General features: G+C 38.9%; 6 protein-coding genes across 12 annotated transcripts; 3 read left to right on the top strand and 3 right to left on the bottom strand.

Annotated features, from left to right (window-relative positions):
* Positions 1–8684: 8684 nt before the first annotated feature.
* LOC121992881 (F-box protein PP2-A13-like) lies at positions 8685–11210 on the bottom strand. Its single transcript, XM_042547495.1, has 3 exons — positions 10684–11210; positions 10443–10561; positions 8685–9379 (listed from the first exon to the last, which is right to left on the bottom strand). The coding sequence occupies exons 1-3, from the start codon at positions 10999–11001 to the stop codon at positions 8956–8958; spliced, it is 861 nt and encodes a 286-aa protein (XP_042403429.1). The 5' UTR covers positions 11002–11210; the 3' UTR covers positions 8685–8955.
* A 3019-nt stretch (positions 11211–14229) lies between these two features.
* On the bottom strand, positions 14230–16965 carry LOC121992882 (ORM1-like protein 2). Its single transcript, XM_042547496.1, has 3 exons — positions 16600–16965; positions 15153–15301; positions 14230–14663 (listed from the first exon to the last, which is right to left on the bottom strand). The coding sequence occupies exons 1-3, from the start codon at positions 16786–16788 to the stop codon at positions 14525–14527; spliced, it is 477 nt and encodes a 158-aa protein (XP_042403430.1). The 5' UTR covers positions 16789–16965; the 3' UTR covers positions 14230–14524.
* Positions 16966–20741: 3776 nt separating this feature from the next.
* On the top strand, positions 20742–26499 carry LOC121992883 (transcription factor bHLH157-like). Of its 6 annotated transcripts, XM_042547502.1 has the most exons (10): positions 20742–20973; positions 22119–22208; positions 23452–24040; positions 24123–24206; positions 24305–24948; positions 25030–25251; positions 25337–25438; positions 25540–25692; positions 25771–25896; positions 25999–26499. In XM_042547502.1, exons 3-10 carry the CDS (start codon positions 23509–23511, stop codon positions 26158–26160), a joined length of 2025 nt encoding a protein of 674 aa, XP_042403436.1. In that variant the 5' UTR covers positions 20742–20973; positions 22119–22208; positions 23452–23508; the 3' UTR covers positions 26161–26499. The 6 variants fall into 6 exon arrangements, with proteins under 6 accessions (XP_042403436.1, XP_042403431.1, XP_042403432.1 ...); XM_042547497.1 differs by having other exon boundaries at positions 24305–25251; XM_042547498.1 differs by having other exon boundaries at positions 23489–24040; positions 24305–25251.
* Positions 26500–28602: 2103 nt separating this feature from the next.
* Positions 28603–33252, top strand: LOC121992885 (zinc finger HIT domain-containing protein 2-like). Of its 2 annotated transcripts, none has more exons than XM_042547503.1 (5): positions 28603–28994; positions 29346–29418; positions 29738–29894; positions 31319–31360; positions 32126–33252. In XM_042547503.1, exons 1-5 carry the CDS (start codon positions 28924–28926, stop codon positions 32974–32976), a joined length of 1194 nt encoding a protein of 397 aa, XP_042403437.1. In that variant the 5' UTR covers positions 28603–28923; the 3' UTR covers positions 32977–33252. The 2 variants fall into 2 exon arrangements, with proteins under 2 accessions (XP_042403437.1, XP_042403438.1); XM_042547504.1 differs by having other exon boundaries at positions 29738–29888.
* An 823-nt stretch (positions 33253–34075) lies between these two features.
* LOC121992886 (probable serine/threonine-protein kinase WNK4) lies at positions 34076–37717 on the top strand. The gene is made up of 7 exons (XM_042547505.1): positions 34076–34683; positions 34939–34976; positions 35126–35353; positions 35436–35656; positions 35953–36110; positions 36210–36606; positions 36676–37717. Exons 1-7 carry the CDS (start codon positions 34582–34584, stop codon positions 37488–37490), a joined length of 1959 nt encoding a protein of 652 aa, XP_042403439.1. The 5' UTR covers positions 34076–34581; the 3' UTR covers positions 37491–37717.
* Positions 37718–52157: 14440 nt separating this feature from the next.
* On the bottom strand, positions 52158–52715 carry LOC121990357 (calcium-binding protein KIC-like). The gene has a single exon (XM_042544499.1). It carries the CDS (start codon positions 52689–52691, stop codon positions 52290–52292), a length of 402 nt encoding a protein of 133 aa, XP_042400433.1. The 5' UTR covers positions 52692–52715; the 3' UTR covers positions 52158–52289.
* Between the last annotated feature and the right edge of the window lie 18433 nt (positions 52716–71148).

Genomic DNA, 71148 nt, shown 5'->3' on the forward strand with positions numbered 1-71148 from the left:
TGCTCCACCACGAGGAGTTGTTGGGCCTTTTCCAGATCGGCCTGCAGCTAAGCAACTGATGGCCCCTGGGAGAAAGAGGCACCACCAGAAATCTAGAGCTTCTTCAACTCTTCCTTCACAAGGGCGAGCCGCTGGCACATGATCACGCTCTCCACCCAATACTGTAAAGGAGCCAAAAAAATATTAACACCGATCGGAGGAAAAGCATGAAATGATGAAATACTTACTCCTGTGGCCATATGAAGATGGCTGTTCCCGAGCGCTCCTGGCGATATTGTTGCCGGTCAGGCTCGTGCTTCCTCCCAAATACCGGCAAGTGGCCTGTGAATTATGATCATGTGTTCGGGGACGGTCGGACGAGCACACTGCTCGAGATAGTCCTCCGACGGGAGGTTGATGGTCACCATCACAGATCTTCGGTCGCTCGGGTCTGACGAGGAGGAGACCACCGGACCGGAGTGAGCATCAGTTGGCGCAGGGATGATCCTGGACACCCAAGGCCTCCGTAGGGTTCCGGACGGGGCTAGAGACGCGATCGGTTGCGCAGGAATAGGCTCCACCGGTAGATCGGCCAGAGATGGGGTCCGATCGGACGAAGTGGCTTTGACCATTGGGGCAACCACAGGAGAAGAAGTGTCCTCAGTGGCATCCACGACCGAGGTGGCAGATCGGGAGATGTTTTCCGTACGGCGCCTCTTGCGCTTGATGAGTGGCAATCCCTCATCAGAAGACTTGATGCCCCTCGGTCTGAATGGCGAGCTGTGCTTCAAGAGTTGGAGGCGGCGCAACAACTTCTTCAACGTTGGCCATCTGAATGGCGATAGGGGTCTCCCCATTCTCGGCTTGCGTGCCCTCATGGGAGTCGACCGGCGCTAGGCCGAGGCTCGCCATTTCCTTGGCAGCCGCCACTTCAATCTCGGCATCCCTCAGCTTCATCAGGCCAGCCACGCGTGCTCGCATCATGGATTTGGCTGCAAGAGAGAGAAAACAAATCAATTAGACTCAAAGGACGAATGCCAAGAAATCTCGTACCTAAGCCGTTCGGGAGCCTCATGCGAATCAGACTTAGCCCGAAGATATACATGACGCCCTCGTGCAGCAGCATGTGTATATCATATTTCTGACCGGCTAGCATGTTCGCGGCATGAAGGTAATCCGGCCGGCTCTTATACTTCTTCAGGTCCGGTTGAGGTGGTAGTCTGACCTACCATTGGGTCCGGAAGCTGGGATGCTCGGGGAGTCTCAAGAAGAAGAAGTACTCCTTCCAGTGTTTATTTGAAGTGGGCATCTTATCAAAAAATACTAGACCGATCCGAGACTGAAAGAGATAAGTCCCCAGCTCGGACTGCTTGGGGTAGTACAAGTAATGAAAGACTTGTGGGGTCAAAGGGATGTCGTGCAGCCGGAACAGCACGACAACACTGTATAGAAGGCGAAAGGAGTTAGGGATGAGCTGTGAAAGAGGGACGCGGAAGTAATTACAAACTTCAATAATAAAGGGGTGAATGGGAAACTGCAGGTCGGCCACAAATTGGTCTCGAAACAAGCAGAAGGTGTCGATCGGCGGATAATTTAGCCGATCGGCAGAAGAAGCCAAAATAATCTCATGATCGTAGGGGATTTCAAGGGTGTTCCTAAGGGTTTCAGCGTTACACTCATCGAACCTGGTCTCCATGGTGGAGTACCAGAGCCCAAGTGAGGGGTCCGACGACTGTGAAGAACTGGCCATTGCCGGAAAGCCGGAAAACAGATTCGACGAAAAAGGTGGGCACACAAAATGGACACGGGGGAAACCGTTGGGCAGCGAGAAGAAGTACAAAAGGATCGAGGGACAAGAAGGAAGAGCTTACAAGAGTAGAAAGATCACCGCCGAGAAGAACAGGGTCGTTGGAGCACTTGTTGCACTAGAAACCGCCAACAACTATCGGGGAAGAAGACGCTAAGTGAAGATAGAGGCAGCGTCACGACTTTATAAAGATCGGCTCGGCCGATCGGAGCCGTCGGATCTAGGTCACAGGAACCGAAGCACAAATCCAGCCGTCGAATTCAAATCGTCAAATGTCACATCAGTAACTGTCACCTCGGACGTGCGACGATTGCGGCTGTGACACGTGGCATACTCCTACATGACCACTTAATGGGCGCCATTATTAGGCGTGGGTGCGTGCTTAGCCTTAATGGAGGGGATTTGTACGGATTTCGAGGATATTCGGGCGACGTCAGCATTTGACCGTGTGGTCCGTGCCCATCCAAAGACGCAGAAGGAGAAACCTCCCAAGTGCAAACCATTGGATTGCCGAGCGGCCTAGAAGATCAGTCCTGCACGGACCGGTCGGGGTCCAACTAGCATCATGGTCGATTGACCAACCGATCTCCAGACTACTTGTCCAGTCAGTCGGACTAGCAGCCTCCTTCAACTAAACTTGAGGGGGAGGCACGTGATCCGGTGATAAGGTAGGGCCCCACCCAGCAGGAGGTCAGCGCCACATGGAAGGTCAAAGTTAAGGTGGTCAACGCCCTCAGGCTAGCATCCGACCGAGCGACCCCATAAGCCGATCGGACTAAGGAATGGTCGGTCCAACGTCATCACAGCTCGGTCTCGCACCGAGCTTCAGACACTCAAAGACCTAGTACCACCAAAGCAGGTGCCGACCGAAAGGTATGTGCTAGGCAGACATCCGGATTAGCCAAAGATCATATCACAGCTAGCGAAGCGAAAACACGACCCAACAAGCCTAGACAGTGGAAGTAGCCGAGCGGCCACCCCGCTCGGCCCAGACAACGGAAGTAGCCGAGCGATCATCCGCTCGGTCCACTAGCAGACAAAAGCATGATCGACTGATATCCTCCTTGAGACCCATGCTGCCGACAGACAGCATGATCGACGACATGATTAGGCAGAGATCAGGCAGAGAATCGTACGACGGAAGCTTCCACTGTCTTGTCAGGATATGCGTGGGCCATTGAGGTATGACGTCAGAGGTACTTTTTCTGGCATGTCCTTTCAGGGAAGGTTTTGAGAAGTGTGCACGCATCGAGAAGCGTGCGCGCGCACTCCCGAGGTCCTATATAAGGAGCCATAAGCTTCGTCGGAGGGATGCATAATCTCTACTGTAGCTACAGTTACTATACGCTGCCATTTTGCTTCCCCGTTTCTTCTATATCACCGGTGTCTGACTTGAGCGTCGGAGGGTCATCGCCAGGGAACCCCTCCCTGGCCCGACACTGATGCTTTGTGGTTGCAGGTCCCGCCAACCAAGAGTTCATCAGTAGTCAACAAGAGTGCCACGTCCCCAACTGTCATCACCTCGACTCTCGGACAGTACCATGTACTTTTCGAATCAATAGTTTGAACTATCCTTACTTTTACTTTTGCCATTTATTGCAGTAATTTTGAGCTATAATAATTATATAATTATAATAATTACGATTTTATAACCGTTATAATTGTACACTTATAATTGCTATGAGATCATAGCTACCCTAATATTAATTGGTATTGATTAAAAATAAAATATTATTTATAATTACTATAATATAATATTAATCAATGTTAAATTAATTAGTATTGATTAATGTTAACTAGATATAAAATGTTCAAATTGTGATAGTTATATAATTACTTATTGGCTACTAAAATATAATCAAAGATAAAATTGAATTCTTCCTATTGTAACTGTTATGCATTATAATTATTAAAATATTGATCAGAATTAAAATGTGTATATTGTATTAGTTATAAAATCATAATTGTTATAATTATATAACAATTAAGAATTTATAGTTGTTACAATTAAACATATAGATAATTTTTGAAAATTAAGGAATCTTCATTTGATGATAAATAAACGAGAGGACGATTCAAATTTTTTTTTTAAAAAAAACGAGTGTCTTTTTTATTTTATTTTTTATTTTTTTATATCAGGCTTGTCACAACCCATTTATGTGGATGCGAGTCAAATCGAGCACGACGCAAATGTCTCGGCCAGCTTAACCACAGATCATCGTGCCCAAGTAATTACACCTGTATTTGGACTATAACAAAATTAGCGTTCAAGACTTCAATTTTTGCACGCGATGTTTTTGATGAGTGGAGCATTGCACAAGTCGTGGTCGTTCGCTTTTGTTTTCATAGGAACGTAATATAATATAATATTCCTATCTCCTCCATTCAATTACGAAGTGGGAATCAGTAGAGGACTGACATGAACCTGTGACGACGTAAAAACCACAAGGATTTTGTCCACCAGCCCCAAAGTCTGAATTTAATTGAGTGCGTGAATACATTATTGATGAAAGATGCATCCATATCATCACCCCGACAAATCCACAACCCCATGCTGACAGCCACCGCTCAATGAATCTTAATTTATTTATGTATATATATTTTTAATTCGATAAATCTATATAGTTAGAATAGGGCTAACAGAATTGAATTGTAATACATATAATTAATATATAAAGGAGATATTATTAAAATATTTTTAATAATAATGTACAAAGTATATTTTTACTGATCAGATTTTGATCATTTAACATTGTCTTTTTTAATTTATACATTAAAAAAAATATGGACACAAACTTAAAATTACTATCATCATCTTACGGTTACAAATTCAAATCACATAAACATTATATTGGATGAAATACACTATAATTTACCTCTTTTCTAGAACACATGAGGTAGTCTGAAGGGAGTCTCGGGTGAGGGTTATCACTTTTTACTTTAATATAATGTAAATTTGAGGTTCTCATGGGTTGACACAGTTGATACTTATATGTGATGTTACTGAATAGATCATGAGATTCATTTCCAACGTGTGTTAAATGCATAGCGGGTCACTTGACCCCATGCAAGGGTCATTGTGCTAGATGAAAATTTTTGAGTTTTCGTGATTTATCTCCCTTCCAGATCGCATGAGATAGTCCTCGAAGGCCCCCTGAGGTGAGGGTTATCACCATTTGTTGTAATATAAAGTAAATTTAAGCCCTCGGGGCAATGGTGTAGCGGTAAGATGCCTTCTCAATTTTTCAAACATATAAGGATCAAGTTCCAACAACGAATTAACAAATGAATTTTTCTTAATAAATAATTAACTTAAAAATGTTGGGCTCATGGATCGCCCACTGCGAGTGCTTCTTGATTTTGTTGGAGCAATCCCAATGGTCCATGCGACTATGTGTTTTGGTGTTTGGGCAAAGGGTTTAAGTTAGATTCACCCTTGTATTTGATATGTGTACTTGAGTTGTGTAGGACTGCAGGATACACATGTGACTTAGGTTGATGGCTTCGAGTCCAGTGAAGGATGGAGCATCCGAGGGACCGTGGACAAGGCAGCGAGGAAAAAGGGTTTACTGTAGCAGTCGACTGGTGCAGTTGACTGGTACAGTCGACTGGGAGCGAACAGAGGGCTAATATCGAGCCGTTGGGCTGTAACGGTCGAATTTCCACAAAGGGCAGTAGACTGATGGTTTTGACAATCGACTGGTAGGCGGGATTTTCCAACCCGTGACCTATATAACCAAGACTTGGGAGCTTGGTTGAGGTTGACGAAATAGAGGTGATTAACCCCTATTAGTAGTCTACCTGTGCCCTAGCGTCTTAAGTGTTCTTGTGAGAGTTGTGGTGAGGTTTCTCCACCCACAAGGAGCTACGTGAGCTAGCCGAAATTTATCGGGGAGTCATCCACCGACGGATCAGGATCATCCACCTTACATACAGTCGTGGAGTAGGAGCCCTAATCTCTGAACCGCGTTAAATGATAATGTAGCTTGGTTTGCATTTCTTGTCTTGTATTTAGATTAGCTTTCTACTTGTTTGTTTGTATTTTCGCTACGTAACTAACAAGTGTAGGAAAAAACGATCGATTTGGGTGAGACGCTATTCACCCCTCCTCTAGCGGACATCAAGGTCCCAACATCTCCATCCTTCACGCCTTACCTTCAAGAGCTTCCATCGGCCTTATCCTTATTGTTGGGTCTTCCCATGACCTTGCCTTCTAGCCTCTTCTATTAGCCTTACATCTCTAAGATGCTTCCCTATTCTTCACACCTTGCCTTCAAGATCTTCCTTCAGCCTCGGTCTTTATCCTTGCCAAGTTATACTTAGACTTACACCGCCAAGACTCAAGCTTGAACTTACATCACCAAGACTTCACTTGGACTTTGCCTTTGCTAAGATAACACTTGGACTTTTCTTATTGTACCTGCATCCTGCATACTCACAATGTATATCAAATACAACAATAAACCTAAGTTAAACCTTTTTCCAAATATCAAACCTAGGGTCATATAGATTTCTCCAACAAAGTCCTGATCAGGGGCTCCTCCCTAAGAGAGATAGTCAATCTGATCTATCCGATTGGCTGCACTTCATTGCTAGTGAATCCAAACAAGGGATTCATCATGGGTTGGAGTTCACTCCTCTTGATCTATAGTTGTTTGAGTGTCTTCTTAAAGATGATATTAACAGAACTTCTTGTATCAACAAATGTCCGATATATATTATAATTGGCTATTATACCTTTGATGATCAAGGCAATATCATGGGGTACTTCCACCCCCTTCAAATCCTTGGGGCCAAAACCTATCTCTGACCCTTGTGCTTGTTCTTAGATATAGTCGAGGGCATGAATCTCCAATCGACATGCGTGTGACTTTCTGGCTCAGTTCTAATCTCCATCAGTCAAGACGCTTGCTATCATGCCTATGTCTCACCAAGCTGCATTGATATAGTTTTCTTCTTGCAGGGGATGCTTAGGCTAGATTTGTGTGGGGGCCAAGGCCCAGTTGTCTTGCTATTGGGGCCTCTAAGGCCGATCAACATTCACGCGACCTCTAATAGTGAAGCATGCTTGTGCCTGTAGACTGAAACTCCTTATATAGTGTTATTTTCTCTTTTACACGAATATCGATGCATTACTAAAATAGAACCGACCATTCTGATACTTCACGGTCTTTCCTAAATTGGATCCACCATCTCTGTGTTTGTAGGGTGGAAGCTTCCACTATACGAACCACATAGGGAGTATTTCCTTGATTTTCTAACAACGGTTATGCAAAGCTCTAAAAAGGAATATCGGGTTGTTGGGCCAAGAAGCTACTAATTGTAATACTATGACGCTAGGCTGGCTGAGTCCTATCTATTGTTCGATCGGGCATCGCTCCTAAACGGGTTTGATCGGTTGCCGAAGGTTAGGTACTTTGAGGGCTCGACATTCGGTCGGGCTGTATGTATAGAATATCCGATCAGACTAGATGAATTCAGGCTCCAATCTAGCCGGGAGAACTAGGAGACCGATCGGACAAAAGGTTTGCTCAAACCAAGAGGACTCAAGTTTCAATCGAGCCAAGAGGACTTGGGATCCGATCGGATAAGAGGTTTGGTCAGACCAAGAGGACTCGGATTCTGATCTAGCTGAAGTGTTTGGTCAAGCTTTACAGTTGTTCTAACTCGGGTGGCCGACCCCTCCTTGACTTTGATCACCACATTGACTAACCTTCTTGACTTCGCCCTAACCTCGGGGGCCCTACTTTATTCGTCATGTCATATACCATTACACTTAACCCTTTTAATGATTAATAAAGATATAGTAATTTACATAACTATATGAGCAAGTTGCAAAACTATAAAGGGTGACAGATTTATTATAATGAAATAAGAGATTAATTTTCGATGGGTGCATACCCTCAGGGAAAAATCCCCTCCAACCCCCTAACCAACTTGGTGATCGGCTATAAATTGACCTTGTAATTTATCTCCCTTTACATAACTTGAGGACGGATTGTGAGGAGCATATAAGGTGAACATAATCATATTTTGCTATAACTATTATCCAGTTCATAACTCCAGTATGATTTGATGGTAAGAGATAGGATGTTTCTCCCCAGCAATTAGGTTAGAAACTCACGTAGCAAATACATGCGGCGTTCGAACAATTAGTGATATTGGATTCCACATCAAGAGCAACTTCACTTTCTGAATTTACTTAATGTGTGAAATATGGGACCAGATTGTACATCCCAAAATTAATTGACTTATAAAATCTCCAGTATAAAAAAACTATTATCTATTTCACGAATCCAAGTTTTAAAATAACCAAAATCACTTAGTATATTCTTAAAAAAAATTTATTAGTCCATCAATCAATTTCGTCCTAAATTACTGACTTAAAAAAACTTCAATTCACTCCAACTCAAAAATAATGTACTCATGAAGTTTTCCATAATGCATTTATGCCCTTAAATCTAAATTAGATAGCATAAATTGATAGCGGCGAATTTGTAGTCGTAAAAGCTCAATAAAATTATAGCAAACTCATTATTTGGCTTAAAACACTAATACTCCATAAGCAACAGATTCATCAAATTTGTAGGGCTCTTCTCATTTGAAAAATATTAAAATTTTAAATTTTCACGACATTTTATCAAGATGCGTCGCTGACTCGCCGTTAATGTCCTGATTTTTTGTATCCTTAATTCCTACGTTTTTTTGGGGGAGTGCTTTTTGTTCATTTTGATTTGCAAGTTTATATATCAGCAAGTTTATAATTTATAATACCACACCGATATTACAAAAAAAAAAATCAAACAAAAAAGATGAGATGATAATTTTTTTTTTAAAAAAAATTGACACTTTTTTAACTATTCTAATAAAAATGAATTGACAAATGGCACACATTATCTCGTAAATTTAGTAAGCTTGAAACAGAATTTTCAGAACTGGATTACAGTAAAAAAATTGCACTTCCTGTTCTGTTGTCACTGAGCTGAACCTTCCCATTGTTCTCCCTAATGATCTAAGTTAATAACAATCCTTTTAACTTCATCAAAACCTCACAACTCTGTCTTGTGATTCAAAATGATACAGATCCCATATCTACATTGCTCGCGGCCTAGGGGGAAGGGTGCTAGTTTCCTGTCGTTCACTGTGTGTATTGCAATGACTCCATGCTGTCATGAGTTAAAGATCTTACCCTGCACAAAACCTTTGGGATAGATCAAGACAGAATCGACACAGATTCCGCCTTTTGTGTGCGTGCAATCTATTTGTGTCATTGAAAATTTGAGCTTGGTTGCTACGTTGGAGTTTTCAGTAACAAAATCTCCTGCATGGCACAGAATCCATCTCCCGGGTTCGTCTAAATAACAATGAGAAGTAGCATTCTGACCATCAGAAGTCGACAGCTGAAACTGCACCGGTTTTATGTCCCATCCGTGAACATGCTCGAAGCTGCAGATTCGGCAGCCAAATCTCCTAGCAGGTCGGCCAAGATGGAGCCTGAAATATAGGCTGTAACTGCCCGCAGGGAAGTGGAAATCAACTTCACCGTCAACCTCAAACCACCAAGTTTGTTGAAGATAAGCTACTTCATGGAATCTGCAAGGTAAACATCCAGATGAGTTTTGTCTTTTCCATGAAGAGCGACTCTTTCAAGTTTCAAGAACACTTCATAATCAATTTTATTTATCTATCAATAATATTTCATGCAGATTAGTCCATGCTTGTATAAGAAAAAAAAAAATTATGTACACAAAAAGATCGTTTCACTTCAGTCTACTTAACTGGTATAGGTTAACTTACCTGTTATAGAAATAATTGAGAAAACTACTTTAAATCCACATGCCATCGAGAGTATCTCTCAGATCTACTGTAAAGAAGGATAGACTTTGAAAAAGTAAAAGGAACTGAAGAGAAAAAACTTCAGTTAATTAAATGAATTGCTTCCACAAGCTGCTGTAGTTTGCTATAATACAACATTTCATCTCAAATTAATGTCGACGGAATTGTGTTCAATTCTCCACTTAATCCAGAGGGATCTTGCATTATTGCATATGAGGGGGAAAAGTTTACAATGCTAATAAATAAAGAGTTGTCCTATTAACTTCTTTCTTTTCCCTCTTTCTTTACTTTTAAAATTGTTTTTATTAAATACTAATCAAAAGATAGAAGCATATGGCTTACTATGCATAAACCAGATAGATTGAAACACAGAAGATTAAGATAGGTTCAGAAAGCTGTTAGTAACTTAATTTTCATCAAGTATTTGTTCACAGATTGTGTTAATAAAGAAATTTTCAGAGATATTTGAAGAGAACATGGCACTTCACCATTTTCCTAGTTGCCTTTTTAGTTTCTGTTTCATTTTGTTCGTCTTAGGTAAAATCAATCCCTTAAATAAAAGCAGTGTTTGATCTATGTTTCTGAAACTTGTGATCACAGAATAATAGCAATCCCTTGTTAGTGTTTGATCTATGTTTGATCCTTATTTTAGGATGAAGATTGACTACAAAAAATCATGTGGCAGATAAATTGCATCCTAAGCAAGAAGAGAAACAGAAAACTAAATTACCATATACATAGAGAATGAGTATATATGTGATGTATAAATTTAAAGATGACAGATAAACCACTCTGTTTTACTATTGTTCAGATGAGATACCTGGACTCATTAGTGGGGACGTAATTCCAGTACCTCCGATCATCAATCCCTGTAATCAGTAGCCCTTTTGACGAAATCGACATGCAAATCCCACCCTGGTTCTTCTCCAGCCAGAATATCTAAATTTCATAAAAAGGAAATAATCTCACTATATTACTAATTTCCATAATTTTACCAATTAAACCAAAAAAAAAGCGTTCATTTTGACTCAAAACACAAACCTACTAGTGGGAAATCTCACCTTGTTGCCCCCGTCAATGGGATTCGGCCGGCACAGCCGAGAATACACCTCCTTCAAGCAAAGGCGATCCTTTTTGCAGCTGGAATTATCACCGCGAGCCATCTCCAAAAGATACGCATAGTTCTCCGGGAGCTTCGCTTCCCACACAAAGTCCGCCGACGCGGCGGCTCGGAACGTCCGGCTCAGCCGCGCAGCGCCGCAGATCTCCGGCGGGTGGAGGTGGAGCAGCACCGCCGCCACGCAGCTCTCCGGGAGGTCCCCCAGGCCTGTCTCGAGCTCCCCCTCCGGATTCATAACGACGGATGCACCCGCGCCCATAGGCGGCACTAAAATCCCTAAACCCCAGTCTTAATCCCACCCAATCCGACGTCCCAGAACCAGGGAAGAAGACCCAAATCTCAAAAAAGGAAACCCCGTAGAGGTAGCGATGAAGCAAACAGTTGGAGCAGCGCTCAGCGCTCCCGATCGATCGAGGTCGTACCGGAGGCAAACGGAGAAGGTGGGTGTCAGGACTCAGGATAAAGAGGGCGGTGAGCGAGAGGGTGGTGGTAATTTGGTAATATAAAAAATAACTGAAATGACGAAAGCACCCCTGCGATGTTGGTTATTAAACTTCGAACTTGTAATCAAAGGACTATTTTGCCCATGTTTGGCTCAAACCGAAGGAACAATCACGGCATTGAAACATATAAAAAATATTAGTGTTCGATAGAAAGATAAAACTCAATTTGTATTTGATAAAATTAGTCATAAAGAAAATTAAATAAGGTAATTAAACTTCCGAGAGTAGATATTAATTATCATACTACTGTAAATGCTGTCAACAACTAGCCCTAGAAAATTAACGAGGTGATGCACCTTTTGACAAAAGCATTGAAGAACAACACCAATCGTGTAGACAACTTTGCACTAAAAAGTAGCGACCACCCTTTTATTGTCACCGACTTTTTACCTTGCCTTGCCTTTGGCGTGGGATAAAGAGTTTGGACAATATTAAATAATCAAAATTTGGTTAGTCAAAATGAAATTTTTTATATTTTTTTTTTTGACTGATATATATTAATTAAGATTGTATGAAATAATAAAATACATTATATTCTGGTTGATGACCATTAAGATTTATCAGTTATAAATTTTGCTATTACTCATTTAACATTTACTAAATGTTTATCAAAAAATTTAAGGGTAAAAGTAAAATAGCACTCCGTTTTTTTAAATAATTAGAAGAGCATCCATTTTATTTTATTTTTAATTAAAAGATATTTTACCATACCAATAGCTCAGGTACAATTATTCAACTATCATTTAATATATTATTTATACTAGTGATCTTGCACACGCATCGCGTGTGTAATATAATACATTGAAATTAAAATACTAAAATAGAATCATTAGGGTAAAGTACTTGACTTTTGAAAATCTAAATTATTTGGGTCTTTGAAAATTCGAATTGTTTGGATTTTCGTTTAACTTTTCAAGTGTCCTTACGGCTTCCTTATGAAAAAAAAAATTTTAATTTAATATTATACTTATCTTAGTAAAGTATAATTTTTAATATTATCAGTCTAAAATATTGTCAATTCTAAGAGGTGAGACTAAAGAGAACTATATTTTTTATATAAAACAATTAGAAAAATTAATGATGAAAAAAATTCATAATAATATGTCACAGCTGAGTTTCGAACTCTAGATCACTGATTGTTTCGCTTGTGGAATTACTAATAAACCTTGAAATTATTTTTAGTGTGAATAGAAAAAAAGATATTAACGTAAATTTATTTTAGGCTTCACCAAAATTAGATAATAAAGGGGGGAGATTTTTAATAAAATAGTAAGATATTTATCTACCGTCTAAATTTTAAATCGATAGGAGACGTTGTAGCATATATAAAACTGTAACTACTCACAATGCATATTTAACATGTTCAAAAATAGTCACGTTGTAACATCTATCATTTTATAATTACTATATTATGTATTTAACTTATTTACTTAATATTTATATTATAGTAGTTATAAAATTATAATGACTATAACATGTGTAGTAATTATGATTCGTAGCTTTTACAATACGTCTTTCTCTCTCTCTCTATATATATATATAAAAGAACGGTGTAATAGAGATAGTTGAGTTGAGTAATTGTACATAAATTACTGATAAAGTGAAGAGTTTTTTTTTATTAAAATAAAATAAATTTTCTAACTTTCAGGAATAATTTAAGAAATTTTCCAACCAACAAACATGAAAATAATGATAAGAGGAGCTGCCCTCAGGGCTACAGTACGACAGTAAGTTATTTCAATGATTAATCAGACATTTAAAGTTTAATTTCAACTACAACACATTCCAATAGTGATTTTTCTCTGGTGGAATGACATATCTAAGGACACTGGCTGTTGGATACAAGATGACGAACACTGATTTATCTTAGTAGCAATGAAACAAATTCCGTGTGATTGAATACGTCAGAATTTTAGATATCTGTATTATAAAGTGCGTATGTTTTTTTGCCCGGAATTGAATTATTGTGGAATGTAGATCTCTTGCAACAATGCGACAGAACCGTCCTTTGCGTGGAGGCCATCCAAATTCAAAATGCAGCCTTCAGCCGTCCAATGACAGCACTACAAAAAGTCTATGTAAATCGACTAAATGAGCAAAAGGACACGAAGGACTACGAAACATGACACACATTATAGCTTTACAGGTAAGAGGGACTCCAGATTTGATATGATGCTGATGTTGAAACTTCAATGGCGATGGTGTCTGCTCTGAAACAAGTGGAAGCGGAGACAAATGTTACACATATTAGAGCATCTGCGGTGCTGTGTTAATGTTTGTTTTTTATTTTTTATTTTTTGCCATTTACAGCATTAACACGTTCATAGGTTTCAACGTGTTAATGCTACAGTATTTAAAGAAGACGACGTGTCGGCGTTAATGTCTCTACAGTATTAAAAAAAAGTCGTAGTTAATGTCTCTACAGTATTAAAAAAAAGTCGTAGTTAATGTCTCTACAGTATTAAAAAAAAGACACCACGCTGACGTTAATGCCTCAGGCATTAACGTTGTTACAGATGCTATTACTGAAAACGGAATCCAATCGAGCCTCTTTCCTTACATTTAGACAAGCCGAAAGAGAGGTGAGTTCACCTTCACACATGCTGCACATATCCAACGTAATGCCGGTTGATTTCTAACTGCTGGTCTCGAGTCGTGACTATGTCCATCCTTTGTCAGATACTTACCTGATAGCCATCTCACTTACCAATCTTCCGGGAGAAGCCAACCAACAACCTATCAAACTAGCACCGAAAACAAAGAATATGCAAGTAAGAGTTGGCTCGCTAGCTCTATAAGATGGGAGCAGACTATTGAGCAATGGTGCATCAGCACAGAGAGGGAGACCAACCTCCCATGGCAAAGCCTCTTGCTCAAGTGAGTATTCCACTCTCCGCTTGGTTGCTGTGGAGATGAAATACTCACCTGGACAAGATGCATCGCATGGGAGGAATCGAGGGACATGTAAATGATCCATAGCAGCAGGAGCCAAGGTTTGTTTTCTCATTAACGCAGGTACAATATTAAGTTTTTGGATTTTAATCTACATCTGCTTACACTAAGAGTCTCTTGAATGTGACAACACCATCTACTGTTTAATTTCTTTCCGCTTCTCTTCTTTACAGGCCCTCACTCGTGTATCAGAAACATCATATCAGCATACCATTTGTTTCTATATATTCTGTACATGGATTTCTTTCTAACATAGACTGCGACTGGGCCGCAATACGAATGACTTACTAAATATATCACACCACCATTCTCACAAAGAACTGCTTCTCAGCGGCCGGCATTGATCCCAAAGATACGAACTTTGTGCATGTTAGGCAATTTGGCAATGACTAGTACAATCACTGCAACCGTGTTGAGGAAAAGCATCGGATGCCGATAATCAGTTGTGTGGGAAGCTATTAAGTACCTGAAGAATTGCCAAACCACTAGAGAAATTAACTAGCAAGCAGATAAAGATGCATGAGGCATTGTCTAACCGAAAAGAGTTAGCCCACATGATGCAAAAAATTGGAAATTTTAGTTGCTGAACCAATCAAAACTAATGTCTTTTTTATGAAGCTTATGTTTCAACATGGCACCGAACAATTGTTAAGAAACCTGTTATTTCAAGAATTTTTATATGACTGGTTTTGTTTGTAACGGGAATTAACAGTCAAGTGGCAAAGTTCATTTTCATTTGCATTTATCACTTGGAATTTGATGAGACAAGGATGTGGTTTATATTAGCAAGATATGAATGCATTCTTTTGCAAACACTGAGGATGAGATACCTATGAATTTGGAAATTGTGAATCAGAATTAATGACTGTCTAACATCATTCACCACTACAGCACCTTTGTGATTCATTCATTATAGAAACTCATTCCTGAAAGCAATATTGATAGAGACACTTACAGAACCACAGGAACGACAGCCAAGAACTTTCTATTACGTGTAAGCTGTTTTCCATTATCCATTTGTTCCCACCAAGTCAAACTGTTGTATATGCCCTGGTCCTCTGAAAAGGGTGTTCCTTTCTTCCAGTGGAAAAAGTGATAAGTTATCTGGACAAAGAAACAAGGGAAACAAAAACACAGAGTAAATAAATAAATAAAGATGGATCGAGAAGGAAATGGCCGACCAGATAGTCAATTGAAACAGAAGAAAAAATTGCAACAGAAACTAATATTCTGATGGTGAATTGAAACAGAAGACCAAGGAAATTGCAAATAGAAAGTAGTACTATTCTGTTCCTGAATTGGAGAGAATCAAAGTGAACCCAAGAGAGAGTGTAATAATATCCCACTTCTATATATCTTTAACTTATGGAGTGCTAATCCGTGTAAACATTTATCTAAAGCTTTTGGAGTGCAGATACATGTAAACAGCTTATCTAAATCCTGGTCAGTAATCCCTTGAACAAAGATGAAATAGTAAAATTTCATATGATATTTAACTAAATAAAGTTCATCAACTACTCAAAGCTCATTCTTAACTTCATAAATTAGTAATCAGTCAAACAAAGATGAATATCTCATATGAGGACCTAGATATGCCCAAGCACCATACAATAAACTTATTAAATTGAATTCAAAGCCAAAGTCGAAATTATAACAAATACTCAAAAACAATAATGTATATACAGTGTTGGAAATGATAATTAGTGTTGGAACCCAAGCTATCACCTTTAGTGCTCAAGCCAGTGACCTGCTGAAGAGAATAAGTACTTGGGGAAGATGAAATGGTGTTCAGACATATTGTTCATTGCCTTACTGTTGCCTCACTTCCCTCTTTTATCCCTTGGGCAAGTAGTTTCCCCCTCTTGCTGTAAGTAATGGCCAAGCCATTGTACAAATCAGCATGTCTTGGTTGTTCATGCATGAAGGTAGTTGTATCAGAAAAAAGTCTCGTCAGACCTATGCTAACTTGGGTTGACACGTCCGTCTGCCAAAGACCTCTACGATGTGTTTAGACATGTTGGCAGCTGTGTGCCAATCGGACTGTGATCATAATCAAATGTCTCTTTGTGGTAGTCATGTAATCAAATAACACAATCACTTTAAACGCACACAAGGAAACTAATGGAAGCTTGACCACTGTTCAAAAAAAATTATGATTTGCAGATCGCATGGAAAAGCAATCAGAAAGTTTACAGCTAGAGCAAAATAGCCACGAAATATCCCATGGCTTCCCCTAATGGTAAGGCTCCAAATATTCCCCGTCAAGATTCAAAACCAAAATCATCACACATCACTAAAAAAAAATTACCAATAAGACGGCCTCAAAGACAATCAATTGTTAATTCTACCCGAACCTTGATAGAAATCGAAATAATCATGAGAGAAAGAGAGAGAGAGTATACAGCAAAGTGGGCGAGATTGACAAACGTCCAGGCCGTTCCAGGGGCGCAGCTGAAGAGGGAGAGTACGAGAAGCCAGGAGAAGAAAAGAATGAGGATGTAGGTCGTCCAGACACCAGGGTACATAAACCACTCCGTGTTCTTGTTCAGATCCGCCGGCGGAACCGCCTCCACATAGAGCTTCGGCATCATGCGCGACGCCGCCTCTTCTCCGATCTCCAGGCGCAGGAACTGGATAGATTATGGCTAACCAAAGAAAGAGATTTCGGAATCCTGACGACGGAAGCGATTGGAAACCACCGGAGCGACAGAAGGGTTCGAAGAATAGGACGCCAGCGCCAGAAGAGGAAAAGAAGGAGGGGAGACGGAACGGACCTGCGTTAAATTTAGGCTACTGTTGATAGCGACAAACAGTTCATTGTTTCTTCTTCTAAATTATTATTATTATTATTTTTCATCTAAATATTTAATTTCTCAAACCAATTAATTAATTTTGATTACGACCCCTCCGATTCGATTCTACCGAAATTTCCCATCAACCAGCGTAAGTTGCGTAACCAACACTCAAAATAGTTTGAGAAATTCGATTTTTTAAAATGAATACTTTTAAATTTTTTTTATCTTAATAAATGTAAATACTCGAGATAGCTTGATATTAGCTTGTAGAATTATGATACCAAGAATGTATTTATCTCGATTATATCAAAATTCGAATTCTAGATTTTAAGAGATAACTTGTATAGAATCATAATTTTGTATAGAATGGATTTGATGCGGTAGAGATTAGATAATCTTACAATCTTATTAAAAATAGTTTAAAAAAATAAAAAAATATATCTAAAAAGATTATTTAATCAAATTAATAATTTTGTATAATAATACCTAATATTATTTATATTGTTATATTATAAAACTTGAAGAGCATACAACTTATATTAACACAATAATAATAATCATATTAAACATCAATATTATTCTCTTGATTTATAAGATGGCTTAATTTAAATGCTAACAACGTCAAAAATAATCTTCTAATAATTTATTAATTTCATAGAATATCGGATAATAAATATAAAAAAAGTTATCATTTTAGAAAAAAATGATAAAATATTATTAATAAAAAATTAACTTAAAAATAACTAAATAATATTTAAATAATCTCAAAATTCTATTCTTGGACGAAAATAATTAAAATTATAAAATAGTCCAAAGATAATTAAAATAAAGACTAAAAACTTTTTGGACCTTTGAAGATATTTTAAATGATATTTTTTTATTTGAAATTAAATGATTCTAAATTTTATCCAATAATCAGCTACAGATTTTAAAATAAACTTTAATTTAATATATTATAGATCTCATATTTGAATCAGAATATTATAGTCTATCAAAACTTTTACGTATCTTACTCTGATCTCCCATCTTTTCTATTGTGATTAGGGGTGTAATCAAGTCGAGTCGAATCGAACTCTTGAATATTTGAGCTTGACTCGTTTATAATAGAACCGAGCTCGAGTTTTATTTAACGAATATATTCATGGCTCACGAGCTTATTCGAGCTTTTATCGAGTCTAAACAAACTTAATAAATATAAATCATAAATTTAAATATTCATTAAAAATTAAATTATATATTTAGAGAAAATTATAATAATATTATTAAAATTTATAATTTTATTCTAATAAATAAATTTAATATATTTATCTATATTTTTCATAAATAGAGTGTAAAATCTGTAAATTCAATATCAAAACTATTATTATTTTTATTTAAAAGTTACTTAATGAGCTTAACGAACGTGTTCACGAGCCAACGAGCCGAATACTGCGAAGCTTGAGCTTGATTTATTTATTTTAACGAGCCTCATTAAACGAGCTCAAATGAACTTTTATTGAATCGAGTTTTGAATATCTCGCGAGCGGCTTAATTTATTTACACCCCTAACTGTGATTCCGCTGTAAAAATGATTTTACATTATTCAAAATCGATTTGGTGTCCAAAATCCAAATCGTCCGATCCTATGATCGGATTGTGCAAACACGGCCATTTATGGCTTGGCCCAGTAAACTCGGCGCCGAAGGCTGAGCCGAAGCTGGTCACCAGTGAAATCCGGGCCTTCTGCAGCCCAACTAATCTTTAGATACGTAGAGAACAAATAAAAAATAATAAAATATTGCGTTACAAAAATATCCCTCGACCTTGTTTCAAATTTTTTATTCGGTTAGATTTTGAATTGATTGGTGAGTACTAATTACATTATTATTTTTTTTTTTCCAATTTTTGTTTGTTTTTTGTTTTACTGATATTTTATTTGACTCCGGAGTGAGATGCCCTTCCAAACACGTAACAGCTTCAGGATGGTCCCGAATCACTCCATCCGCAGAGGAATGTGCGTAGACGCACAACTGCACGAGCAGCGGCATGCATGCGCAGCTTAATTAATCATTCAAGTAAAAAAAAAACAACAACAACAACAAATTACTGAGGTAAAAAGAGGAGGATTATATATGTTAGATCAAATGTTGAAGGAAGGAATCCAAACAAATTACTGAGGCAGAGTGGATTCTGTAGCACTGGAACAGTCGAATATAATTAATGAACTGAATCCGATCCAACATTTAGCAGAAGGCAAGTGAAGTGCAAAGGCGAGCAAGGGGCAGTGAAAGTCACATGGCTCATCTCTGCTTTTCGTGGCCATGGTGTCATGCACAGGCACCAGTAACGCCCTGCCCCCTCTTTTCACCGCCCACGTCTCTTTCTTCAAAAGAAAAGAAGAAGAGGAGCTAGCACTTTCCTAGGCCATTGACCTCGCAGTGGACGGCCATGATTAAGGAGGGGGACACTTTCTGAAGCTCGGGCAGACAGAATTATAGGGCTCGATGCCAAGAATAATGGGAACAACTTTGTGCTTGCAGCGGCTTGCTGCACTGGTCCATCACCACCGATTGGGGTTACTTATGGCTAGGGTTACGACTAGGGTTTAAGGTGGAAGAGGGAGGGAGGGAGGCCACCATATGCGTCCATTAAATTGTCCATTAATGAACCCTAGAAATATTCCTTTTGGCAGGTCCTCAATCATTGTGAAGGAAGATGATTGGACTATTAACAACCAAACAATCGAGCACACTGGTCCTTGCCCCGAGAATAATTTTAAATAAAACTTCATTAACATTGCTAATAATGACAATTTAGAGTTAGGAGTGCTGTTCTACGATCTTTAGTCAAGATTCCAACACGCATATCCTGTGGGGCTTATCATTTTAAAGACAGAGAAATTAAAGGGGACGACACGTCTCTTGGCATCTGAGAAAAACTAAGTGAAATGGCATTCTCACATGATGGATGATCCCCATACTTTCTCACTGTGCACCTCGGATGCCATGCCCATTGTGGCTCCGAGAGTGACAGATGTTCTTTAAAGCTTCAAAACAGGACAGGGGCCTTCAGCCATGCCTTCGTTCATGGACACATGCACAGTACTTAACAAACGAGTAGACTTCACTGATAATTCACAGCAACCAAAAGTATCAGAGTAGCGGCATTATGCTTCTTCTTCTTCTTTCTTCTTTCTTCTCAAAAGTATCAGAGTTTGATAGGGAGGACTTTCAGATTTCTTTTCCAGTGAAAGAACCTGTCTCCAGATGATGCACAGCCCCTAAAAACATTCCTTTTTCTTCATGGTTTAAGTCTGATAAGAGCTTAGAATTCAGATTTAAGGTTTTGTATAAGGAATACTGACTGCTATTGCTCAGTGACTTGTGTGGTCAAAGGAAAGAACTGGACATTGCCAATCTCACGCCTATCTCTGTGTTGGAGTAAAGAGGAGCACATAGTGCACAAAGGCTTAATCATTGTGTTCACAGACGAAGGCTAATTTATTATTGTTATTTAAAAAAAATATTAGGAGATGCTTATGAGTTTTAATAATCAATGAAGATAAGATATGCACAATAAATGGGACTTAATACAAAATCTTAGAATTAATTATTAAGGATTGATTATGAAAAGCATATTACAAAATTTGTTGAATATAATTTTATGTGAAACAAGAACTTATCGTCCAATGTAACGCTTCCATCCGCCCGTTTTTTCCGCAACCGAAAAACCGGGTTTTTTTTGTCTGTATCGGGTTCGGCCCAATATCTACTTGAACCGCTCCGCTCTCTCACTGCGAGGCCACAGCCAACAAAGGGAGAGCGAGACAGCGAGTCTGAGCATGAGCACGCAGGAGAGGCCGAGGCCAGTGCTTGAATAAGGCGACGACATTTTAGGGTTATTTTTCTTCTAGACTTCCGCGTATACTTCTCTGCTTTCGCTCCTCTTCTGATCTCGGTGCGAGGAGGCGATCTCCCTGACGGCGGCGGAGCCGGTTGTGAGGTAGGTGCCGTGGCGGTGTGTCCTGGCCTGGTGCCATGGTTGAGGATGGTGGAGACCCGCTGTATCTCTAGTTTGTTCGTATCTGATTCTTAGATTTATCGAATCTTTGGGGCTTGTTTTTATGTCTTAGAGAATCTTTTTGTTTCTTGCGTTAGGAACTGATGTGAGAGTCCATGGATTTGTTCTTTTTCCGGAGGGAGGTTAATTTTGGCTTGCTTCTACCCTATCTTGTCTATCCGAAATCCCCGAGTTGTGGGAAAATGACATGAATGGGAAAGCGATCTCCAGTGAAAAAAAAACTACCTATTTTTTTGGTGTGTGCGTGTTTTGAACATTCTTCAACAATGGTCCTCATCGACATTTTCTTTTGTCGAAACATATGTTTTGGTTCGGAACTATAGTGCTTATGGTTGATAGCGAATATTCCTTAGTGGATGACTCGCTTGATGGTGTTGGCTTTGGCTTACTTTTGCCAGATGACTTTCCTCTTCACACTACGGTAGGGAAAAAAAAAAAAAAGCTTTGCTCTTTCTTTCCCCTTCCTGGTAAAAGTTCCTCCTTTTTAGCCAAAGCAATACGGATGACCATTTTTTTCTGGTTATCCCTAGGTCCTTAGGTTCTTGTCCTGCTAGAAATAAACTCCTTGAAATTGAATTACAATCACTCATGCTCAAAATATTTCAGATCTAGAAGAGACTGTGAGTGTGCATATTTCTTTATCATTTTGTTGTTGTTGTTGTTGTTGTTGAGTTTATCATGTTTATTTTTCTCTGCTGTTTTCATTGATTTTATGTAAGAATAATACATTTTGTTCCATATCTACTGATCCCATGTAATCTCAAGTGCTTAGTCGTACTTCTTCATCGTTATTAGTCATTTTTGCATAATGCAGCCAAATTCCTGTTCTGACAAATGTTTAACTTCCTGGCATTCTTTGTATATTCTCCAATCAATGTATATACTCTTTTCTTCGCCACTGTTCTGAACAATTGCATATTGTTAAGGTATATTTCTGTTGTTTATGGACTCTGGTCATTTACCACTTCGAATATCCAAATGAACATACGATCTCTAAGTACCATGTTGAATAGTTGTAAAACAGTTAAATCATTGACGGCCATCCTTTCCTGTTTATTTTCATGTAGATGTTGATGGAGAGTTTATGGATGAAATTCTAAATTTGTTAATTCGGATCTCACTCAATTATCTCCTCTGAGCAACTCAAGTTATCTAAGGTAATACGGGCTATTTACATATACAAATGATTTCCTATACCTTGTTAATCATGGAAGTATGATGCCTTTTTCTTGTTTCTGAAGGAAAAAAATTTCTCCATTACATCATAACAGATTGAGTCAAGTTTGTAGGTTTATTAAGAATATCCAATTAGAACCTTAAGAAATTGTTTAGAAGCACAAATAATTGTAAGCCAAATGGATATTTGACATAAACTTCAAATTCTTATTTTCTTTAGATTTATGTATATTTCCATGATATTTCATACTAGGAAAAACTAAAAAAATCATTTATTGTTGTTCAACGTTCATTAATACTACTGCATGTGTTTGTTTGTTCCAAAGCTGATAACCTTTGAAATTTGCCTACACTCTGTGAGTCCTCATCACTACAATTAGCTTAGGATTCCCTTTGTTGTATAATATTCACTGCTGTGCAAGTTAAAAATTTCTCTTAGTGTAATTTAAACTGGTGATTTCTGTCATGCGCACTTATTTGCAATTAACAATGGAAATTGTACTTTATAGTAACTCATTTACATCCCCAAAGCTTTATTTTGGGTACTAGATAGATGTGCTTTTGAGTTTCGATGAAGATGTATCCATAAACAAAGCTTTTTCTATATGCATATTATAGAATCATAGAGAATATAGAAGATAGAGAATGATTTCTAACTGAGAAAAGGTGAAATTTATCAATGAAATAAGTGTTGATTTGAGTATAAGAATATAAATATTATATCATGACACAATTTTTTATTAAGGTGGACGGTTTCACAAGGATACTTGTTTAAGGTCATTAAGTCAATTTCAAATTTTCAGAATTATGCAGAATACGAAATTATCTATCTTTCAATATCTTGAATTGCTAGCTAGATATGCGGGCTTTCCCTTTGCATACTGTAGTACACGTGATGTTTTTTTAAGTACAAGGAGAATATTCAGTTTGTTTATGTAAGATTATGAGTAATAGTTTGAAAAACGGGATTTGTAAGTCATTGTTTATTTTCTATTTTGAGTGTCTATCCAACATTTATGAGCAACATACTCTGTTCATAACAATTTAACTATCTTGTGCACATTAATACAACCTGTGAGTTGAAGCTTTAGCTTTTGAATTACTTAGCTCCCTTTTTTTCAAACGTGAATGCATTTCTCAAGCCGACTCCACCTAGTGGGATAAAGTTTGGTTGTTGTTGTTGAATGCATTTCTCAAGAACTTGATTAATTTAATGATGCACAGGCATAATATGTTCCTGATATTTGAAATTTTGATCTAGCAAAGAGTTCATTTCTGCTTATGGAGAATTTGTCTGGGCATTTCCAATATGTAGATACTCATGAAGCAATGGAGTTTCGTGATCAGCATGAAATATTCAATTTTGCAAGTTCCTCTGCAGATCCTTATTCTTGCTATCAGAATGCTAGTACCTTCCATGAAGCTTTTGGAGAGCAGTTGAATAACACTGATTCTTTAGGCCCTATCTCTTCTCCCAACATCTATCCTCTAGGATCTTATTATAGTTCCAGTACTCGTAATGCCATGAGCCCTCATTTACTAGAATCCCTACTAGCTCAATCTACTGATGATTCGAGAGACTACTACAATTCATTCCAGAAGACATCCTTTATGGTTGCAAACTCCTCAGTTCACTTCACAGAACTCCAGGATTCAACCATCGTGAAAAATCCAGTACAAGTGCCGCCTAACACCAAATTACAGTCTATCTCTGACTGCCCTGAAATTTCAGGCATGATGTTCTTTAAGACAGACAATTACTTGAACAATTTCACAAATCCCCACCTGATGATAGGGCCAGGGCTGTCATCTGGTATTATGAATTACTTGTTTCATAATTTTGGTTTCTAATATTCATTTTCATTGTATTAACAAATTGTGTGAATCTTTTGCAGGTTCTGCTTCCTTTAATAGATTTGCGCCACAGGATTCAATGCCTAAAGCAAACCTTTCTGAGATTGCAAAAGCATGCATATATGGTAAATCGTTCATTTAGTTGATATATATGGCTCAAAACTTTCCTTTTTCTCTTTTGCATCATGAAATATAAAATGATATTGTAAATCACTCTCTCCAGATTCCAGATCTGAAAGTTCTTTATTATATCATCATAAAGATCTTCCTGTGACTGATGTTTGTGATCAACATTCTGAGCATATAATTGATGAGGCAAGTGTGCAAAAGAATGAGAGTATTGGAGGTGTCCACTCTGTATCATCTAGTCTTGCCGAGAGTGACAACAGTGGTTGCAACATGATTACCAGGTCATCGCAAAAGCAAGTTGAGAATTCCATTTCAGCTGCAGTTAATTCACTGGTTTTAGAGAGTGATAAAAAAGGGAACTCTTCCATAGCACCTATTCAACTACTTTATGATAATGGCCAGTTTGATAGTGTGGGACTAGACATGGGTCAAAACAATTTTGCACCTGAACTGTGGGATAATATTACAATGCCAGTTCACAATAACACTTCAAGTAGAAGCTCCGGCACTTCAGGTTGTCTCTCAGCAATGGAAATGAGCTCAGCTTCTGATAAGGGAATGTTCTCGGACTCTGGTCTTCAGTTATTGATGGATGCTATAGCTGGTGATCATGCCAATAAAGGTTCTGCTCACCGCCCTAGTGCCAAATATGGTAATTCTATTTCTCGACTTAATTTGGGGAGTCAATTTCCTAGTGGATTGGGTGATCCTTCAGTGTACAGAAATCAGGCTCCTTCAGTAGGTCTTCCTTCTGTAAATGTTGCATCAAATCTGTTCTTGCCATTCTCTAACTCTGAGATTGTTCATGAATCTCCAAAGGAAGCACTATCAAATTCCAATTTCTGTTCATGGATTGATGATAGTTCCAGTATCAATACTGAGAATTCTGTTCTAAATCAGTCCAAGAAACCTGAAGAATCTACAAAGGCTGTAAAGAAAAGGGCAAGACCTGGTGAGAGTACACGTCCAAGGCCAAAAGATCGTCAACAAATTCAAGATCGTCTGAAGGAGCTGAGGGAAATTGTGCCAAATGGTGCAAAGGTACATTACAACTTGGCAGTTGGTATTGGTTGCCAATTTACTCCTTTTATTTATTCCATTGTATTTTCCTTCGCTAATGTAACAGTGTAGCATTGATGCTTTATTGGACAAAACAATCAAGCATATGCTCTTTCTGCAAAGTGTGACAAAGTACGCCAACAAACTCAAACAAGCCGATGAACCCAAGGTACATATTTGTGACTATATTGTGATTTAGATATTTCCTTAAAAAGCAATATTAAAAATAAATTTGTTTTACTTGCTACTGATCATTGTTTGAGTTTTAAGATTATTGGTGAGGAGAGTGGTGTGGTTCTAAAAGACAACTCTGGTGGTGTTATTGGTGCTGGGGCAACTTGGGCATACGAAGTCGCAGGGCAAACCATGGTCTGTCCAATTATAGTCGAGGATCTGACTCCCCCGGGTCAGATGCTCGTTGAGGTAAAACAATGTAACACCTTTTTTTTTTTTCATTTTCTATTTCCAATTATCTGTGAGCTGGACATTTTTGTGCTGCAGATGCTGTGTGAAGACCGAGGTCTCTTTCTTGAGATAGCAGATATCATACGTGGGTTTGGGCTGATAATCTTGAAAGGAGTAATGGAAACTCGCGAGTGCAAAATTTGGGCTAGGTTTTTGGTTGAGGTAGGTTTGAATCTAAGGAAAGACTAAAATATTTTGCCTCCAGATCTCAATGATCGATATTTTGTGCTCAGAACTCAATGCTTCATTTTCCTTCTATTGTAGGCAAACAGAGAAGTCACCAGGATGGATATATTTTTATCACTCATACAACTTTTACAACAAAATAGCTGCTTGAGATCCAGTGATCTGGCCACTAAGCTCATGGACAAAGGAGCTTCTTCATTCCCTGGTTACCATCAATCTCCCATAGTGAGTTCCAGTTAATCTTAACCAATTGCGATTACCTATGCTCGATGCCAGGCATGTCTCATATAATGTGTCCTGAAATCTGAAGATGGAAGGCTCTGCCATGAAAAAACAGATTGTGTTTAGTAAACGAAAATATTGTCGTAAGCCTTCAATCCTGAAGCAGGTTGATAGGTCTTGTAGTGGTGCCTGTGTAAGCTCAAAGAGAAGCTTGAATCATTGTTCTAGCATGAGATGATGTGTGCATAATATCATGCCTTGGGTGTTAAGAATTAGAGAATTTATTGTTCTTGATCATGTAAAGTTGTAGTAAATCTGACCTTTTAGTTATCAATCTAACCTGTTTGAATGATAAAATCTGTTGTCGACCAAACTCCGTTTTATTATGTCGTAAGTTTGATCTAATGCCATGTGTTCGACTTTGAGATGCATTATTTTGATTGTAGTTTGAGCTTGTCATGCCCATCAAGTGACTCTAACTCATGTTGTTTAAGCGTAGCATCTCTTGGGTATTATATGTATAGGGTTTTAATAACTTGCGCGACAATCACGTGTGTGACTGACCGTGATGTCAGTAGATTCAATCCAGACACCCATAAAAATATATATAATTTTTTTTATTTTTTATTTTTTTTTAACTTAAACATTACAACTCAATTGGAAAGTTTAAATTTTAGAGATAAAATCTTATATTATATGATGGGGGGGTTAGAATTAATTTCTATTTATTTACTTTTATCCATATGGAGAAGAAAGAACAGTCCGAAGATAAAATTTATTTTGTACATGCGAGGGTTTCACTTTTTCTTTTAATAGCGGTTTTGGGTAAGAGTTTAGATGGTTCTAATGAACTTACATTACATTAGATTTTGAAAAATTAACTAATTAATTATATCCCATGACATTGGAAATAATATTAACTATGTCAACTTTCTTGGAGCAATCTAGTGACCTTAGGTTTTGATGTTTGGGCAAAAGTTTAAGTTAGGTTTATTGTTGTATTTGATATATATTGCGAGTGTGCAGGATACATGTACAATAAAGAAAGTCCAAGTGTGATCTTGGCAAAGGATGAAAGTCTAAAGATGAGTCTTGGCAATGTAAGTCCAAGCATGTAGTCTTGGCAACGTAAGTCCAAGTGTGACTTGGCAATGGATGAAGTCCCGGAGGTGCGACCTCTTGGCAAAGGAAGACCCGACAACAATGACAAGGCCGATGGAAGCTCCAGAAGGCAAGACGTGAAGGATGGGAAGACATCCGAGGAACGCAAGGCTGATGGAGGAGATTAAAAGGCTAGGTCCAGGTTAGTCGGGCGAGGACGAGTACTGAGTGAATGTACTCGGGGGTTAAATCATAAGCTTAGGGTTACTGTAGCAGCACTGTAGCGTTAATTTAGTAGTACTGCAAACGTTACTGTATTAGTAATGTAGCGTTACTATAGTAGTAATGTAGCGGACAAGGAGGTAACTAGAATTTTAATTAATTTATTATCTCCTAATGCGATATTGAATGTATATGAATACGAGAACGCAAGTGACCTTTGGAAAAAGGTAATTGCACTTCATGAGAGTCCTACACAAATCCAAGAAGAGGAGAAACTCAAGGAGAAGGACTCATTGGTCCAAGAAGAGATTGCAACTCAATTGAACACTGTCTGCGATGTCAGTAGATTCAATCCAGACATCCATAAAAATATATATAATTTTTTTATTTTTTATTTTTCTTTTAACTTGAACACTAAACTCAATTGGAAAGTTTAAATTTTAGAGGTAAAATCTTGTATGATGTGGGAGTTAGAATTAATTCCTATTTATTTACTTTTATCCAAGTGGAGAGGAAAGAATCGTCTCTCCTTAGCGATAACATTTATTTTGTACACGCGGGGGCTTCATTTTTCTTTTAACAGGGGTTTTGGGTAAGAGTTTAGATGGTTCTAATGAACCTACATTACATTAAATTTTGAAAAATTAGCTAATCAATTATATCCTATGGTATTGGAAATAATATTAACTATGTCAAGGCAAGCGCCATAGTCACACACTAAACAAGCCGCAAGATATCAAAAAATATATATATCTATTAGTATCCACATCCATAGTGTAATGCAAGGTCTATGCAGTAATGCAATGCAAAGGCGACGTTCGAGAATCTCATCACGAAGCTACTATAATGAACTCTCTCTCATTAAAAAAAATTAATTTAATTTTTTTATATTAAATATTAAATTAATAAAAATATATTTATATAATTTTCTTCGTAGAGTTGTCCATTAAAAAGAGTTATGAAAATATTTATATAAAAAATATTAATATAATTTTATTTTAACTTCATCAAAATTAATTAATCCATCGTCCTAAATTTTAATAAAATATTAAGATAGTAACGTAATATTAAAAAATGTCTCTGTAAATATTATTCTTTAAAATTTTATTTATTGGAAAATAAAGTATAAAAGATTTATCGAAAGATAGACTTCGCTCCTATTGCCCCCCTCTCGATCTCTCTCTCACTGCGTTGGTTCTTCCCGCCGGCCACCGCTGCTACTCACCGTTCTCTCCGCTATCCACTGCTTCTTCCACCGCACAAATCCTGCATGCCGGACGTTCTCCAGACGCCGCGGTTTCCTCGCTCTCCAACAAGGGGGGCAGTCTCTTGCGGTCCTTCCCTGTTTTAAGCAGTTGCCGGAGGCTAAAGCGTGGATCCTAGAAGTGACAGATTGTAAAGCCTCTCCTCATCGTATCAGTGTCATCGATTTATCGGGAATTATTTGGTTGGTCCAAAATGGAGAAGGTGATTGTCGCCGAAGCCAATACTTCTCCCTCTAGCTCCGAACCCAGGATTATTTGCCGAGTGTGAGTTCCAGGTTCCTTTTTTTTTTTTTTTCCTGATCCTCCGTCTTGCAAGATCTAGACTTGTTGGGTACTGGAAAGTTAGGGTTCTGGAAAATTTTCCCTTCTTCAGTTTTGTTATTTATTTATTTATTTATTTATTTTTGATGTGGTAGGGAAGCTTAGGAAGAGTAGGACAACTTTTGTAAGAATAGGATTGATTTTTAGGGGTTTTTTAGGTGTTCATTTTTTCTCTTACACGTTTGGCATATGGAAACTTAATTATTGTGCTTTTACGCTCTGCTCATTGAGGTTCTATGTGATATTGCTTAACTGTTCGATTTTAATTGTGATGCCTTTCCTTATTCTTTTTAGATGCCAGAAGCAATTTTCTCAATATACCTGTCCCCGGTGCAATTCTCGCTACTGCTCACTTCAATGTTACAAGGTGATGTAACGTTCATCCTTTATCATAACTTTCTCTTTGTTTGCAACTTTTCATTATATTAAAATGATACAAAGTGTGCAATTTATATTCCATATGCTCAAGATGTTCATTCGGGATTTTTTAAAGGATTTTCATTTGAGTGGTTGCGGCTGCAGCATTAATTTGAAGGCTTATACTTGATTGTCATGCATCTGCATATTCAATTTTCAGTTGTTTACCAAGAATAATATTACTGGTGCATTCCATCTTGATTTTTGTAGTTGTTCTTAAATTGTGACCTTTTGCTTTGTGTATGTAATTCTATTGGATGCTTGTGCAGAGGCACAGCCTTCGCTGCACAGAATCTTTCATGCGCGAGAATGTGATGGAGGAGCTGAAACAGGTGCAACCAGATGATGAAACAAAGAGGAAAATGGTTGATATACTGAAAAGGTTCCATTCTGAAGAAGAGATGAACTCTGAAGATGATGGTGGTGGTTTGTAGTAGAATGTTCTCCATTTTATTTTCTGGGTCTCAAGAATTTTTATGTTTTTTTTTGGAATGCTTTGATTCAACCTTAGAGCTATTTTATATTGTTGATTATATTATTTATGTTTGAGAAAATTCCATTCAACCTTAGGGCACAATGGTTTATGACTAGGTCACGTAACAATGAGGTTATGATGGCAACAAACTGTAAGCTGCTTACCTTGTCTTGAACTGATAACATAATTGCTTTGACAAAATGGATGAAAGATGGATAACTCTTCGCTAAGGCATTGAAGTGTCTAAAATAGCAAAATGAGTAGGATTCAAATATCCAGGACAAGGAGGAAGAGAGAGAACAAAGGGTAGGAGGGAAAACACTAAAATAATGAAGATGACAGAGAAATGTGTTTTAAACAGAGAAGATTAAAAGAGGAGCTGAGAAGAGAGATCCAGCTAATCAAATTCCTAATTTTCATGAGTTAAGACACCCATCTACTCCATTAACTCTTACAATGACCTATACAAGCCAACGAACATGCTTCTCAACCTACAACTTCAACAAACTGGTTCTAAGAAAATTAACTCAGCAAGATGTTAAAGGCTTATTTCCTCAGAGAGAAGGAAACTAGGAAGGAAATCAAGTGACCGGAAAATTTTTCCCAGCAGCACTTTCCTTCCATTTTGTGGTGAAAATTATGGAGTGAAGGAAAAGACAAAGGAAACCTTTCTTCAGTTTTTGTCTATATTGTTTCTATCTTATTTGAACGGAAAGATTACTTTTGTGCCCAATGGAACTCATTTTCCTCTATATTGTTTCTATCCAATTTGGACAGAAAGATTACTTTGCATCCAATGGAACTCATTTCCTAACTTAAAACAATTCTTTAAAAACCTTTCTTCAGTTTTTGTCTATATTGTTTCTATCTTATTTGAACGGAAAGATTACTTTTGTGCCCAATGGAACTCATTTTCCTCTATATTGTTTCTATCCAATTTGGACAGAAAGATTACTTTGCATCCAATGGAACTCATTTCCTAACTTAAAACAATTCTTTAAATCTATTTTGATTAATATTTTTTTAAATAATGTTTTAAAATTTAAAGTTTTTCTCTCTCTTTCCCTCTCTCTAAGGAAACAATCGTCTGAAAAATATTTCATAATTTCTTATGAATATTTTCTTTTCTTTCCCTAACAAGTTCATCCTTTGTAGGAAATGAGGCCTTAATGCATCACATATTCTCTTAAAGATATTCTTTTCGAAGATCTATTGCTTGGTCTTCGTTATATATCATCTTTGTGACACCATAAGTCATGCTTTTACTAAACTGATGCTTGTTAGTTGTTGTCGCATGATGATTGTAAAGAAAAATCAACAAGGTGAGTTTAGGTAACTACAAACCACGTGCTAACCTTTTTTACTTTTTTGACAGAGACTATGCTATCAGAGGAGATCATTCATAAGGTTTTGTCAGGTATGCCATTATCCTTCCTCTCATATTTATTTGTAATGCAAATCCTTGTGCAACAAACTCATTGAATAACAAATGGCACCTTTGAATGATAAATAGCTTTCTAAATCTATGAAGTATAAAGTAATAAAAAAAAATATATTTTTTCTTCATCTACTGCATATTCCAGCAATTTTTATTTCTACTGGACCTCTTGGCCCTCTTCAGAGGCTGAGATATCTTAAATCAGAGTCTCCTTTACATTTTGCTAGATCAGAAATTTGCATTCCCTTGTAGGTTTCTTAAACTACACTTATGCCATGTTTGCACAGATGGTAGGAAATCAATTCCATGGATTGATATGGTTTCCAAGCACCCTGCGAAATCAACTCCATAGAATAGTGTGGCTCCCAAGCACAATTTATACTTCTTCCCTTATTTACCTAAGCTGAATGTGAGACCTCGGAAGTGGAAATGGAAACCAAGGATTCAATTTTGATTCAAACTGTGCTTGGGAAGGAGTATGGACTCTGCTCAGTAATTCCACTAATCCATGGATTTGATATCCTTCTGATAGTGTAAACACGACACATTACCAATACATTTAGATCGTTTCTGTGTCGTTTGGCATCATATCTCAGCCTTCATGTTGGTTGAGTGACATTGACAACCAGTGTGAATCTGGGGATTCTTGTTTGGGTTTTCCCTTTTGCACACAATATCTGTGTTCAGGACATTGCTGCTTTGTTTGATGTTCTTACAGGATCGTTCTTATTTTAAATTTCCTAGGTGAAGAAATCAAACTTGAAGATTTATCTCCAGAGGAAATCAAACACTTTAGGAGAACAATCGCATCCGGAGAACTTAGCAAACTTATAGAGCCATGGACTCCTTGGTGGAGGAAACCTTCTGCAAGATCTATTTCTCTAAGCCCTGAAGGTTGCCAGCTTGTTAAGCCACTTGATGTTCAATCAAGTACAGTTACTATTAGTGAGATTCCAGTTGGACCAGAAAGTCCACTTCAACCACTCAAGCAGTTGATGCACGGGGAGCCTTCCCCTCTTCTTGCAGTTCATGTGATCGATGTAGTGTACAGTTACTGTTTCACACTTCGCCTTTACAATGGGGATTGGCATTCTGACCCTCTGAGTGCTTCCACTATGGCCTTCAGCATGTCAAAAGTACTAGGCGATGTTGGCCGGCCTGAAACTGTAACAGAGGCACTCGCAGCTTGCATCGAGGAAACATGCTCACCCATCTACAAACAAGCTGGAGGTTTTAGTTTCGCAATTGGGCTTATCGACGATGTCATATGCCTTCTTTCATTGGGAACTCACGCTCTCATCTGCTGCTTGTGTGATTTTCAAAGACTCTTTCAAGCTGGTGAAAGAATGCTCAAGTCCGAGAATATCAATAAGACGGAAAGAAACAAAACCACTCAGAAACTAAGATCCGCAGAAAGGAAGGTGTATTTCTTGATGTGCTGGGTTCATGAGCAGCCAGCAGAGACCTGGTCGACTTTAGCAGATTTTGTGACAGTAGAGAAAGCATCTCTCTCACAATTGGAACTTGGCGGTGAAAGTTTGAAAGCTGAAAGGAAAAGAATGTCAAAGCCAAATGCTCTCATTCAGGAGGTCTAAAGCATTCATGGCTTTGTAGCACATGAGGAAATCCAAGTCAGGGCTTCCATTTTCTGGCCTGTGTTTCTTTGCATCGATATCGATTTTCCTTGCAAAGTTTTTTCACCTGAAACAAATTAAGGCCTTTGGATTACCGCACTCTTCAGTTTTTATTCAGTAGAGGAAGCACTGAATCCACCTAAGCATATATTTTACTAAATTTGATTGTCCTAAGTGAATCCTTAACTTGTGTAAATTAGTTGATCAGAATTATCCTTGGGATTGCTAATTTTGATACCTCAGGTGTTCAGGCTGTCTTTTTTTTTTATTCGTTTATCAGGTAAATTCGAAGCATAGTTTATGCTTCAATTTCCAATTATTAGTGCTATTCATAATATTTTATCCCTGATATTAATCAGAATGTGAAAGACATGTTTTGTAGATTTACAATGCTTATCAAGTTTTTTAAACTTGGGCAGACAAGTGAAAGCAAGCAATTAATTATTGATTGGGCTTATGATTTTAATTATGTTTTGTAAACCTACAATTAATTTTAATCAATGCTATTTATAAAATATTTATAGATTAGCACTAATGCATATAAAGGTAACATTATATTTATTTTATTGTTTTAAAAGGATAATATCTATTTATACTAAAATTAAATTGGATTGGGTGGGTCGAATGATTGAGACAATATAACTAGCCAAATGGATTAGTTGAGTTGGGTAGGTCAAACTATTATATATTAAATAAAATGGGTCATTTTCAAAATTGTGGGTCATTTAACACATGACAAAGATATGCACTCCATAATTGTAAAGACTAGCAATTCTACCTCACCTACCAAATAATAAAAATCAACTCTTTTTTGAATTCATTTTTTTCATCCATAAATTATTCTAACACTTAAAATTCACAGCAATTATCACTAATTATTCCCTTGAAAAATATTTCAGTTAGCAAAATATAACAGCTTGTATTTATAAATAATAATAAAAAAATTATTTTTATTTATTAAATAAAATAAAAATTGAAGGAATGTATATAATTGCTCCCCCGAAAAGGTGGAGAAATAGTAAAAGAAAAAGTGTATAAATTATGGCACCGAACAGCTGTTACGTCTTTCCTCCTCTTCCGGCTCCACCCGCCGCTTCTTTCAATCCTCTTTCTCTCCGTCGCTTCCGCATTTGCGATTAGGGTTTCTTTTCATTCCCCCTCCTTCCTTCGTCCTCCTCCTCCTCTTGTTCTGCTGGTGTTGGCCCTCGTCCGCCTCCGTCTCTCTTCCTAGGGGGCTCGGCCTCGCCTGCCGAGGGATGCAGACTACGCGAGATTGCCAATCGCCGGAATCGGGAGCGGTCGCAGGAGCATGAGAGGCCGCAGTCGTTCCACAATCGCCACAACTACTACCGGGACTGGGGCGATGGATCTCGCCCTCGTGGAGAAGTCGGCCGTTGCTTGCGGATTCCGCCTGCAATCGGCCACCGATTCCTTCTCCGTCGCGTCCGAGGCCTTCTCTGAAGGATTCTGTCGCCGCCTCGTCTTCCTTTGATACCTTCCACTTCTTTTCTTTTACTTCCCTTTCTCCGCTTGCTTTTGTTCGTCTTGCTGTCGTCGTTATTTGAAATGGAGCTGTCAGTAAATGGATTTCCATCCAATCTCGGGGTGAGTAGCTTGTTGGAGGCTGAACGCTGTGTGGAGACTGATCCGACGGGCCGGTATATTCGTGTGAGTGCATTCTGATAAACTCCATGCTTTGTTGGTCGAACAAGCTTCTGCGTCAAGGATGTTTTTTCCCCCTTCTTGCATTTATATATTTGTCCATATTTTTCTATTTCAATTAAATTGGTTCAAGTATAGCAGTTGGTCGTTCAAGTTTTCATTTTGTTTAATACTAATATGAGCAATGGTTTGGAATCTACAGCTATTTTTTTTTTTTTTACTTTTGATTTTGTTTGCTATCATTGTTCTCCTTTGCTGCAGTACAACGAGATTCTGGGAAGGGGAGCATTTAAGACCGTGTATGTTATAGATTTTCAGTTCTTTTTTCCCTTTATTTTCTTTATTTTCTTATTTATAATGATCTGTTTAGCTACAGGTAACGAAATGCTTCAATAATATGTATGACTTTGTAGAGCTTCCAAATATAAGTTCTATTTTTGCTGTGTAGTTACAAAGGGTTCGATGAGGTTGATGGGATAGAAGTTGCATGGAACCAAGTATGCATTGAGGAGGTGCTGCAATCTCCGGATAACATTGGGCGTCTGTATTCTGAAGTCTACCTTCTGAGATCCTTAAAGCATGAGAATATCATCAAATTTATCGACTCATGGGTTGATCATCAGACGAAGACCATAAACATCATAACTGAGCTTTTTACTTCTGGAAGTTTAAGGCAGTAGGTAGTCTGGCCCCTTATATGATGCTTGACCTGCTTGAATGGGATACATCTAAAATTGGATCAATTTCTGTACTTGTAGCTATCGCAAGAGGCATAAGAATGTGGATATGAAAGCTATAAAGAACTGGGCATCACAAATCCTTCGAGGTTTGGAGTACCTTCACAATCACAAACCTCCAATACTTCACCGTGACCTGAAATGTGATAACATTTTTGTGAACGGAAATAATGGAGAGGTTAAGATTGGGGATCTTGGATTAGCTATTGTGATGCAGCAACCTAGCGCTCGAAGTGTTATCGGTATGAACAAAAGTTTTCCAAATTCCTTTTCCATTAGAAGACAACACTTGCTTATTCTCTGTTACATCAGTGTCAGATCTTTAGCTACCAAGCGGCTATGGCTTAAAATATTTGTCTTTTGGTTGTGATGGCATTCTATTTAGGTTGCCTTGTTGTTTCACTACTTTTTTTTTCTTTTATTTTTTTTTCCCTATCACTTTTCTATATTTCAATTATTTACTTTCTTGCATTATGTTTAGTATCCTTTTGATGTCATTTTAAATGTCTTATAATGAATTAACAAATGGCAATGGCAGGTACCCCTGAATTTATGGCCCCAGAGCTATATGAAGAGGAGTACAATGAATTAGTGGACATTTATTCTTTTGGAATGTGCATGTTGGAGATGATTACACTTGAATTTCCATACAGTGAATGCAAAAATCCAGCGCAAATTTTCAAGAAAGTCACAAATGTAAGCTGTACCTATTAGAGCATCTGCCCACTTAATAATGAATTTTATTTTTCAGTTCAATTTTTAAAATTACCAAGACGTCCTATTTAATAATTATAGGGAATAAAGCCTGCTGCACTTGCTAAAGTAACAGATCCGGAGGTACGGCAGTTTATTGAGAAATGCTTGGTTTCTGCTTCAGAAAGATTACCTGCCAAGGAACTCTTGAAAGATCCATTTCTTCAAATTAATAACAAGAAGGAATCTCTTTCAGATATTGTTCAAGTTTCCAAAAATATGCTTAATACAAATCCAATCTCAAGGCCTCTATACATGGACATTGACTCTGATTACAAATCACTTCCAACTAGTAATGGCACTGAGAGCAGTAATTTAACAACACCTATCACGGTTTTGGAATTCCAAAGAACAAATAAAAACAAAGAATTTACACTTCAAGGAAGTAAACATGATGATACATCTGTCTCACTAATTTTGCGTATTGCGGATGCATATGGTAAGGCAATATTGTGTTCGTGATGATTTTTCTTTGAAGCTGCTTATATTTTTTTTCTTTACCATACAGGTATGGTAAAGTATATACATTTTGTGTTCTGCTTAAAATCTGATACTGCCCTTGGAGTGGCCGCAGAAATGGTGGAACAACTGGAACTATCTGATTATGATGTTGTTTTCATAGCTGATTTTATTGATTTCCTGATCATGAAACTTGCACCTGGCTGGAAACTCTCAATTGACCATTCTAATGAGAATATTCATCACAAGGATTATGAAGCATATGGTGAAAATGAGTTTTTTTCAGTGCAGCCCTCCAAGTCACAACACTCAAGTGATTATTCTGAGTTTGACTATGACCATACCGGTTTATCTCAGCTAAACCTGAAGAGTTCAGAAGGGAAGTTTGTAGAAAGTGATCATGGTCGATCATACAGGAAGGTGGAAGAAAAGGTGGAAGAATCAATGATGTCGCCTACTGAGTGTCACACATTATATGGTGGTAGAGGGGACAAAAGTTCTCAAGGGTCACTTTATTCTGATATCTTTACGGGAAGTTTCAAGAACCCAAGTGGGTATAATACTGATGTTGATTCTAAAGCAGATACACAAATTAGTGATGTTGGGGCCCCTTTTTTGCTTGCCAACATTAATTTAAACTCTTACACGCTCAATTGCAACGATAGAAAACATGCTTCTAACTTGAATATGCTGAAGCAATCTTCTGCACTATCTCTGACTGATGAAGATCAAAATGAGTTGAGAGCAGAGCTGGACATGATAGATGCTCATTTCGAACAGTGGTTTTATGAGCTTTCTAAGATGCGAGAGGAAGCAAAGAAAAATGCTAGAAAGAAGTTTTCAAAGAAGAAGAGTGGTGATTAATTGCTTCCTACTCCATCTTCATTTGAAAGTTTTTTCTCTCTTTTTTTTTTTCCCTTTTCATAGATGTTTCGCATTAAATTTGTTCAAGTGTAAGTTCATTTAGTTATAGTCTGTAATTCATGTGGTTGGATTCCTCTGGGTCACAGAACGTTATTTGGTTCCATTTCCGATTGTGCATGTTTTTACATTCTTATTATATACAAACTATTACTTAGTTTTGTATTGAAGGATCACTCGGTGCTTTTTCTTGTACAACTCATGCTTGTTTTTTGGCAGATAAATCAATTACAACTCAGGATTCATTGAAATCGGGAGGCTCATGCAGCAGGAAATAAATATGTAAAAGGTCAGTTAGCAATGTTGAACACATTTGAAATTCTCACCTTGAAATTCCCAAGTGTTAGGCTCAATGGTGGCGGAGGTGAGTTCCAATGAGTGACGGCGACGTTTTTTCTTGCTACCGTATCTACTCTCTCAAAATCTTCTTCTGTATCCTTTCCTGTCAACTGAATCAATCCCTTTGACTTTTCATGGTTGACCTTTTCTTGTATCATTTCCCATCCCATATAATATAATGCTAATGAGCCTATCTATATATATATATATTTCTGCAAATGAGCCTATACCCAATTAATTTTAGAGGAGCTAGATCCAACTCTACATAAGTTTTTCATCAATCTGGAGTAAATCATGAAAGCGCCGCATCAAGTCTACGTAAGTTTTTCATCAATATGGGGTAAATCATGAAAGCACTATATCAAATCGTTGGTAGTGGATTCTTCTGGTCTTCATCGTTTGTGTAAGACGGTCTAATGTTGAATTGATACTTCGCTCGTGAGTGTAAATTTATAGGCTTTTATCATCAATTGATGCGGTATTTTATAAGTGGATCCAATAGTTAGGTGGAAGTTAAAGTCAAGGTAAAATGATAGTCAAAGTCAAAATAAGATGTCAATGAGGGTTAGAATATGAGCGGATGGCCAAGTTGCTCTCATTGAGAATCAGTTCCTCACTTCTCAACGCTAAAGTATTCAACGCAGAGCCGATCGACTTCAGAGTTAGTTGGACTTAAGGTCTTTAGCGCTCCACACCTCAATGCTAAGGCGCACAGAATAAACTTCTCGCAACGGTTGAGTATACAATACAACTCTCGGTATATGTTCGGTTGGCCCAAGTGTCGACCCGATTTACCAGGCATATCTCCCTCTCTTAGTATATGTCCGATCGACCCAAGGGGCAGTCAAGCTTACATGCATAACTCCCTATCTTTGAGCATATGATCGGTCGACCTAAGATCCAGTCAGGTTTATAGGGCATAGTTCTCTATCTTGCAACACTGAGACTATGGTCGGCCGGTCAAAACGCTGATCGGGTTTACAACGCTCATCACCCCCACTTATATATAAGATAGGTATATGAGGTAATTCTCAGTATAAACCTGGTCGATCTAAGAGTCGGTTGTACTTAAGGGATTTAGTTTCCCGTTTCTATTGCCAGTCTCCCATTATACAACCAGTTGACTATTAGGTCAGTCGGACTACCCTCAGAGGATAACATTGTTAGAGAATGATAATAACCTATCAGAGAATAACAACTACTTGTTAGATAATATTCTACTGTTATAACATTTACATGCTATGGAATCTTCCTCGAAGGATGACTATACATCTTCCATTACCCAACATTTTGACGACATATTCTCTTAACTGTCTCATTGATGGTAGAAGTTATAAGAAGCGATTCATATACTGATTGCTATGTTTGAAAGGTGTCCTAAGGAAATCATCTTATGATTTAAACTATTTGTTTCGATAAATATATATTTATTATTTGAGTGCATTTTACTTGTGTCTTTGAATGATCTTAAACTCATTTATGCAATACGACTCATAGAATGAGAGAACTTATGATTGAATCACAACTAGTGAATCTCTACATATGTAATTATGAAAGTATAAAACATTCCTAGTCAATGAATTGATGTATTCGAGCATCATCAATTCTATGAGACTAGCACGAGTTATACTCATTGGTCTAACTAAACAACTGTTACTCACTAGCTGGAGACATTAAGATGTCGAGAGTTAAACTTGGATGTTAGTTATGGTAACTAGTTTATTAAAGTAATATGTTGTAAGGCTTCATATAGTTTTCTACATATATGGATATGTCTGTGAAGTAATTACTACAGCTCGAGTGCAAGCTTCCTTTGACTTGAGGTATTCAAGTCATCTTGGTCATGGAGGCTTATACTTTAACATTTTAAGCAAAACATCTCCTTAGAGATGTGAACCCGAGATGATTGAGTATAAATCGAAGGGCCTAAGGGTGTTTGGATAACCCATAAAAGATTCACAACTCCTTGTAAGGAGATGTATACCCTGTGACCACTTATCAAGATTATTACTCTAAGTTTTTGCAAAGCATCACATGTTAATAGTATGAGACTTTTAGACACATATAGGAGTAATTTGAATCCACAGGATGAGGAAGTATTACTTGGACTAAGTGTGATGTAATCAGTTTAGTGGGGATAGACACATAAACCATATCCTGAACCAAGTGGATATAAGATGAGTGAAAGGAACAAGGCATGACTCTCTATAGCTGTTAAAGGGTTTCGAACTAGTTTTGAAATTAACTGTGATTTTCTGATTAATTGGAGATTATGATGTACTATTAGATGTCACTCATGATTGATCCATAATTAAATAGTTAATTATGGATGACTAAGATAAACCGGGAACATATTAATTCACACACACTATGAGTATCTAAAAGACATAAAATAAGTTTGAAAATTTAGTTTTTAGATCAAGATAAGGTTGGACTAGACGAAGGATAAATATAGAAGATATTTTATCGGAACGGAAGAGCGGATAAACCACATCTCTTATGGAAGAGTTAGACCCTATTTGATTTAGTAATGGACCAAATTAGTTTGGCTTAAACCAAGTTGGTTTGTTTATGAACCAAATCAAAAGGTTAATGGGTTAAATTTTAGTTAAGAAATTTGGACCGCGTTTGAGTTTTCTAGTCCAACCTCTCTCTCTCTCTCTCTCTCTCTCTCTCTCTCTCTCTATATATATATATATATATATATATATATATATAGGTGGAGAGAAGAGAGAATCCAATTCATTATTCATTGGTCTAAGTTTTTGGAAACCTAGCCTCCTCTCCTCTCTCTGTCGCCGCCCACCAAGAGCCAAAGGATGAGGTTTTCCTTCCTCAAGATTTTGCTTCTTCTTCCTTCTCTTGGATTATATTACCTCCATGGCTGGCTGGTACTAATAGAGGCAAATCTTGTTGCTCATCGGAGTTATCTTGAAGATCTTTACGTAGATACGAATAGAGGCGAGGGTTGGGGATATTGCTAAAGTTGACGCCCTTTTCCCTATGTATCATCAGTAAGGTACGTCTAAAATAATTGTTATTATTAAAATTTTATTTTATGATTATTTTTGCATGAATGTATTCTGCATGTGTGTGGTGTATGTGTTGTAATAAAATAGTTTTATTATCATATTTTTACTTCCACTGTATGTTTTGTGAAACATGTTAAGGACACATCGCATAAGACATACCCCAATAGTGGTATCAGAGTCCGATCGTGCTTTGACATGATCATAAAATCTATTTTACGAATTGTAGTAACCGTAGTTTCATTGTTTTGGAGATTAGGAAATTACGAAAGAGGAAAATTATTTCCTAATATGATATTGGAAATTTCATAGAATCATTCTTAATCGATCAACTAATCGATTGATATGTTTATCAATCTATTAACGGCGGATTTAATTGATATATAGTTTAAATTTACGTTAAAAAGTTTCTCTCAATCAATTGGAATTTGTTTTCAATTGATTAAGGAGCCAAAAATCCTGAAAATTGACTTCTGAATCGGTTGGTTGATCAATTCAATCGATCTTAATCGATTGGCAATCAAATGATTAAACAACAAAAAAATTGCAAACAGAGGACTTCATAATCGATTGAACATCTGAATTGATTACCCAATCAATTAGGAGCTCTAAAATTGCGTACAGAAATTTTTAATCGATTGCTGAATCTATTAAGCATCTCAATCAATCACCCAATCGATTAAGAGATGTGTATTCGCAAACAGAAAGTCCCGTAATCGACTACCCAATCAATTAAGCCCCTGAATCGATTACTGAATTGATTAAGAGTAATTTTGTTCGAAAAGTAAAGGCTATAATCGATCACTAATCGATTAGGAACCTCCCAATCTATCGGTAACTTGTGCCAATCGATTGACATAACTTGGATCGATCTAAAAAATTCTAATTTTAGAAATTTTGAAATAATTAAGAAAATTTCAATTAGGAAAATTGTTTGCTAATTAGATTTACTTAATTAAGAATTATTTCCTTAAGATAAATATGTGGTTAAACTTGAAAATTTATTTCCTAATCTAAATTAAGGAATTTTGGTTTATGGAAATTAAATCCTTAAATATATTTTATATCCAAATAAAATTATGATAACTATAAATTTATTAATGTCATGGCATATGTATGTCATATAGCGGCATTAATTAACTTTAATTTTATGCCATGATTAAATGTAATTATGTTATGCGTGTGTGATGTTATCTCATCATATTTGCCATATATGTGATGTCATATAGATAGATCATATACATGATGACGATGAGACCTAAATCTCTTATAAAATATTAAAACCTACACCTCTTGTCAATATGGAAAGAACTAGAGTTTAATTACTTGTTTGAGTTGTTGTGCCAAAGCCAAGCTCTACCTGAAATTAAATATGTTCAAAGCATTAAGATATGATCTCATGATTAACAGGTTGGTTTTAACTTGAAGCGTTGATTTATTATGCCAAAGGCAAGGTCAAATAGATAGAGATAAAGTTGGGTGATATTAGCAATCCAATGTATTAGCAATCCAATGTTTATACAAATATCAATTGATTGATAGCATAATATGATAGTTGCATATATGCAATATGTAATCGGTATACTTGATACCTACCACTGCAGGTAAGAATGACTTGCTGTGCCAAAACCAAGGTTGTTCTTATCTGAAGTGGATATCAACCCACTTGGAAAAAACCTACCATCTCCTGTATCATAAGAGCTCTTAAATTCGATAAATAGGCAAGAATTTTTATTATATATAAACAGTTTACATGATTAAAATTGACTCTCTCATACATTCTCTTATTTGTATTTCTAGATTAATCATTTAATTATGATGTCTTTGAATTTACGCTTGGTAATGGACTCAAACAAACTAACTTGGTCAAACTTCTTAGACTGATTTCAAAACATGAGAATTATTTTCAAGGCTGAGAAACTAGTATATATCATTGAAAAGACACTTCCTATAAATATAGCAAATGATGCAACACTAAACTATATATTGATCTTTGAAAAGCAAATGGCTCACTCTGAGCTTGCAAGTTGCATCGTGCTGGCCTCGATGTATCCTGAACTACAAAAATAATATGAGCATATGGATGCTTATATAATTATTTTTCATTTTCGTGAGCTATTTGATGAGCAAGCTAGATCCAAACGGTTCGAGGTCACCAAGCTACTCTTTTACTCAAAGATGCAGGAGGGTTCATCTGCGGTACAATTTGTGCTGAAGATCAATGGCTACATTGAGTGTTTAGGATCACTTGGTTTTGCGTTGGATCATGGATTAAGTATTGACTTAATTCTGTACAGTTTATCCACTAGCTATTCACAGTTTGTGATAAATTATCAAATGAACCTCTTTGAATTCACAATTTCAGAGTTAATCAACATGATAAAAGATGTAGAACCTTTTATAAAGAAAAGAACAGAAGATATTGATGTTAGAAGATCCCTCAAAAAGGTTCTAAGAGGAAGTCAAAGCATCAAACTACTAGGAAGAAGAAAAAGATCAAGATAGTAGAACCGGTAACAAAGGGTCCATGCCATCATTGTGACAAGATGGGGCACTGGCGAAGAAATTACAAAATTTATCTTGAGTTCGTGAAGAAGAAGAAGACATCTAATGTCTCATCTGCTTCAGGTATTTTCATTATTGATTGTTATATTATTTTCCCCAACACTTGGATATTAGATACCGGGTGTATCTCACATATATGTAATGATATACATGAGCTAAGGAATAGCAAAAGACTCGTCAAGAGAGAAATAAATTTGTAAGTTGACAATGGAGCAAAGGTTGCAACTATCACTATCAGAACATATTTATTGAAGCTTCCTAGTGGACTTGTCTTAGAAATGGATAATTATTATTTCATTTTTACATTAATAAAGAGCATTGTTTCTTATGTGCATAGGTTATATTAGTTTTTAGACATTCTTTAACGCATATCTACTTGTATTTCATGAGTATAATCTATGTTTATTGCACTCTATTTTATTATTATATTATACTTCCATTCTATTTATTCAGAGATCTATTTTTTCATTAATAGGACACATTTTGGAGCAAAGATGGAGCATTGGAGCAAATTTGGAAGAGAATTAGTAAAACATGGCCATGTCTCTTCCCAGGGCCATGTCAAGGCCATGAGGCAGGGTCATGTCTCTTCCTAGGGCCAGGAGACATGATCATGTCTCTTCCCAGGGCCATAAGATAGGGTCATGTCTCTTCCTAGGCCATAAGACCTGACCATGTCTTTTACTAGGGCCATAAACATGGTCAAGTCTTTTACTAGGGCCATGAGACATGGCTATGTCTTTTCCTAAGGGCAAGCTACACAAGCATACACGGCCATGCCTCCTTTCTAGAAAAGAGCCAATATTGGCAAGCCATGCCTTGAGACACGGTCGTGCCTCCCACCACCAAGAATCCAGGGCGTGGCCGTGTGAAACCACATAGTCGTGCCTCCCACCAGCAAGCATCCATGGCATGACCGTTTGAAACCACACAGTCGTGCCTCCAGATTTCTAGAGAGGAACACGGTCTGGCCATGCTTCTTGTCCAGAACATATTGAGGGTCAGGTCGTGCCCCCTCACCAGCGGTAATCCACGTCCCGATCGTGCCTCCAGGCACAACCGTGTGGCGGAGAACACGAGGGGGTCATGCCCCCTTCCTATAAAAGGAGATTTTATCTCCTTTTCTTGCATCTTTGGCTTGGACCTCTGCCCCTTTCCTTAGAGAAGGGTTCTCCCCCCCTTAAGGGAACCCTAGAACTTCTATCTCCGTCGATCCGCATCATCCGTCCACCTTTGGAGTAAGGGAACGCGTCTAAAGATGTTGGACTTCAAGGATAAGCACTCTTTTCTCTCTATTTCCATATATTGACTTATAGTTTACTACTTTCATTGTCTTTTGGTTGTATTTTCTTGCAATGGTGTAGGTCCTCCAATTCTTTGATGTAGGAAGTGTTTGTGATGTGATATTGATGTATGAACTATGTATTTACTTGTTTTCTTATTCAATGAAGTATTTATGACTTGTTCTTATGTATTGTACCTTGTATATGTTTGACGAAATATGTGTGTTATATATGCATGTGGATTGTGATGGATTTGTCACTCTATAGAGGAGAAGTAATAGATTATATGATCGTAGAACTCTGTGATAGGGGATAACCATTTAAGAGGATTTTCTAGAATAATCCTCTTACAAGGAGACTGATTCACTATAAAGGAGTATCTAATTAGAGTTTAGAGGGCTTCTCCAAAATTAATGTTAGGAAGTGACTTGTATAATCTAGATTGTATGAATGGGGGACCCTGTGACAGAAGGTAATCCTTTAACTGGGCTTTCTAGGTTACCTCTTCTACTTAGTTGCATTAATCTACCATTAGAAAGTAAATTGGATAATTCTAGGATTATATGATTGGGAGGCCTTGGGATAATCCTTTAACCGGACTTTCTAAAGTTGTTTCTTTACTTAATGATGTTAGAACTTGGATAAACTCTCCGGTGCAATCTTCGCAGGGTTGAGCCAAACTTTAGTTAGAAATTTTATAAAGTGTAGGCATGGAGATAAGGAGATGAATAATGCATAGAGACATTAACTAGCATCATAGTGAAACCAAACTCCTAGAATCAATCATCCACCACCCAACTCTCTCAATCTGTCTCTTCCTAGGGTTTGTGAACCAACTCTCGATTGCCCCTATGATGCTAGTTAATGTCTCGATTGCCCCTCGATAATTTGCTATGCAAAGTTAACTAGTACTTAATCAATAGTCCCTATGAGATCAATATTTTATTACTTGACGATAGTCGTGTACTTGTGAGTTATACAACAATTTCTAATGTCTTGTTTAAATAAAAAAGTTTTCATTTAACTTTTAGTAACAATTATTATTATATAACTTTAAATGATGTTCTTTATGGTACAAAAACTTTATGCAATGACATCTACATGTTAGATATATCCGACGATGTAATCAATATTGAAACGAGCAACAAACATGCTCAAAAAGATAATCAAATAACCTCCTACTCATGGCATTGTCGCCTTGGTCATATAAATAAAAAACACATGTCCAAATTGCAAAGACTTATAATTTTGGAATCATTTGAATTTGATTTGTTTGATACATGTGATTCATATTTAAAGACAAGATGACAAAGTTACCTTTTATTGGAAAGGGTGAACTAGTCAAAGAGTTACTTGGTCTCATACATACCGATGTATATAGACCAATGTCAACTCAAGCAGTAGAAGATTATAATTACTTCATTACCTTTATCGATGATCATTCATGATTTAGTAATGTGTATCTTATGAAACACAAGTCTAAAACTATTGAAAAGTTTAAAGAATTTAGAAATAAAGTAGAAAAATAACTTGGTAAAAGCATTAAAATACTTTGATCCTATTAGTACCCCAAGGTAGTTTTGATGTGGTCAACCGAGTTAAGTTAAGTTCGGTGTGTATTTTGATGGTTTGTGTCTAAGTGTACAGAAAATTAGGATCACAAGAAGTCGAGCGAAAGATGAAACAGGAGAGAGTCGATGGGCTCATTACGTCCGAGGGACGAAGTGTTGTGGAAGAGTACGCAGTCGGACGAGAAGGAAGCGCACGGCGTTTCCAAGGGACGAGAAGTTGAAGCAGAAGCTTGCTCGAGAAGAAGACCGGAAGATGGGTCCGAGTGAGCCCAATTTTGGATGGACGAAATCACCCAAGTAAACGGAGCGGCGGAAGAGCAAACAGAGCTACTAAAAGCGCCTCCAACGTGGCTGAAAGCGCCCTCGCGCCTTTCTAGTGGAAGGTACCTTCAATCTCTTAAAGGCCCCTTTGAGCCTTTATGGAAGGCGCTTTCAATCACTTAAAAGTGCCTTGGACTGAGCAAAAAGTAATTGTTAGTGAAGATAAAGCTCTATCTTCGCACGATAACATTTGCCACGCTGGAGGCACCTTCAAGCTTATTGAAGGCGCCTTCCAAGGTCGGATAAGATTTTTCAAGGGCTATAAAAAGACCCCTGGAATTAGGAAATATTCAACAACTTTAATATTCATTTCCTAGTTTTTTTCTGAGCATTTAATGAGTGTAAGAGGCTTCTCCGCCTTCATCGAAGGAAATTTTTAGTGTTTTCTTTTGCCTTGGATTAATAACCACCTAGGTTGTAACCAAGTAACTTTCTGTACCTCTTTATTTTATTAGTTGTTAAATTGCTTTAATTTAATTGTGCTACTAATTTTATCTGAAAGATCGAGAAAGGTTCGATTTTATTATACAGGCAATCCCCCCTCTCTTGTCGGTCGCACGAGTTCTAATAGATGCGATCGAGGTGATGAATACTTAAGCTAAGAGTTTCAAAATTATCTAAGAGACAATGAAATATTACCTCAATGGGCTCCGCCTTATACGCCACAACATAATGGTGTATCTGAAAGGTGGAACCGAACTTTGTTGGGCATAATTAGGTCAATGATGAATCATTCAAGTCTTCCCAAATCCTTTTGGGATTATGCACTCGAGACAGCTGTTTACTTGCTAAACAAATTCCTGACTAAGACAATATCTACTACTTCATATGAAATATAGGCTAAGAAACTTTATCTATCTCATTTTAAGATATGGGGTTATCTTACTTATGCTAAGTTTGATAAATGTCTATTTGTTGGTTACCCTAAGGAAACCAATTCTATATCCCTTGGAGAAAAAAGTGTTTGTTTTAAGATATACGACTTTTCTAGAGAAAGAGTTTCTCTTACAAGAAACAAGTGAGAGTATGGTTGAACTTGATGAAATTCAAGAGACTCCAATAGACACTGAAGAGATGTCTAATCAAGAATCACAACCGATTACTCATAATGATTAACCATCAGTTGGACCTATAGTTAAACAACTTCCTCATAGATCTCGTAGTACACACAATATTCCTGAAAGATATGGATCTCTTATAAGTGAATCGAATGACGTATTACTCATCGAGGATAAGGAACCTACTAATTATGAAGAATTTCTGAAAAGTTTAGAAAGGAACAAGTGACTTACAGCCATAAAGTTAAAATGAATTCTATGTATGAAAACTAAATTTGAAACTTGGTGGATCCACCTAAAGGTATTACACCTATTGGGTGCAAGTAGATTTTTAAGAAGAAAACTGACATGGATGGTAATGTAATTATCTGCAAAGCAAGATTGGTGACAAATGATTATCATCAAAGGAAAGAAATTGATTATGATGAAACCTTCTCACCAGTAGCTATGCTTAAATACATTCAGATACTCCTGGCCATATCATCTTATTATAATTATGAAATATGACAGATGGATGTGAAAACAACTTTTCTTAATATAAACCTACTCGAGGACGTATATATGATACAACCCGAGGGTTTCACATCTGTTGATAAAAATAAAGTATGCAACTTTCAATTATCTATTTATGGACTGAAGTATCCAGCAGTTGGAATATCCATTTTGATAAGGTAATCAAAGAGTTTGATTTCTCACAAAATCCTGACGAACCTTGTGATACACTAAAAGGTTAGTGGGAGTGTAGTCAAATTCCTAATATTATATGTTAACAACATATTACTCATAGGAAATGACGTGCTAGTTCTACAGTCAGTTAAAGTTTGATTGTCTAAGATGTTCCCAATGAAAGATATAGGAGAAGTAACTTATATCCTCGGGATGAGGATCTATAGAGAGTGCTAAAACGGTTTAGTATGTCTGATTCTAAAAAAAGTTTCATACCTATGAGGTATGGAATTCACCTTTCAAAATCTATGTGTCCATGCAAAGAAGATAAGAGGATTTGCATTAATAAGATTTCCTATGCATCTACGATAAGATCTATCATGTATGCTATGTTATATATAAGGTCGATGTATCATACGCTTTAAGTGTCATGAGAAGATACCAATCAGATCCAAGAATGGATCATTGGGCGGCTGTCACGACAATCTTTAAGTACTTGACAACTAAGGATATGCTCTTGGTATATGGAGATGGTGATATGGTTATACGCGGGTATACGGATGTCAGCTTTTAAACAGATAAAGATGACTCCAAGTCCCAGTCTGGATACATATGCATATTGAACGGAGGCATAATTAGCTGGAAGAGTTCCCAGCAAGACACCGTAGCAAATTCTACTTGTGAGGCAGAATACATTGCAGCTTCGGAATCAGCAAAGGAAACAGTTTGGATCAAGAAGTTCGTCACTAAATTAGGAGTGGCTCCAACCATTATTGAAGCATTATCCATTTACTACGACAACACTGGAGTCATTGCACAAGCAAAGGAACTCAGGTCTCACTAGCAATCCAAACATGTGTTTCGCTGCTATCATCTAATCAAGGAAATCATCAGTAGGAAAGAAATATAACTCAAAAAAATTTCCACTGAAAGGAACCTAGCGGATCTTTTAACAAAGGCTCTACCACAAAGAAAGTTTGAGAGTCACGTCTAGGCTTATGGATTAGGACACTATAGCGATTGACATTAGGCCAAGTGGAAGTATGTTATGTTTGAGAGGTGTCCTAAGGAAATCGTCTTATAATTTGTACTGTCTATTTCGATAAATATAGATTTACTATTTAAGTGCGCTTTACTTGTGTCTTTGAATGGTCTTAAACTCATTTACTGAATGCCCGTAATACGACTCATAGCATGAGAGAACTTGTGATTGGATCACAACTAGTGAGTCTCTACATGTGCAATTATAAAAGTATTGAAACAGTCCCTAATCAATGAATTGATGTATTTGGACATCATCGATTCTATAAAACTAGCACAGGTTATACTCATTGGCCTAACCAAACAGCTGTTACTCACTAGCCGAAGACATTAAGATGTCAAGAGTTAAACTTGGATGCTAGTTATGGTAATTAGTTCATTAGAGTGACATGTTGTAAAGCTTCATATCGTTCTCTATATATATGGATATGTCTGTGAAGTACTTACTACAGCTTGAGTGTAAGTTTCCTTCGACTTGAGGTATTCAAGTCACCTTGGTCATGGAGATTTATACTTTGACATCTTAAGTAAATTATCTCCTTAGAGATGTGAACCTGAGATGATTGGGTATAAGTCGAAGTGCTTGAAGGTGTTTAGATAACCTATAGAGGATTCACTACTCCTTGCAATGAGACGTATACCCTGTGGCCACTTATCAAGATTATTATTCAAAGTCTTTACAAAGCATCACATATTAAGAGTATGAGACTTTTAGACACATATAAGAGTAATTTGAATCAACAGGATGAGAAAATATTACTTGAGCAAGATGTGACGTAGTTAGTCTAGTGGAGACAAACACATAGACCATGCCCTAAACTAAGTGGGTATAAGATGAGTGAAAGGAACAAGGCACAACTCTCTATAGCTGCTGAAGGGTTTAGAACTAGTTCTGGAATCAACTATGATTTTTTTGATTAATTGAGGATCATGATGTACTACTAGATGTCACTCATAATCAATCCTTAATTAAATAATAAATTATAGACGACCAAGATAAACTAAGAGTCTATTGGATCACACACAATATGAGTATATAAAAGTCATAAAATAAGTTTGAAATTTTGATTTTCATATCAGGAGATAAGATGTTTGGTTGGACCAAACGAAGGGCAAATATGAAATATATTTTATTAGAACGGAAGTATGGATGGATCACATCTTTTATGGGAGAGTTAGACCATATTTGGTTTAGTAATAAACCAAATTGGTTTGGTTTAAACCAAATTGGTCTGTTTATGAATCAAACTAAGAGCTTAATGAGCCAAATTTTGGTTAAAGAATTTGGATCGAGTTTAAGCTTTTCTCATCCAACCCATCTAAGATCTACACACACACAGGTCTAGGTTTTTGGAAACCTAGACTCTTCTCTCTCCTCTCCCCTCTCTGCCATTGCCCACCAAGAGCCAAAGGAGGAGTTTTCCTTCCTCAAGCTTTTGCTTCTTCTTACTTTTCTTGGATTGCATCGCCTCCACACTTGGCTAGTATCAATCAGAGGTGAACCTTATTGCTCACCAGAGTTGTTTTGAAGATCTCGGCATGGATGCGAATAGAAACAAGGTTCACGAACGTCACTAAAGTTGATGCCCTTTTTCTTACGCATCATCCGTAGGGAGGCCCAGAATAATTGTTATTCTTAAAATTTTATTTTACAATTATATCTGCGTGATTGTATTCTGCATGCGTGTGGTATATGTTGTAATAAAATAGTTTTATTATCGTATTTTTGCTTCCGTTGCATGTTTTGTAAAACGTGTTAAGCACACACCGCATCGGACATACCCCAACACCGGTAACGAAAGATTCCTCAGAAGTTGGCTACATATCTTTCAGGCTGTACATCTTCCATCACCAGATATATTTTGACATCAAATATTTCCTGTCACATCATTATTACGGAGGTTATTAGAGAGCATAAAATGAGGGGGTTTCTCCGTTGACCAAGTATGCAAAAACGTCCTCACACTTTACATTATGCATATGCTTCTACTAGTCATTCTCTTCTCCACTTTTCGCTCGTCCATCGTCCTGTCTTGAGCGTCAGAGGACTTGCACTAGTGACCCGGCCCCCTCACTTGTTCTCACTCTAACGTTCCCTTTGCCCTCTCTCTAGTGTGTGTAGAGAAGAAGAAAGAGTCCTTTTTCTCCAGTTTGAAGTCTTCTCCTAGTCAATAGCAGGGCTACCTGCTCAACATGCCATCTCCACCGCTTTCCGACGAGATCAGGTACTTTTATTCACTGTCGTCCAATATAAGTTTTTCTACTAAATTCAGCATTATCACATATCTTAATAAAGATCGAGCCATGACACTCCCTTTAGCTCCACGTTGCCTTAACCGCTATGCCCATTGGGGCAAATGAGCTATACGTGGTATTGTGCGACGTTAGCGGTCTCCTCATAATTACCCCACGTCATTGTGAGTAAACTTAGTAGGAATTCAAATTGACAAGTTCATTAGAAAGGCCCACAAATAAACATGATTAAATCTTCTCTTAAATTTTGATCCCCAACTAGTACAATTATTATCTCATATATTTATTTGGGTCGGGTGCGACGGGGCGCTAGGCGAGCGATTTCGACTTTTGTCGCATTATCTCATATATTTATCAATTGAGCCAGACCAATAAATGAGCTACACGTGATACTCATTTCATTTTTGTTTTTCTTTTTTGAAATCAACTAATTATTTCAGATAGCGTAATGACAAAATAATTAGCATTTTTAGATTCCATGCAATTCAACTAATAGTAAGGCAGAGGAGATTTGTATACCAAAATTTTGACGGCTTACAATCCAACAAGATCAACATGATTCATCGTCTGATCTTTATTGACAGAGTCACAGATTTATCAATTAATTAATGGTCAATTAGCTTCGGCCGCTGGCGGCTGGCGGCGGCGGCGGTGTTAGCAGCAGGCTCTCTATCCACGCCTCGGTGTCCGCCATCATCTCGGGGCTGAGCCGGACCATTAGCACGCAGAACTCCCGCTCGTTGAGCGCGCCGTCGCCGTCCATGTCCCCCTCCCTCACCATCGCCTCCGCCTCCGCCGCCGTCATACCTTCCACTCCCAGCGCCGCTGCTGCGTTCCGCCTCAGGCTCGCCGGCGTAATCAGACCGCTCTCCGCCTCCGCCAGCAGCCGGAACCCCGCGCACAGCTCCCGCATAAACTGGTCCTCCTCCATCCGCTCTGCCATCACCGGCAGCAGGTCCTCGTATTCCTCCTCCTCCGCCGCCGTCGCCTCCCCTCCCGCCTTTCCCTCCTCCGCCATGTTCGACCGCTCGGCTGGCAGTTCAATCTCGATCGAATTGGTATTTAATTGTGGGGCGATGGAACAGTTTCTGCGAAGGTGTGTGGCGGACGGTGTTCGTCGCGCGGCTTCCGAGAAGCTTCCTCGAGCGTGTTCTGAGACAGGTTCGATCGGGAATATTAAAGAGAGCTGGCAGAGTTTGATCGTCAACGAATGCGTCCGCGTCCGGTTAATTTATTCCAACCAATTATTTTTATGTTCTCCGGCTTACTTGTTTAATCTTGTATTATATATATATAATTAGAAGTTGACTGTGCTCGTATTCTGAGCAGAGAGACCTGGCACCGCAACAAGCCTGCCTGTGAAAGAAGAATAAAGGGAGAAGAAAATATCAATAACTGGAAGCAGACATTGGACACTAAAATTAGAAAGGGAGTAGAGGATGACAATGAATCGTGAACTCTCTCTCTATTAGATATGATCGTCTCCGGAATATGAGTCAGACAAACTGTCGAATGAGATGATGAAAATGTTGATTATGATCTTCCATATATACAGATTTGTTATCCTGCGCGACGTCACAGTGCGCGACTGTGCGCGCCGCGCAGGATAACAACTGTTTTTATTTTTTTTTTAATTTATGAATTAAAAAATAATTGAAAAAAAAAATAAAAATAAAATATTTTTTAAGAGTTTATTTCTAGGGTTCAGGCTTTGGTTATAGTGTTAAAGCTATTTTTTTTTTAGATTTTACCTCAGGGGTTTAGGCTTACCAATTAGGTTATAGTGTTTGGTTTTAAAAAAAAATTAAAATAAAATTAATTTAAGTATTTATTGAGTATTGTAATATGTTAAGGGGATATATTAAGGGAATATAAATTTATATAAGGAAATGTTAAATTTTTTAATTGATTTTTTAAATTTAAAATATTAAAAAAATAAAAAAAACCGAGCGATCTCTTAAGAAAATATTTTATTTTTTATTTTTTTTTCAATTATTTTTTAATTCATAAATTAAAAAAAATTTAAAAAAAATAAAAACAGTTGTTATCCTGCGCGGCGCGCACAGTGCGCGAATGTGCGCGCCGCACAGGATAACAAATCTCTCTCTCTATATATATAATCCTATTAGTAATATGAGTCAGACGGACTGTCGGATGAGGTGACGAGAATGTTAACCAAATCATGATGTCCTGGAAGGGATATGCTGAGATGACTTCTATGTTGACCAAGTCTTTAGAAGTCCTCTGGTCAACGCTACCTGCATCAGCGACGGGGTCCCCCTGGTCCCTGGTACCCCGAGGCTTGAGGCGGATCCAACGAATATATAAGTAACAAACTAATACTGAAATAATAAAATAAATGGAGAGTGAGTACGGTAACGTACCCTGGCCCAGGGGGCGCCCTCGGATTGGACGCTGCTCGAGTTGTCATGACTCGAAAGAGTATATGAATGCATCGGACGAGGAGCTGCAGGTCCAGAGATAATAACGGCATGCATACCGAAATAAACCACCGGCACGCAGATCGGGAGGTACTAGCGGCACGTAGGACGGGCAATGAGATTGGCATACAGGTCGGGACACGAAATCGACACTGATCCCATCCGGAATCTGAGTCAAACGGATCGCCGGGTGAGGTGGATGGAATGTGGACCGAGTCACGGTGTCCCGGAGGGGGGGGGTATGCTGAGATGACTTCTGTGTTGACCAAGTCTTCAGAAGTCCTCTGGTCAACACTAACTGCAGCCAGCGACCGGGTCGCCCCGGTCTCTGGTATCCCGAGGCTCGAGGCAGATCCAACGAGCATATGAGTAACAGACTAACAATATAATAATGAAATAAATGAGGGACGAGTATGAAAAACGTACCCTGGCCTAGGGGGCGCCCTCGGATGGGACGCTGGTCGAGTTATCGTGTCCCGGAAGAGTAGATGGACAAACCGGATGAAGAGCTGGATCTAATGAAGCGGAGCCGAATACGTCATGGAGTTGGAAGGGACGGCACGAAACCATGTGACCTCGGCACTTAGGTCGGGTTAAAATATCGGTACGCGGGCCGGGTTAAAATATCAGCGCGTAGACCGAGCTAAAACATTGGCACGTAAGCCGAAATATGACAATGACACGCAAGCCGGGATAAGGTATCGACATGCAGGCCGGGATAAGATATCGGCGTGTAGGCCAAAATAAAATCTCGGCACGCAGACCGAAAAATAACAACAACAAGAGGACTCGACACAAAACACACAGATAGGAACGGCGCTAGGGTGGAACACAGTGTACAAGCCAAATCGGCACAAGGTTGGAACACAATGACGGCACATAGGTCGGGGGCATACGACGACGAGAAAGCTACACCGGATGAGCGTCCGAGTCTTAATGATGGCAACCACCAGCCGTAACGCGGAGGGGGCAGCTGCTGCAGCATGAAAGGCATGGCCGTAGTGGGCAACTGTGGCGCCCCTAAGTGCTGAAGCGAGTCGAGATGGTCAGATATAGCGCTGAGAAGTGCAGACGGTGAAGGAGACGAGGTGGGGAGCGACGCTTCGTTGCTGGATGTGCTGGTAGCCGCAAAGGAGAGAGGAAGAGGAGAAGAGGAGGTGTCTACATTGGCGAGGGAATGCAATGGAGAACCTCACAGCGTCCGGGCTTAGGGCGAATGCGGCGAGAGGGGTTGTAGACCTCCTCGTCGTGAGAAAGGGAGTAGAGAAGGGGCGGCGACTGGCCCATGAGTGGGAGAAGAGGAAGAGGTCACCTCATTGGCGGTGGTCAAGAGAACTCGAAGGAGGAGATGGCATCATCGCTGGCGAGGGAGGGAAGCAGCCGAGATGCTACTGGGCGTCGTCGGTGTCGTCGGCGAGAAGAGGGAGAGGAAGAGAGGGGGAGGCCGGCGGCCGACGTCGGCACCGGCGAGGAGCAGGAGCAGGAGAGGGAGGAAGAAAGCCCCCACCTGTGTTCCTGTTGGCGGCCGCCCCAGCACCCACGAACCAGCCCCCCTTCTTTGCTACAGCGTTTTCCCCTTAAAACCCTACTTAGCCATTTTACCAAAATGCCCTCCAATTTCTACTTAATTCCTCCCTGCCCTATATCTGTATCACAAGCCTCCCCTTCAAGTCTAGTCGAAGGAGGCGCGAGTCCGACTGACTAGACCAAGCCCAAAACTGAATCGCTACCGAACGCGGAATAAGATCACTGGGCTCATCTTTATTGTTGGAGGATCGGTGGCCGGCTTGAAGGGGGGTTGGATAGCTAGGCCACCCCCAAATCGATTTCTTCTCTACAATACGTTAGTTTGCGCAAGCGGAAATATAGAAACTAAAAACAAAGAAACACAAACGAGAATACAAACGCTAACACGCTCGATGTAACGTGGTTCGGAGATTGCTTGCTCCTACTCCACGACGTGTCCTTGAGGTGGACGAGCCCTTGATCCTTTGGTGGATCAGTCCCCGGCAATCTCCGGCTAAAGCTTCTCCTTCTCGGTGGAGCAAACCTCTCACAAAGTTCTCTTCCTCTTTACAAGATGAAACTTAGGGTTAGAAGGAAGAGAGTTGGCTTGGAAGCTTTGGGCAAGATTCAGAAGGTTTACAATGAGTATCAGTAACCCCTTCAATGCCCCAAAGCTCCCCTTAAATAAGAGGAAAGAGTTGATCACCAATCAACTCAAACCCGACACCAGTCGACTGCATGTCGACTGGTGCTAGCTGTTAGGCAACACCAACGGCTCTCTTTAGAGCCCGTTTTAACGGTCATGTACCGGTCGGTGGTCTTAGGACCGATCGGTCCTCGACAAGCAGAATGCTACATGCATTACGTAAGGATCGGTCGGTGGTCTCATGACCTGATCGGTCTCATGACCAATCAGTACCACACACTTCTCTTATCCTTGGAGTCGCCTTTGAAGTCCTCTTCCTCGGCCTTCGTCCCTCCACCCAAGCCCGCGGCTCCTCTCCGTGCCATCCTTCACGCTGCCTTGAAGTCCACTTCCTTCGGCTCCACTCCATTGCTCCTCGTCCGCGCGGTCCCTCGGATGTCTTCCACACCATCCTTCACCGACTCAACGATCCGAGCCCTTGGATGAGCTTCCCGAACTTGGTCACACCAAGTCCTTATGTGTTCCACCAAGTCCTGCATGACTCAAACACATATCAAATACATATGAAAGCCTAACTTAAACTCTTTGACACACACATCAAAACCTAGGTCGATTGCACCAACAATCTCCCCCTTTTTGATGTGTGGCAATATGTTTAAGTTAGGCACCAATAACAACTTTGAAAAGTACAAGCAATATGTAAATATGAAGCATAAAACCTAAGCTCCCCCTTAACACATGCTCTTAATCTTAATTTTCAAAGATTTGCACCCAAGTAGATTTCTAACTTAAACCTACCCATTTCTCCCCCTTTGACACCATCAAAAATATTGTACCAGACACGTACACATACTATGGTATCAGTTCCAACCAAATTTGAACCGAAAATTTGATTTTAAAGACCAACAGAATGCTGAAAGGCTGGTACCAGTCGACTGGCACAAACTGAACATCAATTTCAGCCTACGGCAGCCAACTTCAGAAATCCATAAAAAATTCCAGAAAATTCGAAAAATCATGAAATTTTGAACACATATTTCTTATAATATTCTTTAACTAAGAAAAATATGTTTTCATGAAAAGTCATCATATTTTTGAAGTTTTGATAAAAACTCAAACACTTTAAAAATCAATCAAGTTTGTATCAATTTCAAGCTCAGTTTTTCAATCATATGTTTTAATATAGCTATACCATAGTAAATAAAACATAGAATTATTTTCAAAACATTTAAAATATCCAACTATGATCTATGGGCAAGATGTCCATTAATTAAACATTTGCTTTCCCCATAGTTGGCCTATGATCACTAAACATTGATACACTTCATAACTCATCAAAATGCCATAAGCATAAGTGAATTATTTGTATCATCCTAATATCTCACATTCATGGTTAGAAAATAATCATTGTGAGATAAAGGTAACCTCTACTTAGCCCTCTTGATCATAAATCTCTATCAAGGCTAAGCCCTCCCCCTTAAGGTCTCAAGTCAACCATATAGGAAAAATTTGAATTATTGACTTCCATGGTTGACTTGCCATAAAATCCTCTAACCCTTGAGGATTGATTTTGGAACCCAATAGAAATTCTTTCTAATTGGGTTGACCAAGTACTCTTTGGGGATACATTTCCTATCTATGGTCTTTGTCTTGGATTGCCCCCTAGCAAGTAGACAATGATAGGTCTTTTCATTATTTTGTTCATTGTATCCTATCCCATTTTTCTTAAAACTTGCCCTTTGGCTCCCAATGATCATATTTAGGGTTTTAGAGCCAATTTCAAATTTCCTAAGGGCATTTGTAAGGTATTCTATCTTTTCCCTTAATTCCCTATTTTCTTCTTCTAAACATGATACATTTGAACTTGAGGAAGAAAAACATGCTTATTGTAGTCCTTAGAGCACATGGATTCTAATTTTTCTTCAAGCATGCTAATATCATGTTTCAAAGACTTGTTTTTCCTTTTTACCTTGAACAAGTCATCATTTGTGCTTGAAATAATTTTAATTAAAATATGAGGAGGAAGATTATGTACCTCACTTACCGAGAAGTCCGAATCCGATGATTGACCTCCCCCTTCACTTGAGCTCCCCTCTTCATCTTCACTTGAGCTCCTTCCTTCTTCTTGTTCGGATGAGGTGGAGGCTACATCATCAATCCCCATGAGAGCAAAATTGACTATGTGATGCTCTTCTTCCTCCGATGATGATGAAGGATCATCCCATGTTGCTTTTAGGTTTTGAGCCTTCTTCCCCTTTTCTTTTGTCTTCTCCTTCTTCTTCTTCTTCCCTTCCTTCTTTTTCAAGAGAGGACAATCATCTCTTATGTGTCCATCTCCTTGGCAATTGTAGCAAATTATCTTCCTTGTCCTACTTTTGCTTCTTGAGCTTTTCCTAGCATGAGATTTGTTAGATGAAAATTTTCTAAAAGCTCTTCTCATTTTCCTTACCATATACGCCTCTTGATCACTATCCATTGAGGCGCTTGATTCTTCGGAGTCGGAGGATGGTGGGGATGAAGACTTCTTCTTCTTACCCTTTCCCTTGTTTGCCACAAGGGCTACTCATCTTGATCTATTTGCTTCTCCCTCTAATCCTTCAACCCTTGTTTCGTGAAGCTCCATGGTTGAGAAGAATTCATCTAGAGAGCTCTTCTCTAGATCCTTTGAAATGTAGAATGAATCTACAATGGAGCTCTATGTCGAGGATCTTGGGAAAGCATTGATAGCTTTCATTATGATGTCCCGGTTGGAGAGTTTCTCACCTACACTTGTTAGTCCACTTAAGATTTCTTTAAATTTAGCATGAAGTGTAGATACCTTATCTCCCTTCTCAAGCTTTACATTGTTGAGTTGAGTTCGGAGGAGATCTCTTCTTGCCAATTTAGCCTCCGATGTGCCTTCATGAAGCTCCACTAGCTTCTCCCACAACTCCTTGGCACTTGAGTAGGTTCCAACTCTTGTTACTTCTTGTTGGGGAAGAACATGTAGTAGATGATGGATGACTCTCGAATTTGCTAGATGTTCTTCCCTTTGTTTCTTGCTCCACCTTGTTTTCTCAAGTATTTTGTTGTCTTGATCCCTAGGTACTTCGAAACCATTTTCCATGATTAGCATAATATCAAAATCAGTTTCGAAGAATACCTCCATTTTCTTCTTCCACCAAGAGAAGTCCCCTTCGAATTTGGGTGGATGAATGTTTGAGCCGGCCATTGATGATGTTGTTTTTCTTGGCGATTAGTCCGTTGAAGAGCAACCTGGCTCTGATACCAATTGTTGGAGGATCGGTGGCCGGCTTGAAGGGGGGTTGGATAGCTAGGCCACCCCCAAATCGATTTCTTCTCTACAATACGTTAGTTTGCGCAAGCGGAAATATAGAAACTAAAAACAAAGAAACACAAACGAGAATACAAACACTAACACGCTCGATGTAACGTGGTTCGGAGATTGCTTGCTCCTACTCCACGACGTGTCCTTGAGGTGGACGAGCCCTTGATCCTTTGGTGGATTAGTCCTCGGCAATCTCCGGCTAAAGCTTCTCCTTCTCGGTGGAGCAAACCTCTCACAAAGTTCTCTTCCTCTTTACAAGATGAAACTTAGGGTTAGAAGGAAGAGAGTTGGCTTGGAAGCTTTGGGCAAGATTCAGAAGGTTTACAATGAGTATCAGTAACCCCTTCAATGCCCCAAAGCTCCCCTTAAATAAGAGGAAAGAGTTGATCACCAATCAACTCAAACCCTGACACCAGTCGACTGGTCCATGCACCAGTCGACTGGTGCTAGCATGTTAGGCAACACCAACGGCTCTCTTTAGAGCCTGTTTTCTGCCAATGGTCATGTACCAGTCGACTGGTCTTAGGACCAGTCGACTGGTCCCCGTAGTCGACAAGCACAGAATGCTTCTGTGCATTCTGTGAAGCTGGATCAGTCGACCAGTCGACTGGTCCCAGTACATTCACTCCTCTCATCCTTTCCGGAGTCGCCTTTGAAGTCCTCTTCCTCGGCCTTCGTCCCTCAGATGCACCTGAGCCCGCGGCTCCTCTCCGTGCCATCCTTCACGCTGCCTTGAAGTCCACTTCCTTCGGCTCCACTCCATTGCTCCTCGTCCGCGCGGTCCCTCGGATGTCTTCCACACCATCCTTCACCGACTCAACGATCCGAGCCCTTGGATGAGCTTCCCGAACTTGGTCACACCAAGCCCTTGGAGAAGCGTGAGAGCATGCTCACTTATAACTCGCACTGGGGCGAGAGTCTGGAAGCGTGAGAGCATGCTCACTTATAACTCGCACTAGGGCGAGAGTTTGGAAGTGTGAGAGCATGCTCACTTATAACTCGCACTGGGGCGAGAGTTTGGAAGCGTGAGAGCATGTTCACTTATAACTCGCACTGAGGCGAGATTCTGGAGCCCGACCGGAAGGTCGTAGGTTGCGAGAGTATGTTCGCTTATAACTCGCACTAGGGCGAGAGTCTCGAGGTGTGAGAGAATGCTCACTTATAACTTGCACTAGGGCGAGAGTCTAGAAGCGTGAGAGCATGCTCACTTATAACTCGCACTGGGGCGAGAATCTGGGACACCGACTTGGAAGGTGATCCGGAGGCCTAACCAGTACTTGATCTGGAGACCTGACCAGAAACAATCTGAAGGTCTGACTAAGAAGCAATCTGGAGGCTTGACCAGGAATTGATCCGGAGGTCTGACCAGGAATTGATCCGGAGGTCTGACCAGGAAGCAATCTGGAGGCCTAAGAAAGAAGCAATCTGGAGGCCTGACCAGGAATTAATCTGGAAGCTCGACCGAGAATTGGTCTGGAAGCCCGACCGAGAGATCGTTAACGATACTCCGATCTGAGACCGGTGGTGATACTCTGGTCCGAGACCAGTGGCGATAGCTCGCCCCCAAACGAGGAAGGATAAGCCTTGAAGCCCATAAAAGAGGAGCCCGTAGCAATATGAGGGGGCATAACCTTTATCATACCTGATCGCGAAGTGATGTCAGCCAGCTAACTCGAATCCCAAATGCCTATACAGTCAATGAGAGAAATAGTGTCTATCCCTTGACTCACAAATGTCCGCGGAGTCAGGGAGAGAATAATCTGAACCTTGATCGTCCAAGGGAGTGAAGCCCATAGCCATATGAAGGAGCAGAGTTTGTAACCATAGAAGGAAGCAGAGCATCGCGGGTGTAGGTAGCAGAGCATGTAGACATAAGAGGATGCAAAAAATTGGAGGATGCAGAACATATAATAATAATAGAGTAAAGCACCTATAGCAGTAAGGGGATGCTGAGCCCCATGGTGAAGGGTGCAGAGCCTGTAGTAGTAAGAGGATGCAGAGTCTCATGGCGAAGGGTGCAGAGCCTATAACACACTTGATCGGGAAGTTGGGCCCCTGGTCCCTAATTGGATAGTAAGGCCCCTAGCCTGTAATCAAAGAGCGAGGCCCCTAGATCTTGATCGGGAAGTCGTACTATGAGTCAATGATCGGGGAGCTGTGTCCCTAGTGTATGAGCGGGGAGCTGTGTCCCTAGTGTATGAGCGAGGAGCTGAGCCCCTAGTGTCCCATCAAAAATTGAAGACTCTAGTCTTTGATCAAGGAACTAGGATCTTACATTCTTATCAGGGAGCTATAGCAACTCCTATAACCATAAAAAGGGAGCAGAGCTTGTAACGTACCTGATCGGGGAGTCGTGCCAACTGGCTAAGGGTTTGTCTCGGTCCCTTAACTCCAAAATACATGTGGATTCAGGGAAAAAACATAATGGAAAAACTAACCTGTCAGCCAGCTGAAGCTCCACTCGATCCCTTGACTCCCGAATACAAGTGGAGTGAGGGTAGAAGATAATATGTTCATCGGGATTTTTCGAAATTATGATAATGGCAGAGAACTTCCCGACGTCGTCCATCTTCACATCCCAGAACAGGTGGAGAAGATTCCCACAGATGTCGCCAAATTGATCCTGTCCGGAATCTGAGTCAGACGGACTGTCGGGTGAGGTGGCGAGAATGTTGACCGAATCACGACGTCCCAGAGGGGGATATGCTGAGATGACTTCTATGTTGACCAAGTCTTCAGAAGTCCTTTGGTCAATGCTACCTATAGCCAGTGACCGAGTTACCTCGGTCCTTGGTACCCCGAGGTTCGAGGCAGATTCAACAAATATATGAGTAACAAGCTAATAATATAATAATGAAATAAATGAGAGGCAAGTACGGAGACGTACCCTGGCCCAGGGGGGTGCCCTCGGATGGGACACTGCTCGAGTGGTCGGGACCTGGAAAAGTGGATGACTTTGCCAGAAGAGGAGCTGGATCTGACGACGCGGAGCCTAATGCGGTGGCACGAACCCGGATGCGACCTCGGCATGCAGGCCCAGATAAAACATCAGCACGCAAGCTGGGATACAAATATCGGCGCGCAGGTCGGGATACAAATATCGGCACGCAGGCTGGGATACAATAATGGCACAAAGATTGGAATTCAACCATAACTCGAACGCCGAAACATAATAGCGATGTGCACTACGATTGTAGCTCGGGATACAACACACAAACTGGATCATCACAAGGGTCGGCATACAACAGTGACACAGAATCAGAACCAGGGCAGAGTCAGCGCATGAATGGTCGACACCTGGACTGCTGGCAAGTGGTGGCTACGGTGCGAAGAGGCTGCCGACAAGTGGTGGCTGCGGCGCATGGAGGTTGCCAACGAAGGGGGGCTACCGGCGACGCATCTGGTTGCGACGTTCAGACGAGGGAGAGGGCAGCGATGGGAACTACCGAGCGACGTCTTACAGGCGAGCGTGAGAGAGGAAGGAGAGTTCATAGGCGACAAGCCGACAAGGATGGCGCTGGGAGGAAAGAGGTGACGACTGCCTCTCGCGTGGCTTCGGTGGCGGCGTGGAGGAGGAAGAAAGAATAAGGGCTCTGGCCAGCATCGCGAGGAGGTGGGAGAGGAGCGGCGGCGAGTCGATCCAATAGTGGCATCGCGAGGAGGAGAGGGAGAGGAGAAGAGATGGACGCCGGCGTCGGCGCCGGCGAGGAGCGCGAGAGGAAGAAAGTCCTGTAGTGGCGGCGGACCAACTCCACGAACCCAGCCTCCTCCTTTGCTACAGTGTTCCCCCTCTTAAGCCCTAGTTAGCCATTGACCAAAATGTCCTCCCCTCTCCTTCAAATTTCTTCTTTGCCCTCAACCTATATCCACATCAACATATAAATCTAATTTATTTCAACCATCATAATAAACTTGTAATACATAACAACAAACTCACTACACATCAATAATTATAACATAATAAACTCATAACACATAATAAACATATAACACATCACAAACAACACAACAATCCATATAAACTAAAATGAACAATAGATACATAATAGTAAATTTAAACACATGCCCAAATCTAATATAAGATAAAGTTTATCATTGTAATGGAAATAAAGAACAAGACAAAATAATCTAATACAATACATCCTAAGGGAAGTCATGAACAAAATCATCTCTGAATCCTGTATGAAATTTCATTGAGATTAGTTGTGAAAAAAATATAATGTTAAACTACAAAAGATATAATTACTTATCTTAAACTGATAAGTAGTTTGACTAGCAGATGTTCTTTAAAAATACATGTTGATTCCTTGTCGGTTGGCAAGAGGGGGTGAATTGCCCTCAACAAATATAAAAGAAACAAAATCATTCTCGAACGTTACAGCTTGATAAACATTTACATAAAAAGTAATAAGTAGTACACTAAAGACAGAGGCACAAAAGAGGTTACTTGGTTTGTAATCAGATAATTGCTAATCCAAGACGTTGAAAAGTCTACTAAAATCTCCTTCAGGAGGAGAAGCCTCTTACAGCAGTCAAAGCTCATAATTATAAAGCTAAACTCAAATGGAATCATTTACAAGTGTTGTTTTTTGCTTCTGAGATCAGGACTGTATTTATAGCCCTGATCGGGGCACCTGGAAGGGTTCCAGGCACTTGGAAGTGGATAGAATTTTATCCACGTCGCACTGGATCACGATTGCACGTGTTTCGATAAACTTTCTATTTTGAGCGCCTGGAATGGTTCCGGACACTCGGACGGTGCCGATATAGCTCCTCGAGGTGAGGCGCCCTTGTGATCTGGACGCCTGGACCTGGTCTAGGCGCCCGGACCATGAGTCAACATATTGTTGACTTTTTAGTCTGGGCTCTTGCTCTTGTTCTGTTCGCTTGGGTAATTTCAGCCATTCGGAATAGGACTTGTAAGATGTCTAAAAATTTAAATAATAAGATTATTTGAGAAATAGCCTTATGAAATTTTTTTGGATTTTTTAGAAATTTTCTGGGAATTTTTCGGAGCTCGTACGACAGATTTTGAGGGGATGAATCGGGGGCTCGGAGGAAAGCCTATTTAGGCAACCCTATTTAAGTGAGGAAATGTTGGATTTATTTATACATTCCCTTTTCCCTTATTATTCCTTCCCCAAACGCCGACTCTCTATACCCGATCTCCTCTTCCCGTTTCCTCTCGTTCTCTCTGGCGGATGATTCGACGCCGAGGCAGGAGGAGCACGTCACCGGAGCTTGACGGAAACTAGCGGAGTCACAAAGCTCAACGGAAACCAGCGGGCTCCAAGTCATCTTCGGCCGAGGAGTCTCTGTTCGGCGGATGCTGTGACCGATCGTCGACGACACGGCGGCTAGGGCACGCCTGGAGGCTTGATTTGCGTCATCTCCCAACCAATCGACCTCCCCTTTCCTCTCCTCGCGCTGCTCACAGAGCGATGAACCTCTTCACTGGCTAAATCGGACCGAGCGACGCCATCGGGAGGTGATCAAGAAAGGAGGGAAGCGTCGGATCTATCCAGCGACGACGGTGTGGGTGAGGTAACAACCCTTGTCTTCACTGTTTTTGTTCGATCCTCTTCTCTGTTCTTGATCCTCTTTTCCTTTGCGGTTAATTTAGGTCATGGATTGGTTTCGGTTGAAGATGATGAGGTGTTCTTGAGTTGTCGGGGAGAGGCTAGAAGGATTGTTGTTGGATCAGTGATCTTCTTGCTTGATTCCTTCTTGATCCGAACAATAGAGTGGAATCCAATAGGGTGTTGTTCTATGGACTTTCTTGGGTTCCAGCAGCAGCTACCTTTCCTGGAAGCAACAGTACTTTGTGTGGATTAACAAAAAGGGGGCTGAGCTTGAGGTTGTTGGTTGCTACTCAGAATATTGTACTGGTTCCCCTGTACAAAAATTTTGTACAAGTCCCAAAGCTTTCCTAACAACCTATTGTGTTCTTTAGAAATTAAATTTGGAATCGCAAACAGAACTTAACATTATTGATTTCAAATTCAACTTATATGTTCTTAGAGGTTTAGACTTGGATCACAAACGATGCTTAATATTATTAATCCAAATCCACCCATGTTACAAAGTTAATTAAATATTTATTTCAGAGATTGGCTTCTAGGTTAAACATGGCGAGGCACTAGACCTTCTTGGGTATGAGATCATCCACCACTTCCTAGACAAAGTCTTTCAACGAAATTCAATATTTAATCTCCTTATAGTAACCCTAGGTTTAACCATTAAGAACAATCGAATCACAAGATCGAAAAACAAAAGAAACACAAAATTGAAACATAAATTCGATTTCCTAGAATCGTTAGCCTCTTGTGTTTGGTAATTCAAAATCCATACAAAGAAAACTAGCATGATGCGGAATAAGACAACTAGTTATACCTTTCTTTGTAGCTAAAGACCTCTTGATCTTCTGTTGTATTCCTCACCTCCTCTTGGACGTCGTGTGAGTGACGATCTACCAAGATGAATTCCATTGGGACCACTTCTTCTTCTCCAAGACTCTTGAGCCATCAAGGGATGCCAAAATAGGAAATTTTCTTCTCTTCTTCTTCCTCTCCAAGCAACCGGCCACCAAGATGATGAAGCTTGAAGAACCGCGAGCCTCAAAGGAAGAAAACAAAAGAGAAGAGCATGGAAGAGATTCGACCACCAAGGAATCAAGGGTTGTGTGCCGCCGACCCTTAAAGAAACAATAAGGGTGCCGGCCACACAATGAAGAGAGGAGAAAGCCTAGGTTATGTTCTCTCATGAGGCACCCTCTCCATCTCTTTTATAATCCTTGATCTTGGTAAAAAAAGAAAAGTTTAATTAAAACTTCCTTTTCTTCTTCCTATGGCTGGACACATCATGGAGTTTGAAAAGGAAAAAAATTTTACAACAAAAAATTAAAGCTTCCTTTTAAACCATGATGTCTACAAAAAGAAAAGTTTTAAACATAATTAAAACTTCATTATTTGTGGTCTCCCTTTAAAAGAGGAAATTTTAATAACAATTAAAATCTCTCTTTTTAAATTTCCTATTACACATGGCAATAAAGGAAAGTTTTAAAAATTAATCTCTGTCTTTTAAAACATGTAGACAACTGCAAAAAAGAAAATATTAATTAAAACTTTTCTTTTTAAATCATGGTTACAAAAAAGGAGAGTTTTATCAAAAATTAAAATATTTCTTTTAAACATTATAGACAACTATAAATAAGGAAAGATTTTAACAAAATTAAAATATCTCTTTAATCTTTTGTAGATAGCTATAAAAGGAAAGATTTTAAAATCTAAAACTCTCTTTTTAAAACCATGAAGATGACTATAAAAGAAAATTTAAAAAATAAAATTTATCTTTTAAATCCCTTTCATGAATGGCTACAAAAGGAAAGATTTTAACAAAAATAAAATCTCCCTTTAATCCTATGTGGTCGGCCCCATGCTTGGACACCAAGCATGGTTTGGCCGACCACTACTTGGGCTCCAAGCCTATGCTTGGTCGGCCCCCTTGCTCCAAGCAAGGTTGTGTCCGACCCATAACTTGGATAAAAAATGGACTTAGTGGATACAAGATTTTATAGAGGCTACAACAGGGACCGAGAGGAGAAATTGGTTTTGGTTTCCCAATGAGCTTGATCTTCCTGTGTTCGCCCCGAACACCCAGCTCAAGTTCATCAATAATAACTCATACCACTAAAGAGTTATTATTGAACTACCACACCAATCCCAAATTACATTATGGGCTCCTTCTTATTATGAATGCATTAATCTCCTTGTGTTTAAGATATAGAATGCTCACTAATTAAATGAGTTACTGACAACTCACTTAATTAATATCTAGCTCCAAGAGTAGTACCACTCAACTTCATTATCATGCCGGACTAGGTCCACCTACAGGGTTTAAATGACAATCCTTATGAGCTCCTCAAGGGGGCATCATCAACCTAGTTTACTAGGATACAGTTTCATTCTATAATCAACAACACACCATATAAATGATATTATTTCCCAACTTATTGGGCCTATTGATTTAACGAGCTAAATCGCACCCTTTGATAAATTAAAGAAATAAATATTAAATATACGTGCTTGTTATTATATCACGATTAAGAGCACGCACTTCTATAATAATAGAGGTTTTGTTCTCTTATATAGTCAGTATAAAAAAAACTACCTCAAATGGTCCTGCTCAACACACTCATAGTGTACTAGTGTAATTTTATAGTCTAGACAAACTAATACCAAATTACACTACAACCACTCCAATGGTTTGTCAATTCCATCTTGGTTGTGAGCTACTATTTATAATTTATAAGGATCTGATAACATGATCTTCTGTGTGTCTCCTCACACCATGTTATCTACAATATAAATTAAATGAACAACTACACTTAGCATAAATGTAGATATTTGACCAATGTGATTCTTATTTCTAAGTAAATGTTTATACAAAAGCTAGGCTTTTAGTATACATTTCAACAGAGGTATGGTGTAGGGATTTTGATACATGTTGTAGAGGGTGGCTAGATGAATTAGCTTTATGTGTTGAATTAGGTATGATTTGGATTACATGATTACTAGATGGTTAGTTGAATTTAGATAATGGATTATTGTGCGTAGATTGATTAATCTAATAGAATGATTAGGGTTAAGGCAATTAACCCTAGTCAATTGTTAGATTTAATTTAAGTAGGGCTTATGGTTAGATTGATTAGGGTTTTACCCTAATTTAGTCTTATGGATTTTATTTAGCTATTCATTTAAATTTTAGCTAAATAAAAATATATATATTGTTTGGCGCAGGACTCTGATTCGAGACGATCGTCTCGACGTCGGATTTAGCTTGATTGGACCTTCTATTTGAGGCGGGTATTTCTTCCTTGGCTTCTATATATTTCTTTGAGCTTAGTGCATGGTTATTATTCGATGGATTAGGTTGTTTTACCTTATATCGTGTTCGTTTGTTGCTTTGCTGCTTGATACTTATGCTTAATCTTTGAGGTGTTCTAGTTATATCATATACAGTCTCAACTCTTGATATATATTCCGTTGTGATTATACGTGTAGAGTATGCATTGTAGCGATTGTCTGGTTGATTGAATTACCATGCTGATTGTGCATAGGATGTGGATTGTACGTAGGTTGTTATGTGTTATAGGAGTCATCATGTTGACTGTACATTTACATGTTGTATGTACACACATATTTGTTATGCACTTTTGGAGGAGTTGTGTTGATTGTATTTTGTGGTTTATACACATGTATGATGTGTTTTACTAGAGGATACAAATGTATGTTCTGTATACATGTGTTTAGTGAGATTATTGGAGATTTTTTTGTTGATTATACATGTATGGTTGTGTATATGTGTTTGGTGGGATATGTGGAGGTATCATGATGATTATACTCATGTTGTGGGACACTTATATGAATTTAGAGGTTGCATTGATGATGACGGTGTCTGTATCATGATTATATATATATATATATATATATATATATATATATATATATATATATATATATATATATATATATATATATATATATATATATATATCATGTTTATCATTCATTGCATGCTGTCGACTATTGTCTCCCTTGTGTGAGAGAGTCGTCAGTCGTTTTGATTTAGTGTCGTACACTCAGCCACTCATGGGTAGTGGTAGCTAGAGCAGTTGCCGCTTGTCCTATCGTGCCACCCGGTCACGAGGCTTGTGAGATCCGACATTGTGAGTAGTCAGGGACCTTGATGCTATGTAGTTAGATAACTACTAGCAGATTGTCCGCCTCGACCACTCTATAGTGGGCTGGAGGGTAGTACAGTCGTCACAGACCCAAGCCTCTCGGCCATACAGGGGTCGTGGTGTCTGGAGAGGTGGCGAGGGTGACCATGGAGCATGCATACGCATATGCATATGATGCACGGTGCATCTGTGGAGTTATATTTGCATACATGCCTAGTAGATACTAGTTGCATGTGATTATGGTTGTTGCACTTGTTTGAGATATGATTGTTGCATATGGTTGTCATGCTGCATACATGTCATTTATTTTACATGTATATGCAGTTGTATTTATATTGTACAGGTGTCATGAGTGGTTTGTTGCAGATCTGGTGAGTTTACTGATCATTGTACCATGTGTTGTTTCCAAATTGGGTATGTGTTTATCATTTTGTTAGTTGTAGTATGTGCAGTTTTTGTATGTCAGTTATGATAGTTATACCATGTGAGATAGACTGGTACTGGTAGTTGTGTTTATTGGATATGTTAGTATGATCATGTTCTTTATTCTCTACTGAGACTGTATACTTTTGATCTCCATGTTATTTATGTTCCTGCACTATCTTGTCTATTACCCGCTGAGTTACCTATACTCACCACCACATGTATACCTTTATGTTTTCAGGTAGCAAGTAGATGTCTCTTGGAGGATCCTGTCTGCCGAGTCCTACAGCACATCCGAAGATCACTTCAGGTTTTCGTTTATGTTTTACTTGTATTCGGTATTTGGTGTATTTGGTGTTTTGATTCTATTTGTGTTGTTGTGGTTGTTGTATAAAGTCTAGCCGGCTAGCAGTGTGTTGATTTGTTTTGTATGACCTTTCCGTTATCGTTTTTCTGCTGTGTTGGTTTTTAGTACAGCCGAGTGGGTTGTTTAATGTATATATATAACTGCGTGGTTGTGTTTATTCTTGTTCCAGCCGAGTGAGCTAATTATTTAACTGCGTGGTTGTATATATATATTCCAGCCGCATGTGGCTGATGTATTTTGTATGTATGTATGTCTCAGATTGTCACTTGTACAGGGGAGATGTTGTCGGATTTTTATCTGGCAGGGACTCCTCTGGGGCGTGACAGGACTCACTTGAACCCATCTTCCGATCTTCTTGAGCAACCTTCCGCTCTGGCTTCTCGTCCCTCGGAAATGCCACGCGCCTCCTTCTAGTCCGCCAACGTACTCTTCCGCAGCGCCTCGTCTCTCGGACGCACCGAACCCGTCGACTCTCTTTCGTGCTATCCTTCTCGCTAGTTGTGTCTTTCGCTCGACTTCCTATGCTTCTAAGTTCCTGCACGCTTAGACATAAGGATATTAAAACACAACAGGACCTAACTTGACTTGGTTGATCACATCAAAACTACCACAAGATACTTACAATCTCCCCCTTTTTGATGTGAGCAACCTAAGTTAAGTTAGAGTAAATTAAACATAAATAACAGCAAGGTAATAAGTATAAATTTTGTAATTTTAAATAACATGTAAAAAAAACTCAATGTTACCCTCCCCTACACTTAACCGTTAATTATCCGCCTTTGATCACATTAAAAATAGGGGTAAAGTAAGAATATAACTTTGAAAAAGTAGCGCCGAAGGGATAAAAAAAGCATAGACGAATATTCAAAAATAAAGAACTTTTAAATTCTGGATAAAGACATTTTTTTTTAAAAAAAGATAATTTAAAAAGTGTTTTTAGACTTGAAAAATTCTAAAAGTTTTATAATGGTTGAATACATATATTTAAAGTAGATATAAAATTTTTCACAAAAGATTAAAAT

This window comes from Zingiber officinale, chromosome 6B, assembly GCF_018446385.1.
Source record: "Zingiber officinale cultivar Zhangliang chromosome 6B, Zo_v1.1, whole genome shotgun sequence".
Classification (NCBI taxonomy): domain Eukaryota; kingdom Viridiplantae; phylum Streptophyta; class Magnoliopsida; order Zingiberales; family Zingiberaceae; genus Zingiber; species Zingiber officinale.

Bases quoted from the DNA above. Each gene is read 5' to 3' on its own strand.
- LOC121990357 (XM_042544499.1), bottom strand. From the start codon at position 52,691: ATGGCGGAGGAGGGAAAGGCGGGAGGGGAGGCGACGGCGGCGGAGGAG.
- LOC121992881 (XM_042547495.1), bottom strand. From the start codon at position 11,001: ATGGGCGCGGGTGCATCCGTCGTTATGAATCCGGAGGGGGAGCTCGAG. The intron at 10,562-10,683 runs GTGAGATTTCCC...TATGAAATTTAG, and splicing joins CCATTGACGGGGGCAACAAG to ATATTCTGGCTGGAGAAGAA. The intron at 9,380-10,442 runs GTATCTCATCTG...TTTACCTTGCAG, and splicing joins GTCCCCACTAATGAGTCCAG to ATTCCATGAAGTAGCTTATC.
- LOC121992885 (XM_042547503.1), top strand. From the start codon at position 28,924: ATGGAGAAGGTGATTGTCGCCGAAGCCAATACTTCTCCCTCTAGCTCC. The intron at 28,995-29,345 runs GTGAGTTCCAGG...TATTCTTTTTAG, and splicing joins CCCAGGATTATTTGCCGAGT to ATGCCAGAAGCAATTTTCTC. The intron at 31,361-32,125 runs GTATGCCATTAT...TAAATTTCCTAG, and splicing joins CATTCATAAGGTTTTGTCAG to GTGAAGAAATCAAACTTGAA.
- LOC121992886 (XM_042547505.1), top strand. From the start codon at position 34,582: ATGGAGCTGTCAGTAAATGGATTTCCATCCAATCTCGGGGTGAGTAGC. The intron at 34,977-35,125 runs GTATGTTATAGA...TTTGCTGTGTAG, and splicing joins AGGGGAGCATTTAAGACCGT to TTACAAAGGGTTCGATGAGG. The intron at 35,657-35,952 runs GTATGAACAAAA...TGGCAATGGCAG, and splicing joins TAGCGCTCGAAGTGTTATCG to GTACCCCTGAATTTATGGCC.
- LOC121992882 (XM_042547496.1), bottom strand. From the start codon at position 16,788: ATGATGCCGAAGCTCTATGTGGAGGCGGTTCCGCCGGCGGATCTGAAC. The intron at 15,302-16,599 runs GTATACTCTCTC...TTCTTTGTCCAG, and splicing joins TCAATCTCGCCCACTTTGCT to ATAACTTATCACTTTTTCCA. The intron at 14,664-15,152 runs GTAAGTGTCTCT...GCAATTCTTCAG, and splicing joins GCTGTCGTTCCTGTGGTTCT to GTACTTAATAGCTTCCCACA.
- LOC121992883 (XM_042547497.1), top strand. From the start codon at position 23,509: ATGGAGAATTTGTCTGGGCATTTCCAATATGTAGATACTCATGAAGCA. The intron at 24,041-24,122 runs GTATTATGAATT...AATCTTTTGCAG, and splicing joins AGGGCCAGGGCTGTCATCTG to GTTCTGCTTCCTTTAATAGA. The intron at 24,207-24,304 runs GTAAATCGTTCA...CACTCTCTCCAG, and splicing joins TGCAAAAGCATGCATATATG to ATTCCAGATCTGAAAGTTCT.